General features: G+C 44.7%; 1 protein-coding gene across 3 annotated transcripts; it reads left to right on the top strand.

Annotated features, from left to right (window-relative positions):
- The first annotated feature begins 9,238 nt into the window (after nt 1-9,238).
- AP2S1 (adaptor related protein complex 2 subunit sigma 1) lies at nt 9,239-40,188 on the top strand. 3 transcript variants are annotated; one of them, XM_030219172.1, is made up of 6 exons: nt 9,239-9,335; nt 9,503-9,647; nt 23,262-23,411; nt 23,540-23,653; nt 38,119-38,178; nt 39,315-40,188. In XM_030219172.1, the coding sequence occupies exons 2-6, from the start codon at nt 9,645-9,647 to the stop codon at nt 39,414-39,416; spliced, it is 429 nt and encodes a 142-aa protein (XP_030075032.1). In that variant the 5' UTR covers nt 9,239-9,335; nt 9,503-9,644; the 3' UTR covers nt 39,417-40,188. The 3 variants fall into 3 exon arrangements, with proteins under 3 accessions (XP_030075032.1, XP_030075034.1, XP_030075033.1); XM_030219174.1 differs by having other exon boundaries at nt 9,257-9,335; nt 9,506-9,647; XM_030219173.1 differs by lacking the exon at nt 9,239-9,335 and having other exon boundaries at nt 9,349-9,647.
- The last annotated feature ends 29,769 nt before the right edge of the window (nt 40,189-69,957 follow it).

Here is a 69,957-nt window from a genome sequence, read left to right as displayed (position 1 = left end):
CTAAAGCCAATGAGCAGAGCTTGCTGCCGTATTGAGTCATCCAAAACAATAGCAAACGCTGTTGAAAACAATATCAAACTTGTGAGGTTTATATTGTTTTGCATTTTCTGTTAGGAGGGAAGCCGGGGGGGGGGGGGGGGGGGGGGGGGGGGGTGGATGTAAAGGGAGTTGGGGAGTTTTCAAGGGGTCTGTGAAGGTGGGGATGGTTATATTCAAAATGTTTTTATCATGCTCAAGAGCTTGCTTTGTTATTTGCAATGCTGTATTATGGATTTCAGTGCTGTGCTATATGCCTTTATTTTATGATGACAATAAATTTCTACATAAAACAATAGCAAATGCTTATGAATGCCTATGTATGGCTTTTTTTTTAAATTTGGCAGGAAAGGTCTATAACTGGTTCTCTGGTCTTCTGAAACATAGATCTTATAGAGTTACATTGGATGGTAATTTATCAGAGAAGTGGATTAATCCTAGCAGTGTTCTACAGGGTTCCCTGCTGTCCCCATTACTCTAATGTTTATATACTTTCACTGGGTTATGTATTGGAGAAGCTATGTGTTTACTTTTACAGTTATGCTGATGACATAACGGTTATGTTTCCAATTACCTCTTTGGTGACATCTCATTCAGTTTTACTTCACAATATCATTAATACCTTGGATTTGTGGATAAACATGCATAAACTCAAATGTGGAAAAAACAATATTTTTATTAATTAGCCATTCTATTGGTGAAGAACAGAAAAGTGTGATGATAAACCAGATTTTGTGTCAATGTTCATCTTCTATAAGAGTGTTGGGTACTCAGATGCCAAGTTATCCTTAGAGTCAAAGGTTAACAGGCTCACTCAAAGATCTTTCTTTATCATGCATAATCTTCGTTGGGTGTGTAAATGTTTTGACCAGGAACACTTTTGTTTCATAGTACAGTCGCTGATTTTGAGTCTCCTAGAGTATTGCAGTATCATCATAAGTATATAAGTATTGCCACACTGAGACAGACCAAAGCTCCATCAAGCCCAGCATCCTGTTTCCAACAGTGGCCAATCCAGGTCACAAATACCTGGCAAGATCCCAAAAAAACTCAATACATGTTATGCTGTTTATCTCAGAATAAGCAGTGGATTTTCTCCAAGTCAATTTAATAATGGTCTATGGACTTTTCCTTTAGGAAGCCATCCAGACCCTTTTAAAACTCCGCTAAGCTAACCACCTTTACCACATTCTCTGACAACGAATTCCAGAGTTTAATTACAGGTTGAGTGAAGAAAAGTTTTCTCTGATTCGTATTAAATTTACTACTTTGTAGCTTAATTGAATGCCCCCTAGTCCTAGTATTTTTGGAAAGAGTAAACAAACAATTCACATCTACCCGTTCTTCTCCACTTATTTTATAGACCTATTATATCTCTCCTCAGCTGTCCAAACAGCTACTAAGGAGATTACACTCTATTCAAAACACTGTTCTCTGTTTCATATATTCTTTTAGGAAAGGGAAATGGGCCTTGATATCCTGCCTTTCTGTGGTTTTTGCAGCTACATTCAAATCAGTTTGCATAGTATATACAGGTACTTATTTGTACCTGAGACAATGGAGGGTTAAGTGATTTGCCCAGAATCACAAGGAGCTGCAGTGGGAATCAAACCCAGTATCTCAGGATCAAAGTCTGCTGCACTAACCACTAGGCTACTCCTCCACTCTCTCTTACTCAGAGCTGTCTTCTGCCTCCTTTCTGGTAGATAGAGATATATTATTATTTATTATTTGTTGCATTTGTATCCCACATTTTCCCACCTATTTGCAGGCTCAATGTGGCTTACATTGTACCGTGAAGGCGTTTGCCAACTCCGGTAGAGAAGCAAATACAAAGTGATGTTATCCTATATAATAAAACTCACCCTCAATGTTCTGAGGACACTGACGTCACTGTCAGGTCCTCCGGGCACTTCCTTCCGGTTTGAAGCCTTCGTGGTGGTGAAGCCACCGAAAACACTGTGCTGGGGCCCCGCCCTCGCGTCAAACGTGATGACGTCGAGGGCGGAGCAATGTCAGCACATTGAAGGTGGTGCCGAGGTCCGCAACAATGGCAGACGAACGCTGCCGGGGTGAGTGGCGATGGGGGGGAGGTCCGGAAGGAAACCGTGCTAGCGCCCATTTCATTGCCGCAAGAAACGGGCATGTTTTACTAGTAGTCAAATAAGGTTCATATGTTACAAACACATTGGGAATCGTAGAGAAGAAGAGTTGTATAGTGTTCATTACGAGCTTTAGTTACATTGTGTTGCAGGGCTCAGACACTTAAGTTGGGTTGGTAGGGTTGGGTATGCCTTTTTTAACAGGTTGGTCTTTAGTAATTTCCAGAAGTTGAGATGGTCGTACGTTGTTTTCACAGCTTTTGGTAGTGCATTCCACAGTTGTGTGCTTATGTAGGAGAAGCTGAATGCATAAGTTGATTTGTATTTGAATCCTTTACAGCTTAGGTAGTGGAGATTTAAGTATGTATGTGTTGATACAACTGTGTTTCTGGTTGGTAGGTCTATGAGGTTACTCATGTATCCCAGGGCTTCGCCATAAATAATTTTATGGACCAGGGTGCAGGTCTTGAAAGCAGTATGTTCTTTGATTGGGAGCCAGTGCAATTTTTCTCGGAGGGGTTTGGCTCTTTCGAATTGCGTTTTTCCAAATATAAGTCTGGCTGCTGTGTTTTGAGCAGTCTGAAGTTTATGAACTGCTTTTTACATCCCGCATAGATTCCATTGCAGTAGTCAGCATGGCTTAGTACCATTGATTGTATCAGGTTGCGGAATGTTTCCCTCGGGAAGAATGGTTTCACGCGTTTGAGTTTCCACATTAAGTGGAACATTTTCTTGGTTGTAGATGATATATGATTCCATTTTTTTCTGTCCATGCTTCTTGACTATGGAGTGACGTTCCACCATCCCTGAGATTGGAAACTTCCCTAACAAAATTTAAAACAGATGTTAAGGCGCATATATTTAAGGACGCATATGGCTAAATTTCTCTAGCTTTTCCTTTTCCAGAGAGCTCTGGACTATATAAACCCTTCCCTTTTGTTTTGTCCCTCCCTCTGCACTATTATTAATGGATTTTTCCCTTTTTCTCCTTTTAAGTCCAGTCCTGTCCTTTTCTATGTAATGGACTGTTTTCAGTTTAATGCTATTTTAGATTGTGAACCGCCCTGAAGGCCCCCAAAGGGCAGGGTAGCAAATGGTAAATAATCATGGAAACTTAGGGGCTGTTTTACAGAGCGGCGTTAAGCCCAACGCGGGCTTATCGCTCGCTCTTCCAGGACTACCGCCGGCCCAACACAGCCGCCGGCGGTAGTCCCGCCTCGAGCGTATGCCATTTCAGGGGGAAAAAGAATACACTTGATTGTATCACAGTATCTAATGGTGTTGTAATTTCCAAAGTAACTTATTTAACATGGTGGAATTCTGTGTGTATATTAGCTAAATATGAATATGCTGCGGCTGAAAAATATAACTCACTTGTTAAGGACAAAAAAATATGGACTCCTTTACTAGATCAACTACACAATAACCTCTTTCGGAGTTGAACTTCTGCATTACTCCTGTGACTACTATGATTTGTTATAGCAATAATCCTTGTCTAGCCTTAACTTGAACATGTATACTGATACTTTGTCATTGTTAACCTGTTATGTTGGCCAATTGTATTAATTTTGGCCATTTTGTTATCAGTCTATATAAATGAGACGTGACCGACTCACCCGCAAATGCGCAGTAGAGCCCGAACGTTGAGACGGCAAAACTCCAAGCCCCGCCTCTACCAGCTCCAGAGCTAGGAAGGAGGAGGAGTCAGAGGCAGGGCGAGGGGCGGAGAGTACATAACAGCCAGAACGTACGTGGAGAGAAGGACGGGGCGTGGTCGCAAGAGCAGTCCGATTGGCGAGGTCAGGCTGCCTTCCCTCATCCAGTGCTAGCGCTGTTCACGTCCAAGCACCACCTGCCGATTGGTCCAGCTCCGGCGATCATCCCAACTGACGCGGTGCCGGTGCGGGCGTGGAGTTTCGTACAGAAGTGACTCGCAGGTAGGCTTTGCGGCTTGACAAATAGGAAAACAAAAGAGAACTGTGACGTCAGAGGCATCGTCTCCAGTCGTCAGCGATTCAGCCAATCTGGGTGCGGTGGGTATGATCGTCGCCGCATGCAGTGTCATAATAATTATTTTTTGTTGTTCCTGTGGCCACGGAGGGGTGCGTTACGTTTGCTTTCTGCTCATGGGTGAACCTGTGACTGGAAGGGGGGAGGGCAGGGGAGAGAGGAGGTTTGCTGGATGTGGGGGGAGGGCAGGGGAGAGAGTAGGGTTGGTTGACAGGGGGGAGGCCAGGGGAGAGAGGAGGGCTGCTGGACATGGGGGGAGGGCAGGGGAGAGAGCAGGGTTGCTGGACATGGGGGGAAGGCAGGGGAGAGAGCAGGGTTGGTGGACGGGGGTGGGGGGAGGGCCATAGGAAAACAAAAAACTCACCCGTTTTAACGGGCTTAACGACTAGTCTTCTATAAAACACAATAAAAATATTGGAACTAAAAAAAAATAATAATAATACAAAACCCAGTCTCAACACCTAAACATTGCAAATGTTCCACAGTTGTGAAACGAGTTCTAAGACTCACTTTATGTTTGTAAATTCTTTTTCAAAGAATCTTAAATGTTTTTTTTCTGTCAAGAAAAAATTTTTATTGGAGAAAATGGAGACCTCAGAAATTTACAAGAACCAACCTCAGGCACTTCAAGCTCTATTTAGAACAATGCCGGTGTCCAGTTTTTTTTAATTGGTCTCCCAAAAAACTCCTTTTAAATGTGTTGTGCAATCCTTAAATGTGATTTAAATAATAAAATACTTATTTGAATGGTGACAAAAATTTCCAAAAAATAATGTATATCAATTTGAAACAGCACTTAACTTATGTTTGACCCGTTGCGGCTTCGTCAGCAGATGTACAGATTAGTAGGACCCCAAGAAATCCAAAACAAGTAAAGTCAGAAACAACACAGTTTATACCTAATTGTTCGGCCATCCTTACGATTCATCTTTGGGTTTAAAAAGCAAAACCATGTGCATGTAAGGACTGGATAAACAAATTAAAACAAAGTTTAAAGCAAATGCCCTTAATATGCAATACTTGGTTGCAATAATTAAACAGTGGTGGAATATTCACATAACAAGCAACCTGAGCCAACAGGTTTATTTTCCATTTAAAATAATTAACTTTGGGCCCTGTATACTAAGCTGTGCTAAAGGTGTGCTAGTGTTTTTAGCGCGTGCTATGTAGATGCCCATAATATTCCCAAAGGCATCTACATGGCTAGCTTATGCTAATTTTAGCACACGCTAAAAATGCTAGCACACCTTAGCAAACAGGGCCCTTTGTGTGAACTTGGCAGATAATAGTGTGCTGAACTGGACAATGTTGGCAGATAGACTGGCTCTGAACTTCTGCATGAATGTAGCTCTGCCCTCATTCAGGGCTCCTTTTACTAAGCAGCGGTAAGCCCAACGCACCGTCATTTCTGGTGCTACAAAAATTTATTTTTGTAGTGCTGGAGAGTACCCAGCGGTAATCGGGCAGTGCCGCTTACTGCCTGGTTACCGCCACCTCGAATGGCAGTAAGGGCTCTCCCCCAAAATGGCTGCGTGGCAAGTTTTTTACTTGCCACATGGCCATTTCCTGTAGGAAAGCGTGACTTCCCTTTTACCAGCTATGGTAAAAGGGGGCCTCAGCGCATGTGTAAAACATGCACCAACACCAGCGTTGGTCCCCTTTTGCCACAGCTTGGTAAAAGGGGCCCTCAATATCTGTCTGTTAAATAGTAGTAATAAAAAAATATCACTTGAATTTTTATAATATACCACTGCAAGCCACAAAACAAAAGGAGCAAGTTCCCACATGCCATTTTTTTCTTTTTCTTTTTCTTTAGGCACAGGAAAGAAAAATGATTTTAAATGCTCAAGTTTCAATCTAATTTATGTTTGGTGTGGGAAATAGATTAAAATTTGAAGGAATTCACTCGCCATGAATAAGTAAATAAATAAATGGATAGAAACTCTAAATGTTGAGCACCTTTTTCTCAAAACATGATGTCTGTTTGGAATAGCTATGGGTGGGCCTGGGTGGGCACAGGCCCACCCATTCTTTGCCTGAGCCCACCCAGTGGCAGCATCCCACATCAACATCTCTCCTTCTCCACGGTGTCCCGGCATTTGACCGCCTATCGCAGAACCCTGTCCCTCCCTACTCATAGGCGCCCGGTATAAGAGGCTTGGGGAGGCTAAGCCTCCCCAGCCGGGCGAGTGGCGCCGTGAGTGTCCCCTTCCCTCCCTCTCCGTTTATTACTATATCTGCCCCGCGGCCGCGCCATCTTTAATTTACCTCCGCTCCGTCCCCAGCATTGGCCGCATCATTTCAAAGCCTGCCCTGCTGCCCGTCTCTATTCTCCCCTCGCTCCCTTCGCGACGTGATTCGTTCTGCAGAGAGAGTCCCGCCTTCTGACATCATTTCCTCGAGGGCGGGACTCTGTCTGCAGAACGAATCACGTCGCGAAGGGAGCGAGGGGAGAATAGAGACGGGCAGCAGGGCGAGCTTTGAAATGATGCGGCCAACGCTGGGAGTGGGGACGCAGCGGAGGTAAATTAAAGATGGCGCGGGGCAGATAGTAAGCAAGGGGAGGGAAAGGGGAGACCCAGGGCGCCGCTGGCCCAGATGGATGGAGGCAGGGGAGAGGAGAATCGGGCTGGGTATGGATGGAGGGGGGCAGGGGACAGAAGGGAATTGCTGGATGTGCATGGAGAGGAGGGTTGCTGGAATGGGTGGATAGAGGGGATGGCAGGGGAGAGAGGAGGGTTGCTGGACATGGGTTGGTGGCTAGAGGGGAGAGCAGGGTTGCTGGACATGGGTGGATGGAGGGCAGGGGAGAGAACAGGGTTGCTGGACATGGATGGAGGGAAGGGCAGGGGAGAGAGGAGGGTTGCTGGACATGGATGGCTAGAGGGGAGAAGAGGGTTGGTGGACTTGGATGGATGGAGGACAGGGGAGAGAGGGGGGTTGCTGGACATGGATGGAGGGAAGGGAAGACAGGAAGGAGATGCACATGAATGAAGGGGAGAAATTCTAGACATGCATGGAAAGGAGGGAAGACAAAGGAAGGAGATACACGTGGATGGAGGGGAAGGGAGAGAGAAAAAATGCTGGGCATGGATGGAGGGGAGGGAAGAGAGAGGAAGGAGATAAGATGAGGGAAAAGGGAGAAAACCTGCACATCGATGGAGAAAATAGGCAGAAGCTGGATCCACTGGACAGTCGAGTCTGCAGAGGACCCAGCTTTTACTTACGGATGTAAGGCAAGAAATGAAGAAGAAAGGCAGAAAGTAAAGAAATAAATGGAAAGGAAGCCCTGGAAACGGAGTTAAGAGGACAGATAGCAGCAGAATCGGATACTTGGCCAGCATGATCAGAAAAACAGTCACCAGACAACAAAGGTAGAAACGATCATTTTATTTTCATTATAGTGTTTGGAATATGTCCACTTTGAGAATCAGATGCTCAACATTAAAAGTTTATATTTTTTACTTATTTATGGCATTTCATCCCACATTAAACATGAATTAGGGTGTTTTGTGGCTCTACATGAGAATTGTGGTATTATGATCCCTTGTTTCATATTGTTGACGGGCTGAATTTTCCGTATGGGTGGTATATTGGTGTATTAGGTTCTGCCCAGTGTAATATTTATGGTACAGTAAGGTTCTAAGTGTGTTTTTGCACAAAGTTGTGCATAGTGTTTTGCAGTTGAGCAATTGTGGTTAGTATATGCTTTGAGCAACCACTTTATTCTTTGACATATGATACATAGCTAATATCTAAATTTAATAAAAGGTATTAATTGAATTTTTTTTTTCTGTGTGTTATCAGACAATTATGGATTTAAGCTCCTCCCATGGCCCCACCCCTAACCCCGCCCCCTTTAGCCTCCCCAAACAGTTGGGCCACCGACCGCCTATGTCCCTACTATACCTTAAAGGCGTCCCCAGCGCCTGCAGTGATTCAATTCTTGCTGTCCCGCCAGACAGGAAATGATGAAAGTGAGGGTGGGACCTGGTCGATGGAAGTCTGCAGCAGGGTTGGCTCCAGTGTTGCCAGGTGGGCGGTTTTACCGCCCAATTGTGCGGTTTTCCGCGACCCGCCGCGGGAAATTTTTGCCCGCGGCGGGTTGCGGTTTTTTGGGCTGCTTTTTGGGCTTCGGGCGGTTTTTTGGGCTGCTTTTTCGGCCGCGGTGGGCGGGGTTAGCAACGTTTTTGGGCGGGGTTAGTGACGTGGGAGGCGGGGCCGATGACGTAGGAGGCGGGGCCGATGACGTGGGAGGCGGGGCCGATGATGTGGGAGGCGGGACCGATGACGTGGAGGCGGGGCCGATGACGGCGGGGGCGGGGTTGATGACGGCGGGGGCGGGGGTGATGACGCGGGGGCGGGGGTGTCAGGGGCGGGGTTTGAGTTTGGGCGGGTTTTGGGCTGGATTTTGGGCTCCTTTGGGCTGGAAAAATATTTTCCACCTGGCAACCCTGGTTGGCTCATGCAGCAATAATTGAATCACTGCAGGCACCAGGGACGCCTTTAAGGTATACCAGGGAGGGACGGGGTTCAGCGATGGGCAGTCAGAGGCCGGGACACCGTGGAGAAGGAGTGATGTTGAGTTGATGTGAAAAAAAAAAATCAATATATTTTTTTAATAGCTCCAGTGGGGAGGGAGGCTGTGGGGTGCCGTGCCATGGAAGGGCCCCTCTAAAATACTGGGTCTGTCTACACCACTGGCGAAAAAAAAAATCTCTGCACGAGTATAGGGTATCCCTATAACCAGCCCCTCCAAATGACATACTGATTATGATTTATAACAAATTACTACTGTACCTCTGAAAATATATTCCATTATTATACATCCTCAGTGTACATCCGTATGCTGCACAGACGGGCATATTTGAAAATATAAGTGAAGAAGTTAAAAATGCTACCAGCAATAAAGAACGCAACGAGTTTGCTTTGTTGTGAGTGTACTGGGATGACGGCTGCGAGGGGAATGGGAAACAGAGACTATCTGATTGTTTTCGACGTTTTGACGTCATGCCGCCTCCTTGTTTTCATCCAACTCCCTTGGGTTCCACTCACATGATACAACTTCCTGTTTCCGGCAGGTCATTCACTAGACGCCACTGAGTGCTGCTGACGGAAAGAGAGGGCGGGGCGCCGGAGACGGAAAAGCTGCAGGGCCGGTCGCGGGCGACTCAAACTCGTCTAAAGGTAGGAGAGTGAGGGAGGTGTGTAGGCTTAGGAGTAGCGGAAGAGATGGTAGAATGTCGGAGGGGATGGAGAGAGGAGGTGTTCCCAGTTTTGTGTGAGGAGTGCCCGGTGTGAAGCTAGCTGCCAGACAGATGCATGTGACTTGGTATCTCTGTTAACCCTTTCAGCAGGCCTCCCTCTCACTCGAATCTAAAAGTCTGGCAGGAAGGAACCGCTGCTGTTATTGTAGATCGCTTACGGCGCGAGTGTGTGCGACAACAGGAGTGCTGGCTTAGCCTGTAGATCTGACCAAAAGACCTTGCTGCTGCAATGGTAAGTACTATGTCTCCCCAGTTACTATTGGATATTCTAGAGATAAGTCCGTTTTGGCTAGCTTGGGGGCGGGGGGAGGAGACGTATGAGTCTGGTGTCTGCACTCTGCTGTAGCAATACTTAAATGGAGAGTTTCACTTTATCTTAGGGTTACAGAAACATCTTTTTAGTTGTAGAGGAGGGGGAGAGTTGGTGGATTGTTGAGCAAGAAAACCAACCTCCCCCACTCCAGGTTCTCATTGTTAAGTCATGGTCTCAGTGGACTACCCCATTTGGCTGACTGTGCTGTAGTGGAGGAGTAGCCTAATGTCTAGAGCAGTGGGCTGAGAACTAGGGAAGCCAGGGTTCAAAGAAAAAACACACTGTCTTATCCTCTTATCCCAACATAACAATACCCCAGATTACACTCTCCCTATTTCAGACAGCCTGAAAATCCTCGGCGTTACATTCGACCACAACCTAACACTAGAGAGTCAAGTGACATCCACAACAACAACAAAAAATGTTCCACTCAATGTGGAAACGAAAACGAGTGAAACGATTCTTCCTGAGGGTAACATTTCGCAACCCAATACAATCAGTGGTACTAAAGTAGAAACACATCTGAATCTACACGAACGTACCTAAATCTGCACTACCCAAGCTGCAAAGGACTCAAATACAAATCAACCTACGCATCTAATTTCTCCTATATAAGCACACAACTGTGCAACGCATTACCAAAAGCCTTGAAAACCACGTTCAACCACCTAGACTTCCAGAAAAAACTAAAAATGAACCTATTTAAAAAGGCATACCCTACCAACCCATCATAAACGCATGAACGCTGCAACACAACAAACCTAGAGTACGACATGGACATAACACAACTCTTCTGTTGAACGATTCCCTAATGTGGCTGTGCCACATGAACTTTATATTTATCTTACCACAACATCACCTTGTAGTTGTTTACAACGGAGTATGCAAACGCCTCTCCGGTACTATCTAAGCCACATTGAGCCTGCAAATAGATGGGAAAATGTGGGATACAAATGTAACAAATACATTTTAATGCTGAGGATAGATTTAGGTATGCCATTTCCTGTAGATGTCATTGGAAGACATGGTGGAACGCACAGCATTTTTGACGTATTTTGACTAATCTGGAAATTTATTTTTCCAAAGCAGTTTAGACTGGCATCACTCACACATTCATTCCACCAATTTAAGGTTAATTGTGAGACCACCAAGCCGATTTTAAGGGTTGGGTTTAGATATGTCGGTAAGTGATGTCATTGGAACACCTCAGTGGAATATGTAGCGTTTTTTCACATTTTCAGTAATTTTTTGAGGCAGTTTTAAAAATTATATTACTACTAGTGAAAAAGGCCCGTTTCTGAAACGAATGAAACGGGCGCTAGGACGGTGTTTCCTCAGAGTGTGTATGTCCGAAAGAGTGTGTGTGAGAGTGAGTGTATGAGAGAGAGAGAGAATAAGCGAGTGTGTGTGTGACAGAGAGAGAGTGAGACTGGGTGTGTGTGTATGTGATAGAGAGTGTGTGTGTGTGATAATGAGAGTGTGTGGGGGGAGGGTCCCCCCTCCCCTCTCTCCCTCCCTCCCAGTTCCAGTGTGGTCCATCCAGTTCCAGGGTTGTTGTCACTCCCCCCCCCCCTCTTCCATGGTCATCCCAGCTCCCAGTTCCAGGTTTGGTCCCTCCCTACTTCCCAGTTCCTGGTCCCCCACTCCCTCCCTCCAGGTTCCAGCTCCTTCCCTCTGTGTTTGATGATCCTCCCTCCCTCCCTGTTTCTGGATCCCTTCCTCCGTCACAGTTGGAGTGTCCTCTCTCCCTCCCAGTTCCAGAGTTTTCCTTGACTTCTCTGCCTTTTCTCCTACATTGCCCTGCCATGCATCATTCCCTTTCTGTTCCCATCCATGGCCCTCCCCGAGTTCTGTGGTCGCCCTTGCTCCCGAGATCGCCGGTCACGGCCGCCCCCCCCCCCCCACAGCGTCTTACCCCCGTTATAAAGTGCTGCACGCAGCAGGCCAGGCCATCCATGGCCCTGCCCCTGAGATCGGCGGTCACCATTTCCAACCCTGGCGCACCAACCTGTTTCTTGGCCCACAGAAGCTCCGGTCTAGTGCTGCACGCAGTACGCCTCGCCAGCCCAGCAGTTCGCTTCCTTTCGGGTCGTCTTCCCTCCTTGTGTCCCGCCCTCTTGTGACGTAGGTTCCGGAAGGGCGGGACACAGGGAGGGAAGAAGACCCGAAGAGAAGCAATATGAGAGGCAGTGTTCGTTCTTTGGGTGATGTTTTCCGCAGGAAAGCGTGTTGTCCTCAGATTCGTGCCGGGGGGGGGGGGGGGGGCAGTAATGCGAAGGGAGGGGGGGTGTTGGAATTGGAGGGAGGGGTGAGTGTTGAAGTCGGTGGGAGGGACGGGAGGGGCGTTGAAGTGGCAGCCTTGGAGGAAGAGAGTGACATCTGTGTGGGTGGGGGCGTGGTCGGGTGGTTCGAGCGATCCCTTCACTGTTACAGATCCGCCCTCAACGTCATAACGTTTGACGCGAGGGCGGGGCAGAGAGACGTGAGTGGGATGGCTTCACCACCATGAATCCACGAACCCTTCAGCCTGGGAGTGACGTCAGATGGCTTCAGAACGTTGTCTTCAGAACGTTGAGGGTGCGTTTTATTATATTAGATTTTTTTCTATGCATTTTAGATTGGCATCACTTTCATTTTCACCAATTTTGGACTGTTTGTGAGATCCTAGTCGTTGCTAACAATTTTAAATTATTTTCATTCAGTTTGGCTATCCAACAATGTTCCTGCTCCACGACTTAGTTCTGTGGTCTTATTTTCCCTAATTTTATGATTTGATTAGTTTTAACTTGCTTAATATTAAGAAGTTATGTTTATGTGGAAGTCATATGTTTAGGTTGTTCTGTCTACTATACAAGATGTTAGAGAAGCTCCTGCTGGTGAGTGAATGATTAATTTTGGTTACATTGTTGTTGAATAGCCCTATTAAAAAATAAAAATAAAATAAAATGTTTTTTACAAAATTGTATTTTTCAGTTTGCCTTAGTGAAATTATTCAGATACACCACTGGGGGTATATAAACATGCCATTTACACATCATCCTGTGTAACAACTTAATGGTTCTGTAACATTTTTAAAGTATATTTTTTTTATGATCTTCGCATTTGAATGTCACATTGGTTTTAATTTTTTTTAGGTAGTTGAAAACACTTTTATAGATATACTTTGTCAAAAGGTTATGTTTATTAAAAATTTGATATACCGCCTTTCAATAGAGTATTCAAAGCAGATCAAAAGGTTGTATATATTTGAATTTTTATGCATTTTATGATTGTCATTTATAGATTTTTATGTTAACATTTGTATAGTCTTTTCCCCTGAAGCAGCCCCATTCCTAGGCAAAACGTGGCCATATCAGACTTTTGTTTTTTTAATCCAATCAACTGTTGTAGGTGCAATAAACTCTTGGACTTCACCTGTCTGCTGTCTTTTCTGCCTTGGATTTTGCAGATAGATTGCTTTGCTGTTTTTTGCCACTGAATCTACTCCAAGACAGTTTCTAGTCCTCTTAGGAAAAGCTTTAAACTTTGGCAATGATGTCTCAAGATTGAGGTGTTTAGAGAGAGAAATAAGCGTATAAAAAGCTGTCTTCCAACTAACAGCTAGTCAAGCTTGAGATGGGGGGAGGGGAGATTGTTAGTAATTTATCCTTACAGGACCATAGCAGTTACGAGGAAGGAAGGGGGATCAATGGCATCAAAGAAGGATGCAAATAAGCCTACTGGCTTCAAATGTGATAAGTATTTTCAATTTGTCTCTGTAACTAACTGGAAGCCAATGATATTCAAAGTTGTAACATGATTGAATCTTGCACAGTGGAGAAGGTGAATAGCAGTGTTTTGTACTAATTGCAGTCTCCTAAGTGCTGACTCATCTGTGCCTCCATGCCCTCTCCCCCACGTCTCCTGAGTTGTATACCCCCGGGTCTGTTGTTAACTAAAAATATGCTCCCCCCCCCCCCCCAATATGAACGAACTTCAAATTCAAAATCCTATTGTTAAGTACCCTCAAATTCATGCATAGAGTCAGGGTAAAACTAGCACTAGCATGTTTGTAAGTCTCCATCTAATTTGTTTCAAAACAATAAATATACCTTCAATGTGTCTCGCAATATCCACCTGTCAGTACTCGGCCGTTAAAATTCCCATACCATCTTTTTTTTTTTTTGTTCCAAACTATTTGCAGCCCAGTGGATGTTGATGAATACTTTTTTGTTATCATAAATATTTCCTCAATATTCTTAATATGAGTTTCCTGGATAAATAATATGTCTAACTTCAGTGCCTCAAACTGCATATTGAGACCCTTTCACTCACTATCTATATCTCTTGTTTCCTCCCCCCCCCCCCCAATCTTCAACCCTGCTCCAAGCCAAATGTAGCTCAACCATATAATTTCTCCAGCCCCTCAATTCATTCTAGCATATAAACATTCCGATGTTCTCTCTCATACCCCATATCATATCAACAACACTCACTTGCCTAATGCATTTCTGAACCAGGCAAACATTTTAACTTTTAAATGGCTGAGGAAAAAGCAGTCTAGCATAACTCAGTTCAGGGAGCTATCGCTACTAATTCTCCCTCTTGGCTGCATGGTGTGGATGGGGGGGTTCTTCTCAGCCAGTCAGTGCAGCCTTTAACTCTTTGGTCACCCGTTTCCATTTCTTGGGAGTCACATGGCGGCCTGATGTTTACTGTCAGTTACCTTGGAGTTCACCAGTTCAAGAGGTCTAGGATCTCCTGTTGGACCCTAACTCCTCTTTCATCTCCAGGAACCAGTTTGTAAGGTTTTCTGTTATTAGGAGGGTGGTGACCATATTTTTTCCCCTTCAGCACACTGTCACTCTCTTCCTCCTTCACTAGGCCTCCCATTGCCACCTTGTCTCGTATGTTAGCATCTGCTTTTCTCTAGAGAAGAAAAACTCTCAAATGAACTGCTTTATAAATAGTGGCGACTTGACACTTATTCCCAACCTCCTTATGCAACAACTCTGACTGCAGAAATGTTTCTAAATGCCAAGGATTTTCCAAATTAGATGTTATAAGAGCCTGATTGCACAGAGCTTCATCTTTTAGCATCTATCCCAACTCATGACATCATTTCTCAAAATGTCACTTTAGGTTCTAATTCTGCATTCTCAGTTTTAGAGAGAACTTTGGCACTGCTGAATTTTACTTCATCACCAGGAATTTGATGCTTCTCAAAAGCCCATAAAAATGTCACTTTTGGGTGTATTGAGTGTGTGATGATTGTGTTCCAGTAAATGATATTGTAAACAACTTAGGGGTCTTGATATATAGTCCTCCATGTTTCACTTGGTGGTTTACATAATAAACCAAGCACATAGATTTTTAAACTTGATTTATTTAGCTGCTGTAGAAGGGAAGCAAAAACTGGCTTTAGTGGTGGTGAGTCTGAAGGGGCAAATTTTGTGATGGGAGCCGGGACACTAACGTTTCAAAGCAAAACGGCAATTAGATTTTGTTTCCCTTATTGTACGGGATGTATGCAGGAATCTTGGGCTGCTGCTGCTGCTTTTACTTATATGTGCAAAGGTCAGGAATCCTTTTGTTTCCGGAGCTGCTGTTTCCTGGTGTCTTGTTTATCACTAAAAGTCTGTACTAAATGTGAAAACAGCATAATTTGTACATAACAAAAAATAGACTTTTGTGTTGCTTCCCTGGACTTCAGTATTGAAACATACAAAATGATGGCAGAAAAAGGCCATATGGCCGATCCAGTCAGCCCATCCAAAACAGTCCTGTCTCTACAACCCCTTCTCCCTCAGAAATCCTTAGTGCTTGTCCCATGCTTTCTTGAATTTTGATACACTCCTGGTCTCCACTGGAGGCTGTGCCATGTGTCAATTACCGTTTCCATAAGGAAATATCTCCTGCTAAGGTTGTCCCTGGCAGGGGCGTAGCCAGACAGCAGATTTTGGGAGGCCTAGTCAAGAAATGGGTGGGCACCAAGTGTTCTCCTCCCCACCCCCCAATTTGATGAGGCCAATATCAGCAGCTTAGGAAGCTTACACTACTGAAGTGGAGAGCAGTGTTTTCAGCACCATCAGGGGGAGAGGTCTTCAGCTGGCGGAGCTTGGGATCCCCACTAGCTAGCACTAAATATGTGCTGCTGTTGGGTGGGCCTGAGCCCTAAGTGGATGTGCCCCAGCCCACCCAGGCCCACCTGTGGCTACTCCACTGGCCCCTGGTGAACTTGCATTCCAGATCCTTCTTTTTTTTGTTTTTAATTTTTTATTTATAACCATTTAAATTTTTAAAAGCGATAAAACAACTTGCCGGAAATACAGAGAAAGTAATATATAGGAATTATTTTAGTTAGGTAATTCTGTTCTCTTCCTTAGACCACTAAATAGGGAGAGTGAAACAAGACAAGGAGATCAATTAAACAGTAAACAGAAAAAAAAGTGGTATTAACCTGATTATCCCCAGATATTACTCGTCTAATTCATTATTTCACATTGATCATCTGGTTGGCTTCTTCAAGGCCAATATGGTGTACAGTCAAGTCATTTCATTGAAAACATACTTATTGTCCAATATTAGTTAGAAATAATACATTTGATGACATTCTTTCTCTTTTAAAAACCAGAAGGTATTTAACAATACATATACTTAAGTCTCTAATTCAAATCCCACTGATTAAAGTAATCCCAGTTTTCACAGGCTTCACTCCTTTTAAAGTAATAATTGAGGAAATATTTCTGAGGAAAACTTTAGGAGTCATACCCAGAACTCTGGGAAAAACAATAATCTCGATATTAATCATCTATAATAATACTCATTTTATTATTCAAAGTTTCTGGTCTATTATTTTCAAAATCATAACCACTTTTTGCTCGTGTAGAATCATTTGTTATATCAATTTTTCACTCTCAAAAGTTTCAGTTAAATTGTCCATGTAACTCTAATAAAATTATATCTGAAACAAAATTATTTACTGCCATCGTTAGGTCCCGAAGCGCCTTCCAGATGGTATTCATTGTAACCTCCATGGGAGCCAAAAACTGCAAGTTGATTTCTCTTAGGCGTTTAGGAGTGGTTCCACCGATTCAGGTTCTGCTGTAAACGTCCTACGTTTCAGCATATGCCTCTAACTCACTCCTCCACTCCTTTGGACATGGTGGCTGAATAATTCAGGAGCGATGTAGTTGTTTTTTCCAGGTCCAAGAGCGTCAACGCTCCTTCGCCGGCGCTAATCAAAGGACTCGCCAACCCTTTCATCTGTGGGCAGTTCGTCGCTCAGCGGTCCTTCACATGCTGCTCAGGGGACAAAACGCTGGCCGTCGGCGGCTGACCGCCGGTTGTCCCCTTCCTCTCAGTTAAGGTAACTGCAATTGCAGAGAGGAAAATTACGTAAAGAATACGAAACTTCAGAGGGCAGCTGGGCCGTTGGGCATACAAACTTCAGGTCACCATCTTACCACTCTCCCAGTTTGGGACACTCTTTGTCTGGTTTCTCCTCAGAGGCCTGTCTGATATGGGTAACCCTTCAGCATAGCCCTCTGAGTCATTGAAACACAGAAGCCTCTCCACCACTACAAGGTGGTGCCCCTTCGGAGGGGCAGAGCCTTCTTTCTATTGAAAAAGGTCTGAATCATTCATTTATATACCTTTTTGAGGTATTTAAATGTCTTTCATATCTTCTCTTTTCCACCTCTCCTCCGGGGTATGAATGTTTAGATCTAAAGTTGGTCTCCATATGCTTTATGTGGAAGACTGGAAACAGTTTTAGTAGCTGCCCTGGGAATAGATTCTATCTGTGTTGATCCTTTTGAAGGTAGTCTCCAAAATTGCATACATGAGAGACCTCTACAGACCGCTGCTGCTTCCAATAGAATCCACGAGGCAGCTACATATGTACATGTCAATTCTATGGCTGCATTTGGATTAAAACTTTAATCACATGTTATTTATTTATTATTTCCACTGCAGGTCACTTAACCCTCCAATGTCCAAAGTCACAAGGAGCTGCAGTGGGAACAAAAAAAAAAAGTACATTTAAGTGCGATTACAAATTTTAATCAAACTGCAGCTCTAAAAAAAAAAAAAAAAAAAAATTAAAGAATAAAAAGTAATGAAAAGATCAGAGATACAAACTGTAAAACGGCATGCAGAATAATAATAAACAGCCTTTCAGCTCTCACAGCCTACTTCAGAAAAGCAAGGTTGGATGAAGTAGTGTGATTACTGTGTTTGTTGTGAAAGTATAGAAGTAATACTTTTCAGTTGTACTAAATAAGAAGGGAATTCTGTAAATTGGCACTTAGAGGTACACACCAATTATGTGTCTCAAAAGTACCATTAATTGGCAAACATCAGTGAGCACTAGGTGCTATTCTATAAGGTAGTGCCTAACTGCAGGGGGGGGGGGGGGCTTATATGGGTGGCCATGAGTGAATTTCCCAGTTAGGTGCATAGTATATAGTTTATAGTTTTCTATGTATATGACTTGGCACACTTAAGCAACCCAGCTTATGCTTGCTATTGACATAGCATAAGAGGAAGCCCATAGGAATTGAATGGGCTTCCTCTCATTTGACGCACTGGGAATCGGTAGCGTGGCTTTGTAAAATAGGCCCCCAAAGCGCTAAGTTTGCTTAACATACTTAGCATTTGATGCAATAGATCAAACTAAAGCAATATGGTCTGACTGTGGCATAAATGTTTTTCATACTTTCAGAAGTCAATACAAGTAATTATGTCTCCATGAATGAATAGAAACCCTGTTGCATACCTTGATTTTCAAGTCCCTTAAAGGAAATTGCCCAGAGTACTTGAACAGGATCTCCCTCTACACCTCTCTAAGGTCCACCCAAGGTTTATCCCTAACCACGCCCTCTCCAAAGGACGTCACACATTAAGATACCCGTAAAGTGAACGCATAATTAAACTCTGGAATTCGTTGCCGGAGAACGTGGTGAAGGCGGTTAGCTTAGTAGAGTTTAAAAAGGGGTTAGACGGTTTCCTAAAGAACAAGTCCATAAACCACTAGTAAATGGACTTGGGAAAAATCCACAATTCCAGGAATAACATGTATAGAATGTTTGTACGTTTGGGAGGCTCGCCAGGTGCCCTTGGCCTGGATTGGCCACTGTCATGGACAGGATGCTGGGCTCGATGGACCCTTGGTCTTTTCCCAGTGTGGCATTTCTTATGTACTTCTCTGGAGTAGCCCCCACACTGTGGAATGCACTCCCTGAAAGGCTTCACTTAACACAAGACCATCTCTACTTCAGGTGAAAGCTTGGCTCTTCAATCAGGCCTTTAATGAAAGAAGTAAATGTATAGATATAGATATTCACAAACACAACACAGAATGACACCAGCTGCACTTATTATAGAAGGACATGTTTGTCCACTCCTAGCTAAGATGATATTCAACTAACTTTCTGACTTCATTTGCTGCTTTCTTTAAATTAGTACCTTATTTTCTTAATCCTGTTGCTCTATCTATATGTTCCATCTTTGCTTACACTCTATGCTGTCTATTGAAATGTTTTATTGTGTTGACGTTGAAAAGTAGCATGCTATGCCATACTTATTGTTTGAATATTTTTACTGCTGTAATTCTGTTGCTTATGTTTTTTGTTTTCTTGCTGTACACCACCTTGAATGACCTTGAATGAATTCCTTCAAAAAGGTGGTAAATAAATTTTATCATAACATTCCCCTCTCATCTTCTGTCCTGATCAGAGATGCAGAGAGCCAACAAAGGTATAAATACATGTGTATATACTGTTCTTGGGCCAATTCTGCACAACTGTGCAGTGCAGAATGTGCACAAAATGCCTCTGCCCCACAGAATGAGCAGAATTCTGCTTTGTGCTGGCATCCGGTGTCTATCCCCCTTCCCCCACAGAGATCGCATGCCAGGAGAAGTGAATTGGCGCACTTTGGGACACTTCTCTTACTCTGCTGGCTTTGACTAGATTGTTTATGTGAACTGCAGGGGTCCCAGAGTTCACATAAGCAGTCGAGTCTAAGTCGACAAAGGAGGAAGTGACCCAATGTGCAGCAGTTCACTTCCTCCTCCTCCTCCATGAGCCATCTCCAGGAGTAAAATGAAAGAGGGGGGCCAGAGAAATGTGAATGTGCCATTAGGGAGGGGGGAGGGCAGGCAAAGGTGAGTGTGTCATTGGTAAGGGTGGGGGAACTGGAGCTTGAGGAGGGAAATAGGAAATTTTGGGCCTTAGGATAGAGAAATTCTGTGCAAAATGCTACAAATAGAAATCAAAAAGATTATTTATTTATTGTACATTTATACCCCAGGTTTTTTGCACAGAATTCCCTAGGAATAATATGCTAACACACACACATGCAAACATATACTGATACATTTAACATACACATACATACTAGCCCACATAGATATATGTAAAAAAAAATACACATGCAGAGGGGTTGGAAAGAATTCCATTAGGCACGATCTGCTTACTTTCTCCACTTGTGTTGACTTGGGTTAGTTAGGTGGCAGCCATAAAGGGAGTCAGGTAGTGGTCTCCAATATAGTCACGTTAATCCTGAGAAGCTTTTTTTTATCTTTCTCCCTGTTAAATGATAAATATTAAATACAATTTTGCAGCAAACACATTAAGCAATCTTGATTCCAGAAATACAGGGCAAGGTACATACATGCTCATCCATCACCCTCCATTTCCCCCAATGTCAAAGAAAAGAGGCACAGAAAAAGCTGAAACAAAGTACAGTTCCAGAAAGGAAGCAGCCAAATGAACCAACCATCAGCCATAAAATAAGTTACTAGAAAAGCTGTCTTTGATGTGTAGCTATATTGTCCTATCATTCAGTTGTTTTAATATCTGCCTGACATGTTTTGGCAGTGAACTGATTCTGTCAGGGGCATAATCAATTTCTGCCAGCACATGCATCCCGCTTTGAGGGTAGTCAGTGTGCTACTTTGGGTGGGCTTCCAGAGACCAGTATAAACTGCTTAATAAAACAGTGGATGTAATGGGCATGCAAATTGTTCTCAAGCTTATTCATGAGGGATATCCTGAAAACCTGGCCTGTTTGCGGCACTTGAGGACTGAATTTGGACAAGCCTGGCTTAAAAGGTTTGGCCCTAAGCTGAAAGTTCAGGTGGCAGTCTTAGTATGCTTTAGGGAGTTGCTTTAAAAAATAATTCTTCCTTAGCGGCTTATCTAGATGTAGTTCATTTCTAGAGGGCATCAGTCTTCAGCCTTCACTTTCTCTGTTTGTCCCAGTTGGAATTGTAATTTGGTCCTTAAGGCTCTTCAGCAGTCTCCATTTGAACCTTTGAAGAAATCAGCTCTTAAAGATCTGATCTTTTTTAAAGATGTTTTTTTTTGGTAACTATTGCATCTGCTAGAAGGGTCTCTGAACTTCAGACCATCTCCCTTAGGGATCACTTTCTTCACTTTAGTGAGGCCAGAGTCTCTCTTCGGACTGTGCCTTCTCTTTTCTACTTTTCATTCCCTTTGGTTGGTCAAAGAAAGTGGAAGCAGCCTATATGGATTTGATTGCCTGCTGGTTAAAAGAAAATATAGCTTGCATTATCTTCTTTCAGAATATCAGCTGCCCTCTGTTTTAATGGCTCACTCCACTAGATGAATGATGACTTCTTGGACTGAATTGCATTTTAGTGTCGACAAGCAATATTTGCAAACCAGTAGTGACTTGATCTTCTTAATACCTTTTCTAAGCATTACAGGGTAGACCTAGGTCCTAGCAGCTAGGCAAGATGCCACCTTTGGTGCTTCCGTTTTCTGAGCAGCTGCAGCCGAATTCCCACCCTTCTTGAACTGCCTTTTTACATCCTGAAAGTTCTAGCCTAGTCTAGAGGATTCTAAGGAAAGAGAAATTATAGCTTACCTGGTTATTTTCTTTCCTTTAGATCCTCCAGACTAGTCAGGAAACTGTTCTGTGGTATATGTTTTGCTGCTCTGATGAGTGTTATTCTTCTGTTATCTTGTTCAAGGCTCAAGCTTTTCTAGGTTATGAATGTTGCTGAATCTTTCTATAGTTAATTCTTCATGGACAGTATAAAGAAGGATAATCATTCATTACTGGTCTGTTAATGCCTTTACACTGCTTTGTTATGAAAATATTGAATTGTTGGAGCTGCACACATCTAATAGTGAACAGTAGACTTCTGTATTCTCTATCTTTAATTGCCGGTAGATGGATTTAATACCCACAAGTTCTTGACTAGTCTGGAGGGGGTAAAAGGAAGAAAATTACCAAGTAAGCCATAATACTTCCTCCAGATCCTCATTTTTGAGGGTAAGGTGGGGGGGGGGGGGGGGGGGGGGGGGGGGAAGGGGGGGGAGAGGCAGTGCCACTTTTCCACTCTTTTCCTGGAGAGGCTGTTCATCTATGCACTCTAAGCCGGCTGCAAAGAGCAGATAATCAAAAAACTTCAGACAGCCCAGAACACAGCAGCTAGACTCATATTCAGCAAAAGAAAATATGAAAGTGCAAAGCCCCTACGAGAAAAACTACACTGGCTCCCACTTAAAGAACACATCACGTTCCAAATCTGCTCCCTAGTTCACAATAACTAACTTTTGGAAATCTTTGAAGACACATCTCTTCAGCAAGGCCTACAAAGAGAACCCATAACCTTACAAAACTACCTACCAGCGCACCCAGCTATTAAAGTTCACCTCTATACTATCCTGCCTAACACCCTCCTTCTCACTACCCTTTCTTAATCTTTGTACATTACGAATTGTATCGGACATCCTGTAATGACTATGTCATAACAAAACTCTGTAAGCCACATTGAGCCTGCAAATAGGTGGGAAAATGTGGGATACAAATGCAATAAATAAATAAAATCATTAATGGAGATGCACCAGCCTACATTTCAGACCTGATAGACCTACCACCCAGGAATGCCAAAAGATCATCCCGCACATTCCGTGATCTGCACTTCCCTAACTGTAAAGGTCTAAAATACAAATTAATGCACGTGTCAAACTTTACCTACGTGAGCACACAATTTTGGAACGCACTGCCGCGCAATCTAAAAACGATCTACGAACTAACGAACTTCCGCAAACTACTGAAGACCTATCTAACAAGGCATACCAAAAAGATCAACCAATGTGAATATACACAGCCCCTCTACCTACATCCAGAACTGTCTTACAATATCTGCTTGCTATACTACTATCACGTTATATCATTATCATGTTACCCAAAATCCTTCTTGTTATACTACTATTATGTTTTTTCATTATCACGTAGTCCAAAATCCTTCTATAACACTAAATGTCTATTTTCTAACATATTTCCATCATTCATGATGTATTGTAAGCCACATTGAGCCTGCAAAGAGGTGGGAAAATGTGGGATACAAATGCAATAAATAAAGAAATAAAATAAATAAATAAATAAATGTACTACATAGGATAGGATGACTTTGCAGAACAAAGTAGAATAGTTATATATTTTTAAGTTATAAGAGGAACTGGCTTTCTGTATGCTTGTACTGTTTCTGATGGTCTCTTTGTTACCTTCTTTCAGATTCGCTTTATCCTTATCCAGAATCGTGCAGGGAAAACTCGCTTGGCTAAGTGGTATATGCAGTTTGATGATGATGAAAAGCAGAAACTAATTGAGGAAGTCCACGCTGTGGTCACTGTCCGGGATGCTAAACACACTAACTTTGTTGAGGTAAGTGCATTGGCCAGTTAGCCTTGGCCCCAACATTTGTAATCAGAAAGCTGCAGCACCGTTTGCCCAAGCCATCTCATCAGAGCCTGTTTGCAATGTGCAAATCTCTGTCTGTTCTTCTCTTTCAGTTCCGAAACTTTAAAATCATCTACCGGCGCTATGCAGGGCTGTATTTTTGCATCTGTGTGGATGTGAACGACAACAATTTGGCCTATCTGGAAGCTATTCATAACTTTGTGGAGGTAAGCATGGCATGTGGGGAGCCACAGCTGCTTCTGGGATATTGGCAGTGGAAGTCATATGATCTCGCTGTTATAGGGAGGGCAGGAATTAGTTTCTTTGTTGCTGTCAAAGGTACCATGTCCTATGGTTAGGGACCTTAATTTTAGTTGGATTTAGCTCCTGCTTTTTCTGTTTTTACAGTAGTTTATTTTCCTCTGAAGACAAGCAGGACAGTGAAATCTCATATATGGGGGTGACTTCAACGATGGAGCCTAGCATGGGCCATCTACTTTTTCTAGAAGCTTTGAGCACATTCACAGTGCAGATGCACCTATTCTGCCTTCTGTTATCACACAGGACCTCGTCAGTCTTTTTTTCTATGATCAGACCTGTTTTACGATCGTGATCACCTCCGTGCTCAGTTCTGTTTGAAGTTTTTTTTTACATGGAAGTCCTGTTGCTGTCATGCGGATTAGCTTTCATTTGTTCCTTTATAGTGTCTCTAGTTAGGTTTTTCAGCCATTTTATAGTTTTATTACTTTTCAGTGTTAGCTCTCTTTGGGGAATTTTTGTCATATTGAGCAATGCATTTTCAAAGCACTTAGAATTAGAAAGTTACATAGGCTACCATGTAACTTTGTTAGTCTAAGTGCTTTGAAAATGATCCCCAAAGACATTTTGATTTTGCTGTGGCTGTTTTTCTAAATGATATGTCCCAGAAGACATCGACATTCCCCTTCCCCCCTTAAGTTTCAAAAGGTGTTCCCGGTGTAACAGGAGTGTATCCATTATAGATAACCATAATTGGTGCCTTCAATGCCCAGGACCCAACTGTGATCCTCACTGTATTCTCTGTTTACAGATGTCAGAGACGATGGGGAAGCATGGTAGACTAGCCTCGGATGCCTTCTTTCTTCATTGGGGAGAGGGGCTTCTGTAGGTGTACCCTCCCAAGTCCTCTCATAGTGAAAACTGTTCTGAAGCTCAGACAAGATCAGGGAGCCATGATTCTTGTAGCCCCCTGTTGGCCTAGATAAGTCTGGTTTCCACTTCTGTTGGATCTCTCAGAAATCCGGTGAGACTGGAGTCTTTTCCAGCACTGATCATGCAAGAACAAGGGATACAGTTGCATTCCAACATAGTTCCTAGCCCTTATAGCTTGGATGTTGAAAGGGTGTTGTTAGCTTCTCTGAGCTTGCCTGACAGAGCCTCGCATGTATTTTTAGTTGCAAGTAAGGATTCTACTAGAAGAGCATATGGTTTCAAATGGAGGAGGTTTGCCATATGGTGTGATGGCAGAGTCCTAGATCTTTTTTTACTTGCCATACAAAAACTGCTTGAATACTTCCTATATCTCTGAAGCAGTTCTCAAGACCAACTCTGTTAGGATTCACTTCAGTGTAGTTGGAGCTTATTAGGTAGAAAGTAAAACCGTCTCTGTTCAGCCTTTAGTTTGCTTTATGCAGGGCTTGCTTCTTTTGAAACCTCCGTTAAACCTCCTGCAGTGTCATGGGACCTCTGTGTTCTTATGTAGCTGATGAAAGCTCCTTTTGAGCCACTTTATACAGTCTGCTATCTGAAGTGCCTCACCTAAAAGGTTTTTTTTTTTTTTTGTGGCATTTACTCAGCTCGCAGGATCTGTGAATGCCTCACCTAAAAGGTATTTTTGGTGGCATTTATTTCAGCTCGCAGGATCTGTGAACTTCAGACCTGAGTAACATCTGCCTTGCAGTACGTTTTTCAGTAAGAATGGTTCTGCAAAGTCATCTGAAGTTTGTTCCCAAAGAAGTCTTGGAGTCCCATCTTAACCAGAAAATAGTCCTGCCAATTTTTTTTTTTTTTCCTAAAACCTCAGCCCACAAGGTGAAAGTGCGCTGTGCACTTTGGACTGCAAGAGAGAGCCTTGGCCTTTTATCTGGTGCAGTGTCAACAGACTAAAACTCATAGAAAGTCCACCTAGCACTTAGGTGTTTTGCCCCCCTCCCCCCCTTTTTTTTTTACCCAAATAGAATGAGTGCTCCTCATTCCTGTCAGCAAACACACTCTAATTGCCTAACAGACTTCATTTCCTTTCCTTATGTCCAGGCAGGCTTGACAGTATGGCTGTGCTAGTAGCCCACTTAAAGTCAGACTCCATAGAGATTGCCAGGCTTCACCATGGGTGGATGTCCATACATTCACATCGCATTTTTGCCTAGAGCAGGATTATCAATATGACAGGTTTGGCCACAGTCCCTCAGAATCTATGAGGGGTTTAGAATCCAAATCCATATCCCCTAGGCCCATTAATTTCAGTTCCAGGCTACTGTATTTAAAAAAAACAAATGGTGAAATTAGGCCTTACCTGCTAATTTTCTTTCCTCTAGACCCTCCAGACCGGTCAAGACGCGTGGGTTATGCTCGCCTACCAGCAGAGGGAGACTGAGAACAATAACTTCAAACTATGTACATATAATCTGTGCCCATCCCACAAAAGCCAGTATACACTTAGCAAAGCAGAGAAACCCCCTGCAACAGTAACTCTGAATCTAGAACCCCCTGTGCCTGGAAAACCAATAGTCAACACCAACAGTGTGCTCAGACAGACGGAACGTCAAGCGCCCCACTCTGTACAGTATTATGGGCGAAGAAACCTCTCCGGCCCACTGAAAGTAAAGGAATAGTCATAGCAGAACACGGCTCAAATACTTCTGATACTACCAATATCTCTGAAACTCAATAGGGGGCGGGCTCTTGACCGGTCTGGAGGGTCTAGAGGAAAGGAAATTAGCAGGTAAGGCCTAATTTCACCTTCCTCAGCGACCCTCCAGACCGGTCAAGACGCGTGGGAAGTACCAAAGCAGTAGAAATTTAAGGGTGAGACCCTCGCAAAGCAGAAGACAACACAGCCGCTCCAAAACACGCATCCTCTTTTGCCTGAACATCAATCCTATAATGCTTCACAAAGGAATGAATGGACAACCATGCCGCTGCCTTACAAATATCCTGCGGAGGAACAAAACTACTCTCCGCCCAGGAAGCAGCAACCCCCCCGAGTTGAATGCGCCTTAAGTAGCGGGGGCACCGTACGCCGCTTCAACAAATAAGCTGAGGCAATAGCCTCCTTCAACCACCTAGCCAGAGTCCCCTTGGAGGCCGCAGCCCCTTTCTTGGGACCTCCAAACAAAACGAACAACCTATCCGAAGCCCGGAATTCTCTCGTTCTGCTCAAATAGGACCGCAAGGCGCGCCGAACATCCAACTTAGCCAACCGACGCTGAGAGATATCCCCCGAACGATTCCCCAACACTGGTAACGAAATCACTTGATTCACATGGAACGCCGAAACCACCTTAGGAACAAAAGAAGGAACCGTACGCAAAGTCACTTTCTCTTTCGCAAAGGACAGAAAAGGCTCCCTACAAGACAAGGCCTGCAGCTCTGAAATTCTACGAGTGAAAGCAATGGCCACCAGAAAAACAGTCTTCAACGTAAGATCCTTACATGTGATGGACGCCAATGGTTCAAACGGAGGACCCACCAGAGTCTCCAAGACCAAATTCAAATCCCAAGGCAGAACCATCGGACGACGGGCACAGACCATATAAGTCTGCCCAGCAGTATTTCCCGCCTCCCAACCACCAGTCCCGCCTCCCATCACCAGCTCTGGTACAGACCGTATAAGTCTGCCCTCCCCTATCCTCGCCTCCCAACCACCACCCCCTCTTCCCCCCACCTGCTCCGCCACCCAATTTCAGAATGGATCCTCAGAAGCTTAGCTGAAATTGGGTGGCGGAGCAGTTGGGGGGAAGAGGGGGTGGTGGTTGGGAGGCGAGGATAGGGGTGGGCAGACTTATACGGTCTGTACCAGAGCCGGTGATGGGAGGCGGGACTGGTGGTTGGGAGGTGGGAAATACTGCTGGGCAGACTTATATGGTCTGTGCCCTGAAAAGGACAGGTACAAATTCAAGGTAAGGTATACACATATGAGTTTGTCTTGGGCAGACTGGATGGACCATGCAGGTCTTTTTCTGCCGTCATCTACTATGTTACTATGACGGGGCGGCTGAATCAACTTTACTGCCCTCAGGAACCGCCCTACGTCCGGAGAAGCTGCCAAGGATACTCCTCGAATCTTACCTCTGAAACAAGACAAAGCGGAAACCTGCACCTTCAGGGAAGAAAGCCAGAGCCCCCTGTCCAGACCATCCTGCAAAAACTCCAAAACCTCCATCACCGAAGCCCGCAAAGGGACAAAATTCCGTTCTTGACACCAACTCTCAAAGATGTGCCACACCCGCACATAAGCCAACGACGTGGACTTCTTACGCGACCGCAACATCGTATCAATTACCCTGGCCGAGAAACCCTTCTTTCTCAATCTGTGCCTTTCAAGAGCCAAGCCGTAAGCAAGAATGGAGAGGGGTCGGCCATCTCGATCGGCCCCTGCACCAGTCTCACCCGAGGCCCCAGGGGAAACGGATCCTGCAGTAGCAAACGCATCAGATCTCCGTACCATGGCCGACGAGGCCAATTGGGCGCCATCAGAATCACTAAGCCGGGATGACGACCGATCCGCTGCACCACGCGGCCCACCAGCGGCCACGGCGGAAACACATAGAGCAACTGCTGAGCCGGCCACGGCAGCACCAACGCGTCGAGACCCTCGGCTCGAGCATCTCTTCGACGACTGAAGAACCGAGCGACCTGAGCATTGTCGGCCGACGCCATGAGATCCAACACTGGCCGACCCCACTGCAACACTATCCGCTCGAACACGGAGGGATGGAGAGCCCACTCTCCGGGATCCAAAGTGTGCCTGCTCAGATAATCCGCGTTCACATTGTCCACTCCTGCTACGTGGCCTGCCGAAAGAGCCTGAAGATGAGCCTCTGCCCACCCCAGCAACTCCGCCGCCTCTACAGCTAATCCTGGGCTCTTCGTCCCCCCCTGCCGATTCACATAGGCGACAGCCGTGGCATTGTCGGAAAGAACTCTGACCGCCTTGCCCTCTAGCAGACTCTGGAAGGACCGAAGAGCCAACCGAATTGCTCGAGTCTCCAGGCGGTTGATGGACCACGACGCCTCTTCCGACGTCCAGCGTCCTTGGGCCACCTGCCCTAGACAATGCGCCCCCCAGCCTAACAGACTCGCATCCGTGGTCAGTACCACCCAATTCGGCACATCTAGCGGCATACCCCTCGCTAGATTCGGAGTGTGGAGCCACCAACGGAGGCTGCGCCGAACCATCTCCGGCAGCGCTAGCCTCTCCTCCATACACTGGGACTGAGGGGACCAACGAGACAACAACGCACCCTGCAACTGTCTCATGTGGGCCCTGGCCCAAGGTACTACCTCTATAGACGTAGCCATCAGACCTAACACCTGAAGATACTTCCGCGCCGCAGGCGCCCTCTGAGCTCGGAGCTGACGGATCTGAGCCTGCAGTTTGGAAATGCGAGGAGCCGTCAAAAACACCCGGCCTCTCTTCGTGTCGAAACGGACTCCCAGATATTCTAGAGACTGTGACGGAACTAGGTGACTCTTGGCCAGATTGGCAACCCAACCCAGCGACTGCAAAAACGTCACCACCCGGGCGGTAGCCTCCTCGCTCTCCGACTGTGTTTTGGCTCGAATTAACCAGTCATCGAGATACGGATGAAACAAAATGCCCTGCAACCGTAGAGCCGCTGCCACAACCACCATCACCTTGGAAAAAGTGCAAGGAGCTGTAGCCAGACCGAGCGGGAGCGCACAAAACTGAAAGTGTCTCCCTAACACCACAAAACGAAGAAAACGCTGGTGCGCCTCTAGGATGGGGATGTGTAAGTAAGCTTCTGTCAAATCCAGTGAAGTCAGAAATTCCCCTTCCTGAACCGCTACAATGACAGAGCGCAACGTTTCCATCCGAAAGGAAGGAACCTTTAGAGCCGCATTGACCCTCTTGAGATCTAAAATGGGCCGAAAAGAATCCTCTTTCTTTGGAACCACGAAGTAAATGGAGTAACAACCGGTTCCTCGTTCTCCTGGCGGAACAGGCACCACAGCGCCTAAATCGACCAGATGCGACAGAGTGTCTCGCACTGCCCTAGCCTTGCGCCTTGAGTGACAGGGAGAGACGAGAAAGAAATCGGACAGAGGACCATCGAACTCCAGCGCGTACCCGTCTCGCACTATCTGCTGCACCCACTGGTCTGACGTGATTTGGGCCCACCTCTGGTAAAACAAGCATAAACGAGCCCCCACACGTACCAGAGGCTGGACCCCCAAACAATCATTGCGACCCACAGGACGTGCCGGCCGTTCCCGAAGAGGCATCTCGCCCCTCCCCCGGCGGCCACCACGAAAGGACTGGGTTCTCTGAAAAAAACGACCCCTGGTCCCCCCCGAGGACCTACCTGGCCGATACCATCTAGCTTCCCGAAAACGGCCTCGCACCACAGCCCCCCTAAAAGCCTTAGGCCGAAGCTCCGGAAGCCGAGGGATCTTAGCATCACCAAGACCCCTAACCAACTTATCCAATTCTTCTCCAAAAAGCAAAGCGCCTTTAAAGGGAAGCGAACACAACTTTGCCTTGGACGCGGTATCTGCCAGCCAGCCCTGCAACCACAGGGCCCTTCGAGCCGCCACTGCGAGGGTCATGTTCTTCGCCGATGCACGCAATAAATCATACAGCGCATCTGCCAAGAAGGATGAACCCATCTCCAACTTTGCCAAATCCTGCACTAAGGCGGTTCTATCAACCTGCGGAGAATCTAGCAACCGCTCAGCCCAGCGGAAACATGCTCGAGCCACCAGACCTTCACAAACCGATGCTTGCAAAGCCAGCGCCGATAAATCAAAACTTCGCTTCAGAAATGTCTCCAATTTCCTGTCCTGAGGGTCCCGCAAGGCAGCCTCTCCTTCCACAGGAATTGCCGTAGCCTTAGTCACCGCCGTCACTACGGCATCCACGGTCGGAGGCTTTAAAGAATCTCTATCCTCCTGCGGAAGGGGATAGAGCTTAGCCATGTCCCGTGCCACTCTACATGGCGCCTCCGGCGAGAGCCATTCCTGCATTACCATCTCTCTAAGGTCCACATTCATAGGAAACGTACGAGAAACCCTTCTGATCCCCTTAACCAGCGGGTCCTGCTTTTCGGATGGAGCCGAATCTACTGCCGGATCAAATTTGAGCGTAGCAGACACCTGCTCAATAAGATCCGCCAACTCCTCCCTGTGAAAAATGCGGACCACCGAAGGGTCCTCCCCAGGCACTGTCTCTCTATCTGGCCCAGACAAGGACCCTTCCTCCTCTTCCAGGGGACTAAAGTCACCCTCTGACTCCGGGGGAGAAAAACAGTCCAAGTCCTCGGCCCACTCAACACGTGGCCTCTTAGCGCTCGTGACCCCCGTCCCCAGACTAAGGGGCTCCGTGCGCGACGGTCCCGCCTGCCAGGCCTGAAATAAGGACCAAACAAATTCTGGGGGGAAACCCATCCTTCCCGAAATGTCCCCTCCAGAAACCCCAGCCACCGGGCTGCCCTGAGGTCCACCGACTAAGTCCGGGATTCTCGGGGCCGAATCCAAGATGGCGGCGGTTCCCGCCAAAATCGGGACCGCCGCTGAACCGCTAGCCGGAGCCCCTGCAACCTCCTGCAAGGCCGGCGCGGGAAGCTCCGCTGCTAACACCGGCGGAGCGGAGGACTGGGCCTTCGGTTCCCCGCAGAAGCGGCAGGAACCGCCACTCGCGTCGACCCCCCGACGCGCGCAAAAACGGCAACGAAGCGGCTTCGCGGACATCCTCTGTCCAAGGTAAAGGAAAAAGGAACTCACCAAAACAAGCCACTCACAGCTCACCTAGAATGGCTGACCAGCTCCGGCACTCCGGAGTGCAGCTGCACAGCTCTCCACACCGTCTGGGTCTTTTAGTTGTCTTTTTTTTTTTTACTTTATTGCAGCACAATTTGAGCCCTGCTGCTGCTATCAAATCCCTGGCACTCAAGGCTGCAATATAAGAACTGCAGCCGAGGCACAAAGCTGCCCAAACGGGAGAGCTAGCTCGGGGGAGGGACCCGGCCACCCGGGTGTGACACCCCAGAGGGGACAATGGCAGGCCCCACCGGACCACCAAGCCCCAGCACACAGAGTTTTGGCCAGGCACAGGGATGCTCCACAGAAATGATCAATAGACCAACCTAAAACTCTCAATTAATCCCTGACTCCTACCAGACCGGACAAGCTGCACAGGCTGCCTGTCTACCCTCTGCTGAGACTGAGAAAATACTGGCTTTTGTGGGATGGGCACAGGTTATATGTACATAGTTTGAAGTTAGTGTTCTCAGTCTCCCTCTGCTGGTAGGCGAGCATAACCCACGCGTCTTGACCGGTCTGGAGGGTTGCTGAGGAAGTAAAAATTATATGAAGACTCGTTGCCACCAAAAATACTTGTCTGCCTGATGTAACGCACGTTCTGGATTTTCCCTTTTTCTGTTGAAGGCCGCTTGTAGCTGGGTACATTTTCAAGACAGTCATTTGATTTTGCTGTAGTTGTATTTTTTGGCTTTAAGAAGTGCATTCGGTGTGGTAGGGCCGTATCTGTAACATACTCAGTTGGTGCTTGCAGTGACTTGGGCCCTACCATGTCCCCCTTTCAATGTAATTTATATTCATAGGTGTCGGAGATGTTCAGGCTTCAGAAAAGCAGCACAAACAAATTTTCAGCACTTTAGTCCTGCTCATCAACATCCGATGAATTGGTTTCCCATTGGGCAAGAAGTTGCAGCGGGCACTGAAGCTTTATCAGCATCAATAGTACATAGATAATCCTCAGTATTGAGCATCAATAGTAGCCATCAAGGTCAAACATCCTCTGACCTGCCACCTGAAGAAGAGGAAGGATTTATCCTCATTTTAATCAACATTGAAGGCTCGTGAGGCTGAGCTCCATATTGCACCTCATTGATGTGCAACGTCGAGCATAGAGGTAGTACGGTTGCTGGTCCTCAAAGTGCTCCCACTCTTACTCTGTACCAGAGAGGACATGAGCTTCCAAGGACTCGAGACCAAGCCACTTTGATACTTCCCATAGTGACTCAGGAACATGTGGCTACTAATATGCCCCAGCACCTTTGTCAGTAGCAGCCTTCAAAAAGTAGCTAGTGAACTTTGAGTGGATGAAGCATTTCTTTTCTTGATTTGATGCATTGCTGTGGCTTTGACACCATTGATGTTGGTGCATTGAGACATTCAGTTTAAGTACAAGCTGAATCTCTCAATCTACCAACATCAATGGTGTCAAAGCCACAGCATCACATCGAGCAAAGAAAGACCCAAGCACTGCCTGCAGGAGAGACATCAACAGAGACCTCAAAGTGCTTTGGGATTGGTGTCTGCTATACTGTTATCTATTTACTCTGTGGAAGCTTTACTCTGAAGCACTAGAATTCTTTGGTGTCTTGACTTTCATTTTGAGGTCCACACACACCAATGTGTGGAAACTGAGACAGGCAGAGACACGCTGCCTCATCCTCTCATCCCAGTACAGCATGGACAACCCCACAATCATCAGCATCCCGGATCACACCCTCCCAATCTCAGACAGCCTGAAAATCCTCGGCATAACATTAGACCGCTACCTAGCACTAGAGACCAAAGTAAAATCCGCAACAAAGAGAATGTTCTTCAAACGAGTGAAACAGTTCTTCCCGAGGGAAATATTTTGCAACCTCATACAATCAATGGTGCTAAGCCATGCTGACTATTGCAATGGAATCTACGCGGGATGCAAAGAACAAATCTTAAGGAAACTTCAAACCGCTCAAAATACAGCGGCAAGACTCATTTTCGGAAAAACACGATTTGAAAGCGCAACACCCCTTCAAGGAAAACTACATTGGCTACCAATCAAATAACGCATCGCCTTCAAAATCTGCACTATGGTTCACAAGATCATCTATGGTGAAGCACCGGGATAGATAACAAACTTGATCGACCTACCAACCAGAAACACATCCGCATCAGCACGACAAAACCTAAACCTCAACTACCCAAGCTGCAAAGGACTAAAATACAAATCAACGTACGTATCCAGTTTTTCCTACAGCAGCACACAGTTATGGAACGCACTACCAAAAACCGTGAAAACCACGTATGACCACCTCCAATTCAGGAAAAAACTAAAAACCCACCTGTTTCAAAAGGCTTACCCCACCGACCCAACTTAAATACCTGAACTCTGGGACACTATAACACCACAGTCCGTACTGACCACCACACAATCTCATCTGTTCTTGCTATCCTCTTTATGGTCCCACCACATGTTCCTTCATGTGGTCCCTACCCTTCCTACCTCAACTTAACAATTATTTGTATTTGTTTTACTCCGGAGTCTATCAACACCTCTCCGGTACCATGTAAGCCACATTGAGCCTGCAAATAGGTGGGAAAATATGGGGTACAAATGTAACAAATAAATAAAATAAATAAAACTTCATGAACTTTTTACCAACCTTGACAGATGGGAGGACCTCACAATCTCCTGGCTTGGCAAGGTACAGGCTGTGAAAATGATGCACTGCCCAAGTTGTTATAACTTTTCATGGCACTTCCTCTTCCCAATTCTTTGTAAAACTCAGAATTGTAGTCTTTTGTATATATGGGGAAGGAAACCACCCAGGGTAAAAGTGGCCATGCTAATTCAGCCAAAGGCGATTGGGGGTATAGGAGTCCCTAAATTTTCTCTTTTTATTTTCAAGCCGCCCAATTATGGATGGTCAGGTACTGTTTGGAAGGCCTGGGTCCGAATAGAACAATGCTAGCTTATCGTATACTCCCCTCTGATCTCTGCCATGGCTACCGAAACAATTATTGGTGCTTCTTAAGAATCCTCCCTGTTAGCCTGCATGTTCCCCTGTAGACTTTGTGAGCTAGTTTTTTCCCCGAGCATCAATATTTTAGACAGATGGCCATATCTACAGCTCCAGGTTTCTCTGGAGGGGGAGGTAGACTCTGTGTGGGGTGGGAGTGTCAGGAGCTCCGTAACTTGGGGAAAATCTGGGAAGAGGGGGAAATGCTCACCTTTTCAGAATGTCCATCTAATAATTCTCAACCCAAATCTTTTTTGTGGACTATCAGATAATGGTCCACAATACTAAGCACATGGCTTTGATAGTCACACCTCTTTCCTTATCGGTCCTTTTGTTTCTTTAGTTTTCAAACATTCATATGTCCATAATTTCCTTTGATCAAAAATAAATCTTATAATTTAAAGTGAGTACGTATCTCTCAAATGCCAACGGCGTTCGACGTGTAGCTTAACAGACCATCCCAACCGGTTGCATTTATAACTTCAACTCCGACTTAGCACTGTGTTTCACAAAAAGCTGCATCGGGGATAATATCATCTTAATCACTGAAAGTAGACAAACAGGCTCATTTTCAAAGCACTTAGCCTCCCAAAGTTCCATAGAAACCTATGGAACTTAGCCTCCCAAAGTGCTTTGAAAATATGCTAAAAAATGATCTTGGAAAAACAACTCGTGAGCATTTTTTGGCACGTCCAAGTAGCATCGCCTAGCTTTCTAACATGGTGATGGCATCTGACATCACTTATATATACTAAAGTGATCAATAGCAAAGCACTTGTAAAGATTCAAACAAATAAAAGATTTATAAAGCAGACACATCCATTCCAGCTCTTCATTAAGCCCTTCTGGGGTTAGTGTTTAATTCAAAATTCCAACGCTGCATTTCCTTCTTTTATACTCAGGCTTGGCTCTGAGCTGTAACATGGCCCTCAAATGTCTGAGCCATGGCAGCATCAGTTGTCCATTTGAGATCAGCCTTCATGTAGGAAATCACAAAGCTGCAACTAATTTCTGTCCTTACATTTCATAGCACACTACTGTCTAGAAATACCCAATTCAACAGTAGGTTTGGCCAGTCTGCTTTCCAGAATCTTTGTGGATTAGAATCCGATACCATCCCACCCCACTTTCTTCCCCCAGTCTATTCCTCTTCATCTCTTGGTTGCTGTAGGTAGTATAAATAAGTCTTAAAGGAAAACAACTCCCAACAGAATTATTTATGCCAAAGCTCTAGATTATAGAACTCTGCCTAAGCAAATATTCTGGACTCATGCTAGGGGAAACAGGACCTTATTCTGGCACCTAACCAAAATTAGCTGAGTTAGAGAGAACGCCACCAAAGCCACAGATAGTATATATTAGTTTTATTTATAGATAAAGAAAATATACAAATATAGAATAGCTCTGCAGCAAGGCTTAGCAAAGTACAAATATATAACTTGCTGATAATAATAAAACAAATAGGTTGCTAACAAAATAAAGACTATGCAAAATGATTCTTACTGGAACACTGATTTTGTATTCGTGAAAACTTATACTACACCTCTTATGCAAAATACAACTGTTAGCAGCGTATTCTCTGACCACGAGCTATGACCTAACCAGTCTTTATCTCAGATAAACACCAATCACTAATTCCCGACATCTATGGAAGTAAATCCTGTTATCTCACCATGCTGTCTGTTAGGCAGTCTCTCGATGAGGTAGGTGCTGATGTCTTCTTAGACTCTAGCTATATCCACAGCGAGTCTGTCTCGGATTCAGTTCAGGGTCTATCTTCTGAAAGCAGGTGTTACGGTCATTCAGTGCCGTATTTCAGAGCTGATGTAGCTGAGCCAATCTGTATTTTCACCAGATATGTAGTTGACAAGGTTAGAACAACACAGTCTCTTGCTCCCTCCGAGCCTTCTTTATTATTATTATTTATTGCATTTGTATCCCACATTATCCCACCTATTTGCAGGCTCAATGTGGCTTACATAGTTTTGTAAACATTGTCATTACAGGATAGCAGATACTTTTAGTGTTGTGTAGAAATTAAGTGAGGGAAGAGAGAAGAAGGAAGGGGGTGAGTAGGGTAATTATAGGAGGTGGGTTATCTTAACTGAGTGGGTTGGTGAGGTGGACTAGTGTGGCTTCTAACCTTGCTTGTCTTCTTAGGTTGTTCTTGTCAGGCCCAACTGTCTGGTTCCCGGTTTCTTAGTCCCTCTCCGTCAGATGATCCTCCGGGACCAATCATAATCCTGTCCAGCTAACTCCATGAGCATGAAGAGTCCTTTGTTCGTCACCCTGAAGTTGATACTTTCGGGTCTGCATATCTTTCTCCAACCAGGTATACTGGAGCCATGGGTCTCACTCCCCTTTCAGCTTCTCAGGGTGATAACAGGATGGTTGTAACACAGAATGTCCTAGGCTGTGGTATGCCTGCCAGTGATTTTCCAGAAGCTGAAAAGCTGGATCTTGCTGACACAGATGTGTTCAGGTTAGAGGTTGTAGAATCCATCTTGTAACAGGATGTCAGGCTTGTATGAACCAACACCAGCTCAGGTGAGATCTCAGGTAAATACCCCTACACTGCCTTTCCAAAAAAAAGGAAAAATATAAAAAAGGCTAGTTGCCGCCAAACATGTGCTTGGTGTCTTCCTGTTGCAGCACATTGACTATTTTCCCCTTTTTATGTTGAAGGCAGTCTGTAGTTAGGGAGTCCTATGCTGTGAGGACTTGCTATCCTACCTGTCTTTTGAGAAAACCAAGTTACTTGTAGCTGGTTTGGGCAACAGGATTCAAGTTCACATTCCCTGCCCACTTCTTCAAGGACTTGTATTCTACGCTAAGCTTTAATCATATACTGGCCTGGTCTTGTGTGACAGCAGCAGGCAAGAGCTGGTGTGCCTGTGTAATGAGGCTTCTCAAAAACTTCCAGAATTCTTGAATCAAGATTATCTTTCCCACTTATACTGTGAGTACTTGTATTCTATGGTTCTCAGAGAATACCTGTTACAGGTAAGTAACCTGTTTATTATTTTCTATAGACAGGATTAATCAGGCTATAACAATTAGTGAACTGGAAGTCAAAGGAACTGCTACTGGAAAAAGTGTTTGAGAAATGATGATTCCATGGGCCCAGAATGATGGTTTCAGAGAGAGGGTAAGAAAAGGATTGAGATCCCATGGTATAGGAGGCTTCTCTATTGATGACAAGATGTGAAGAAGCCCTTTCATGAATCTGTAAACTGTTGAACAGGGCAGTGGCCCTGCCTGGAGTGCCTTTCACATCATGAAAGAAAAGCCTAATTGTTATGGCAACAGGTTGAGACCCAAGGAAGCCAGGGTTCAAATTCTACCACTACTGCTTGTGATCTTGGGCAATTCACTTAGCCCTCCATTGCCTTAGGAGAGCTGCTTTCGGCCTAGTTCCTTGCGGTGTCATCACCCACTTGTGTGCCTTATTACATCCTGGATGTCAATGGAAAATGCTTTATTTCCTCTGTCAGAGTGGTAGGAGTTTATACTGGGCCCTGGATCACAGTTTTGACTTTGCTGTGATGCCTAATTTAAAAAAAAAAACCAGAAAGCTTCTATAGGCAATAAAATAGGTTTAAGCTGAAAATGAAGGTCCTAACATGGTTTTAGTTAAGTAATTTTTTTTTTCTCTTTAGGTGTTGAATGAATACTTCCACAACGTTTGTGAGCTGGATCTGGTTTTCAATTTCTATAAAGTGAGTGTCAGTTCTTAATTCTGGTGTTTGAATGTTATTAGGGCTCCTTGTGAGGAGAGTTCAGTTAGAAGACTGAAGGTTGGAAATATTCTCTTGGTGGGGTTCACCTTAAAAAGGCTGAGCATTTAGGGTTCTTTGTCAGAGTGGGGCTTAGCTAAGGCAGAATTAGGGAAATTAGAGCCGAGTATACCTAATGCATCTTGATGCATGGGAGATTTCTAGGCACCAAGATAGCTATGATGCACATTGTAGTACTCAGTAATCTGAATTTCACAGAGATGACATCTGTGAAATATTTTATGCCCATTCTTTTCTGAGTTTGACACGTTGCAAGGTGGAAGTTTGTCCAATACAAATTGGAGTTATCCCCTGCTTTTCTGAGCTGACGTGGCTCCTTCACCACCTCAAAGCAGTAGAATCACTTCATGCTTCCAGCACAGAGCACATGCTGCTCACCTGCTCTTCTGGCCATACCCATCCCTAATGTCACCCTTAGCTCCATGCCACACAGATTCTCAAAGTGAGTGTAATATTTAACCAAGGATCAGCCCCCCACATCTCATCTTGGCATTTTGCTGCACTGGGATTTGCAGCAGAATCTCTAATTTTTATTACTTCCAGTAAATTTACCCCCCACCCCACACACACACATTGAAGGTTTTCTGCAAGCAATCCTTGGAAACATTGATCAGATTATATCCCTGTCATAGGCTGTGAGTGATCAGTAGGCATAACTATGTCTTCAGTTTACCTCCAATGCCTGTTGCAGAAACATCAAGCTGCCAGACTCCTCCATTATTGTTTTGCAAAGATCTTGTGATGCCTTCAGTGAAAGCAATTCTATAAATCCACCACACGTTCTAGGATATTTTTAGTTAATGATCCGTGTCTCTGGATTTTCTTAACAGTTGAATTATCAATAATAGACAAAACTTCTGTGCACTTTTTATTCTTTTTATGAACGTATTTTGAGTAAATGTTATAACCTGCTTAGGACTGTAGCTGATAAGCACAGTAGAAATGTTTTAAATAAATTTGCATTTGATGGGAGGTAACTGGGTGGAATTAGAACAGGTTAGCTTGGGGAATACCCTGAGCATGCAGTGCTTGTCCCTCATTGTTGGGTCTCGTTACAGGTTTATACTGTAGTGGATGAGATGTTCTTAGCAGGAGAAATCCGAGAGACAAGCCAAACCAAAGTACTGAAGCAGCTACTGATGTTACAGTCGCTGGAGTGAGAACGAAGGGTCCTTGCAGCTGATTCTGAGCTTCAGAGCATGGTCACTGCTCTGGCATTCTTCTTTTGAACACCTTCATTGTCCCTTTTATAGACCCTGATGAGCTTCTTCTCTCACACATCCTCTGCTTTTTTTTTTTTTTTAACACATTCCTCAGGACTTCAGATTTCTACCCCTGGTTACCTTCCATAATCCATCGAGGGGTCCTCATGGGTCTTCTCTGGTCTGTAAATCAGTGGTTCAAACACTAAGCTAACTACAAAGGCCACCTTTACAGTAATGCATTGGTAGCTCCTGACTGGACAATGTAGTACTTGAAGACTGGCAGCCAGAGCTAAAGTCATATCCCTTTCTATTTTTGAAAGTGAAGGTAACAGCTTCAGCCATCAATTTGTACATTTATTATGTTCGTGCACAAAGAGAAGGGGATAAGAAGGGGGGGGGGGGGTCAGTGGCATTATAGAGGGAAAATAGGTCCTCTCTTCCTATTCAGTACTTTAAATTTAGAGGGCTGTCCTTTTGTCCATTCATGGATCAGGGATTTGTCTGTAAGAGTGCTTGTGCTTCTGAGCCCGATTTCATTCCTGTGTTTGTGTCCCCTGTCCTTTCTTCCCTGTATCTCAGGGGTTCCCTTGTCCTCTTGTCCCTGCCATTTCATTTATCTCTAGGTCTCAGGACGGGGGAACCATTTTCATTTTTGTATAATGTAATAGTGCTGCAGATGAAGTGATTATGCTTAATTGTACCAATAAACTGTCTCATGGAATATTGACATATTTGCAGTTTCTGAGTCAGATTGCTCTGCTGGGGGAGGGAAAATAATTCACTAGTGTTCAGTATTTCTTAGTAAAAGCTCTCTTTTTAAGTGAGCAGATTTTTCATATTTAAGCTGTCTCCCTTTGCTTCTTCCCCCCCCCCCCCCCCCCCCCCACACACACACAGACACACTTTTTTTTGGCTGTACTACAAAAAGGCAGTATATCAAATCCATGACCCTCCCACCCCCTCAAAGTTTTCCATCCAATGCATGCACAAAGTTATAAGTAAAGTAAAGCAAAACAAATAAAATCAAATATTCTATAGCGTTCTTCCAGACCAGGAAAATGGAGAGTTCATGTTTGTTGCCATAGGCAGCAACACATGGTCCTCTGGGTTAGCTGGTGGACTGTCAGCTCTTAGATGAAAGTGGGGGGGAGGGTTAGATGGTGTTTCAAAGATATCTGCATGGCTATTCAAAGACTGAGTCTAAAGGGATTGCACAGCCCATTCACAAATTACTTAGAAGTCATCTCCAAATACAGAACATTTGGAACTGGTCTGGAGGAACTTGAAAGAAAATTAGCTGGTAGGGTCTAAATTCTCCTTCCTTATCATCCCTTTATAGATCAATCCAGGTGGCTTTGGTACTTTCCATGCAGTATCTACTTAGGGAGGAAACAGAAATGCCTGCTGACATTAAGCTAGCTCCAAGGCTGTAACTTGTTGAGCCTGTACATCCAGCCTATGTTTGATCAAATGCAACAACTGACCAGAACAGTCATGGAAATTTCATATAGAGTAATCAGCCTATGTCCTGCCTATGACAAAACATGGAACATAGTAGAATGCACCGTCAGATAATGTAACATTCAAAATATAGGTAGCCAGTGAAGCTGTCTCGCGTCGTCTGTCATCAGCCTCCCAAAACACTGGGAGAAAAATAGCCTGGTTGACATGAAATGGTGACACCACCTTAGTTAGGTAAGCAAGACGGAATGGACTGAATTATGCCTTCCCCTGAGATGCATCCAAACACGGTTCCTGAAACAAAAGTGCCTATAAATCTGAAATTCTCCTGGTTGACCCAGTAGCCCTCAGAAAAACTGCTTGCAAGGTGAGGTCCTTCAAAGGAGCACCTTTAAAAAGATCAAAGGACACTGTACTAAGGCCAAAAGAAACACTTTAATCTCCCAAGGCAGCACCACTGGATGTAGAGGGGGGTCTTAGGTGTTTAACTCTCGGAAAATAGCTTACATCTGGAAGCGTCGCCAAGAGACTTCCATGTAGTGGCCCTCTGTAGCAAGCAATGGCTGCTAAATGCACCCTTGAGGAGGCTAGCACTAGGCCTCTTTCAAAAATGCATCCAGCAGAAACTCCAAAATCGCTGATACTGATGGCAATAAGGGGTTAACCTGTTTATTATGGAATCAACATCAAATATATTCTCTGCATCCTAACCTAAGACAGAGAAGCAATCACTCGACCAGAGTAACTTCTCTTCAAATGCCAGGCTGTAAGACAGAACTGAGATGCATCTATATTGGATCCTGGGAACAGAAGGCCTGTTAAAGTTGGAAATGCCAAGGATTCCTCTACCCGCAGTCTCATGAGATCACTGTATGAGGGCCTTTGCCAGTCTGGAGCCACCAGAATAACAAGTCCCTGATGACTCTGCCTAGTCCACAGAGGAAACTTCTGCAAATAAAATCTGATATAATCTAGACTTTATTTGCCGAAGTTTTTACATTTTTTGAGTGGACTCAGGTGTTTCACCTAGTTTTCTTATTTATGATCTGCTTTGAACTCATTGGGTATTAGTGGAGTGCAAGAACAGTACACAGTAACCTACTTCTCAGCCAAGGTTGTACCAGTGTATTGGTGCTGGACAATTGTCCTCCTCTCCTGCTGCTGAATAACTTTGGGACCTTGCCATCAAATCCATGACTCCTGACCCCCCCCCCCCCCCCCCCCCCCCCCCCCCCCCAGTATTGAACTCAGAGAGTGAAAGCTTTGAATGCTAGACTCCACTTTGCAGGATTTAGGATGTTAGGGAATTTAACTGTACATTCTCCACTCCAGCTGTATGTGGTGCTGACAGTCTTGTTAGAAATTTCTGTGTCCAACACTAGAGGTTTTGCTCATCTTTCGCCACATATGTGGCGTCTTCTGGTGTCTCATTGACAGTGGCATAGGCTACTTCAATTGAATTGTGTGATAAACATCTGTACTGTCTTGCCCTGAACTGGTGGTTGGAAGGCTTTCAGGACTAGCCAATGGCTTTTGCATATATTTGATGGGCCACTTCACCAACTCCTGTGACAAGATCTTGGGCCACCGCATGCTGTCAGTGCTTCCCCCCCCCCCCCCCCCCCCCCCCCAAACAAAACCACTTAAGCTTGCATCTGTTGCTACTAAGGTCTTCTCTGGAGCTTCCGAGTCCATTTGATTTAGTAGATGGGATGGGTGTAGCCACTATGATATTGAAAGCGTTTATTTTGGGTCAAGCTGATTTCTATGCCCTCCCCCACCAGGTAGGGGACCTACCGGTTCTTTATCCTTGTCCCCGGAGAGGTCAAACACACACACAAGATAAATATATACAAAGCAAAGGCCTTTGGAAGAGAGAACTAAGGGTCTCACATAATAGCATTGACGCCACAGAGAACTGTCTCACAATTCCTCAGGTCCTCTGCTCTTTTATTAAGAATGCATTAAGCCATAAATTAACTGGTTACATCACAAATCATGGGACACAAACTTTGAAAAATCATTGGCAAGATTATATTCTGCTTACATCTGCAGGTTCAGGGTACTTTCCAAACTGCTAGTGGTTCCAGTAAAGTCTAACATTTATAGAAATGCGGAAATATCATACATTTTTCCATATTACATCTGCATGCTCAGACATCTGCATATTTCTCTCTTACTTCCCTATTCCTTTCAAACATACGTGTTTTTAGTGACTTCCCAGAATCTGAACAAAACTGTTAATTCAGCAAATGTCAGCAATCTGTAACTAGGTTAAATGCATATGTCCTGCTCTGTCTTAATTATCTCAGTTTCACATTTTTAATGTTTAACTCTTGATATTTCCTTCTGACTTCTGAGCTTGGGGGGGGTCTATCGGGCTATCATTTTCTTAGTACATTCTTAATACCATCAATAGGCTAAATCTTACCTCTCCACGGAGAAGCAATGGTGTTTCCAGATCCAGAGTTTGAGCAGAGATCTTAGGTAATGGGTGCATGTGAGTCCTGGTATATGGGATCAAGTTTAGAGTTGCCACCATAGATCCCAGGACTTGCACAGACCTTGGGTCTCTCCATCCTCTGTAATTTCTTGACTTGAGACTGCAGCTTTTGAATCCTATTGCTGGTCAAAAAGACACACAACATTGCTTGAATTAACCAATTGTCTAAATAAGAATAGATCAACACTTTCCTTTCTCAAAGCTGCTGCCACTCCAACCATCATCTTGGCTCTGTGGCTAATCTGAACAGAAGAACGCTGACAAAATGATGATGCAGGAATGCTAAACAGATTTACTGCTGATAGTTCTGGCCAAATGGAAATATGTGGTTAAGCCTCTGTCAAATCTAGAGATGTTAGGAATTCGCCTTGATGGATGGCTACTGTTGCTAATTGTATTTATTTGTAGCATCTGTATCCCACATTTTCTGAAGGAATTTGAGTTCAATGTGGCTTACAGCAATTAATTAATATAGCAGTGGAAGGGAATTCTTAGTGCTTTGCTCACCTGTTTGTGATCCAGGATTGGGTGAAACATTCCATCTTTTGTGGGAACCAGAAAATAAATGGATTAGCTATAGGTACTTTGGTTCAGCTATAGCCAGTAGTTCGGTACTGCTGGAAGAACAATCTTGACCATGTTGTGCTGACCATCAAGGAGACTGCACATCCTTTCCCCAATGTGTTTCTAAATGCCAAAATATATCCTTTGCAGCTGCCTTTTGAGGTCCCACTGATCTTATTTGGTCCATTCTCCAGTAAAACTGCTGAAGGCAGCTGCCCACTGGAGTAATAGGCCTTCAAATTCTCATTGTGTGCCATGGGTACCTGTGGTGGTCTGGGTGCCCCCTTCTTGGCCATCTCTTCTGCCACTATGAAAGAGGTGATCCCCAGAAGCAAACTTATTCAACTATGAAAAGCCTTCCTTCAATAAAGTTTCACTTCCCTAAACTGACCCCTAGCCTTCACTATCTTGTCCAAATCATTTCTAAACAGCAGCTTCCCTTTAAATGGAAGTTTACTGAACTGGGCTTCAAGGCAGACACAAGAAGTGCCAAGCCCTTAGCTAAATCATATTGCGCTCATATCAAGCTTCAGGGCCTTCCTCCAATTATTAGGGCCCGGATCTATTCAATAACTGCCCATCAGAAACAGGCCTGGGCTATATAACTTCCGCAGTGAAATGCCTTCTTAAAGGGCTATTTTAATAGTCCCTCAATCTGGTCATCTTGCAGATCTTTCGGGATACTCCGTCCACCAGAATGATAATCTTCTTGGTCACTCCATCTTATACTATACATGTTCTTATATTCTGCTAAATTCAAAAAGATTCTAAAAGGATAATATCTTACATTCCTTCAGTCAAGGAAAAGTACAACAGGGTTATACAGTGAAATTCTAACTCTTAATCTTATTAAATTTTATAGATGTCAATCCTCACTAAACAGTAATGTTTTAATGCTCTTCTAAAAGTATAGTAAAGCAATAGTCTAATAGTTAAAAGTAAATTATGCCACAGTTTAACACCCTGATACGAAAAAGATGATTCCAGTATTGATTTTTTAAAAACACCTTTCAAAGTAGGATAGTTCAACTTCAAACAGCACTCAGATCTAAGGCAAAAGAAGAAGGGAAGTCCAAATAGTTAACTTATTGGAGCACTCACCATATAATTTATACACCATACAAATAATTTTAAACTATATTCTTAAATTAACTGGAAGCCAGTGTAATTCCTTCAATAAATGTGACACCCTTCTCACTTACAATCTGGTAGTCCTGCCATTAACTTACCTACTTATCTCCTGTAGTTCCCAGTGTATCAAAAAAGGCGTTTGTGGGCTTCTTAATGTCTTCAAAGAAGTGGATCCTTGAGCTTTTTGTTCTCCATGGTCCAATCCTCAGATTTTCAGGGCCTCTACTACCCTCAAGGATGAGAAGATCATTTTCATGGAATATGTGCACATCCTCCCCCAGGAGCTACTTTTTATCTTCTAGGGACTCATCCCCATACTCCTTCTGAAACTGAGAGGTTATATCGGCAGGATTCAACAAGTCCCCAGCATCCATTGAACCTATCTCTTTCCAGTTCTATTGTACAATAACCTCGGCCTCTTCACTGAAGGATCCTGTGAACATATGGCTGATGGGAGCTGCAACAAACATAGCTGTATATATGAAAGTTCAGGTTGTATGGCCTAGTGCAATTAGCATTACGTTACTGAATTGCTGTCTTTTTAAGCTACATATTTTTGCTTAGGGCTGAGAAACTCCCAGGTTAGCACAGAATGACACTTTTTTTTCTTTGGATACCTTTCTTATCTACAGCCAGGTACCCCTGTCTACAGAGCCCATTCATCTTCCCACTGGTTGTTGCCACCATTGCCTTTTAAGTACAGTGGATATAATCGTTACTGTCTTAGTTTTGGCACATTTTCTGGTACACATTATAGTAATGGATTTATCATTCTGCTTTTTCTTCCCTTTGGGCCTGCTCCAATTAGCCTCTGAAAATAGGCAGAGTGCAGTTTGGAACCTGCTGTATCAATGCTTATGTGAGCACTGACGGCTACATCTGATTATCTGAAGTGCCAGAACTATTTGCAATGTGCAATAAAGCTAAGTATTATATCTGACATTTCTTTTCCTGAGTGCATGAGTGGGTCATTTGCAAATATCTTGGGAAATGCAAAAGAACTGTGGGCTGTAGCTAACAACTTGTATTGCTGGTGCCTAGCCACTTGCTGTACTGGCACCTGCAGAACCACTTGCCCTCAGGCCTCTTTTCATGCAAAAGGCCTGGTGCACTAGTAAAGTAAATTTGGGGCTTAAAATATGCATTAGCCAGAGGACCCATCTTGTTGCAATCCAAACCAGGACCTCTATTCTCTATTGGGCTCAAGGCAGGCCATCCCTTTGATGGTCCATCAAAGGGATGGCCTGCCTTGAGCCCAATAGCTTCACTCAAAATGGCAGCAGTTCCTGCCAAACTTGGGTCTGCAGAATTTAGTTTATTTGAATCTGATATACTGCCTCAGCCGATAAATAGATTGAAGTGATTCACAAGAAACATATATTCATAGAATCAGGAAAGAGCTATACTGTGTGATAGGATAGATATACACTCATCCCAAGGTATAGTGAGAAAAAGTGGAGCAAACAGGAAGGGGTAAACTAAAGTACAGGCGGATTAACACAGTAATACAAACATGCTGCCCTGAAGGCTTGTTGATAAATGTAAGTTTAGAAGGAGGTCTGCTCTCAAATGACAAAGCAAACTGTTGCATAATGAAGGGGTCAAGAAAAAAGAAGGCATTATTTCTTTTGACATCTAACTGATCCACTGGGGGGGGGGGGGGGGGGGAGAACTAAACAGTGGTCATTAAGTGATCTCAGTACCCTAGAGGGGGGAGTGTATAGGGAACAAACAATGAGGCCAGATAATATGGCATCCCCTCTTACAAGGCCTGAAATGTTCACACATACTGGGTCTCCTTATCAGCAGGGCTTCCCCTTCCCTTGGGAGCTCATTGTATTCCACTGTTGCCCAGTGCTGGCTCCTCAGGTTGTGTTCCTGCTTTCTTGGCACTCTCATGCATGTGCAGCACTGGATGACTGCTAAATTGCTGAACCACATTTGGCTTGTGTTGCCATGCATCTGCTTTCAGTGACCTGGGACACCCTGATCCCCTCTCTCTCACTCCACCCCCCCCCCCCCCCTTATAGACACTGGTTCCCACTGTCTCCTGCTGCTGCAGAGTGAACAAGTACACCATTTGTTATGCGCTTCTCTTGCTCTTGGTCTTAATGCTTCTCAGGGCCCCCTTCCAAGAGTTGGTGAGAAGGATCAAGGGATTAGCAGTTGTCCTCAATACAGTGGGACAGGAGAGGTGAGCCAGCATCCCCAGGCTGGGTGGAGTGGTGCAGCCAGTCCTAACCCTGCTCTTGCTCCTATCTCTTTACTACTTGTGGTGCTTTAAATGCCTTCTGTAGGAACCTGGAATGACAGTGAGTTTGTCCCACCTGATCAGATCCAGACTGCACAAGGCCTACCTTCCTACCTTCTGCTGGAGACTGAGAAATACTGGCTGTGGTCTGGACTGGTCTGGAGGGATGTGATTTTAAATCCAAAAGTTGTATAAACTGTTTCTATTGGTGCAGGAGCTTCATGATATTCAACTCCAACTTCTCTGGGTGTTTTTTTTATGAAAAAAAAAGGAATTTCCTGTTTGAAATTACTTTTTGAATTTCATGGGGGGAGGGTGGTTTCTCCCTCCCTTTGTACTGCAGCAGTCTGGGTATGTTTAGATAAGAATCAGGAGACCAATTCATCCTGGTGATCTGCTATGGTTCTGCTACTGTCTCTGGATGCATATATGAGGTCTCCAATCTTGTATGTGCCCAAGGAGAAGACAGGGTGATAATTTGGCTACACTAGTTGGGGGGGAGGGGGGATGGAATTTGTATTTAGAGGCTGGAAATTTTATTCTTCCTTTTTGAGCTTCTTTCCACTAGCATGTTGGTTGAACTGTAATAGCATAATTTAATGAGAGACATTCTCCTTTCCTGGACTTTGCTACTGTACCACAGGAGCAACATGGCCCAGCTGCAGGTTCTCTTCAATCCAGGTCCTGCCTTCCAGTGCTGCCTCTCATTTTGGCACAGTCACCTTCTTCTTCATTACCACCCTGAGTGGAACTTCAGTGGAAGTCTCCTATAAGGATTGTCTCACCAAAAATGGATATTTAATTTCTCTGCCTTCAAAAAGTCACAAAATTCATTCTGTATTGCAAATGGGGAAGTTGGAAGAAATTTAAATGATTTTCAGGGTGGTGTTTGTGCTGGAGAGGGGCTGAAAAGAGGAAAATATGATGAACCCAAGTAATTGTGAGGACATATGGATCAAGTTTCATGTTTTCCAGCAACCTGGGTTAAAATCCTGGCTCTGACACTGACTTTCAAAGAGTGACCTTCAGCTATTCACATTATCTTTTCTGTACCTCAGTTTAGTATACATATAACTTGAACTATGGCTTACAATACATGTATTTATATATAGCACAGAGAGATATATATTAGATACAGTACATTCCTGCCAGTGTCTGGGGTAGAGAGCTCCATGGGAATGGGGACTGTGAGAACTCTGCAGGGATGGAAGAAGTTGTCATGGGCTTCCTGTGGGGATTGAAGAAGTTGCCACGGGATTCCTATGTCAAAATCTCTGGTGACGTTTGAATGAGGCTTGGCATGCACCGAGGCAATTGGTGCACCAGCATGAGGCTTGAAGCATACTGAAAGAGGCAATTGGAGCACCAGAATGAGGCTTGAAATGCCCGGAGGGGCAGCCAGAACACCAGACTGAGGCTTAGAACACTCATTGGTTGAATAAATACTATCCAAAAAGCAACGGGAGGCTGTTGGAGATGAGAGTAAATGAAGGGCTGCGAGCAAGTAATAGCATTGACTCCTGAGAGAGTAATGGAGGAGCTAGGAAGGGTTTACTGGCTGAGAAGGAGAATGCTGCTGTGAAGAGTTGAAGGTGGCAGAATGCAACTGTAAGGGGGAGACTGGGTGATGGGGACAGAAGCTGGGAGCATAAGTGTCGCTATGGGGTGGTAAGTTCTACCCTAAAAGAATTGCCACTCCAGTTTTTCCAGGCATCTTTCACTCACTAACCCACCTACCCTCCCTCCCTCTGTCCCTCCCTTGAGGTTGGGGACCTTGCCTTCTTCCCCCACTCTCCCACCGGAGCAGACCGGCACTGCCTTTCCCTCCTCCTCCCCCCCCCCCAGTGGTCCTGCAACTTGCCAGTTCAACCTGAACAGTGTCACTGATCACCAGCTGGTCCCAGAAGTGTTGTCTCTGCTGTGTCTATGCTGAAGCTACTTCCTGTTCCTACATGGGTGGGCCATGGCAGAGTGAGACAAGGCTTCCGGGGTCGGCCAGTGATCATTGACACTGTTTGCAATGAACAGGAAGGTTGCAGGACTGCTGTTATGGGGGGAGGGGAATGGAGGAGGAAGGGAGACAAGAGGAGGTGTCAGTCTGCATTGATGGGAGGATGGGGGAAGATGGAGAGATGCAGCAAGGAAAAACAGAGACATGACTATAGGGGTGGCAGGAAGGGAGAGGAATGGTGGACTGAAGGGGAAGATGCTTGAGCCATGGAAGGAGGGGAGAGAAGATGCTGGGATTGGGGGGCGGGGGTGAGCAGAGGGAAAAGAGAGAGACTGGACAGAAAGGGAAAAAAGGGAGAAACCTGCACCCAAAGTTGGAGAGAGATACAGAGATAGCTCCTGGACTGCTGGAAGGGGAGCAGGGGAGAGAGAGGGAGAGATGCTGGCTCTAAGGTTGGGGTGCAGGAGAAATGGAAGAGAGGGAAAGAGGCTGGACTCAAGGAGAGATGGGGAGACAGACGGTATTGCTGGACACAGGGAAAGGGATGCAGGTTCTGAACAAAGGGGAGGGATAAGGAGAGGGATATAGAGGCGGAATAGTAGTCAGGACAGGTAGGGACACAGATGGAATGATAGTGGACATTGAAAGAGAAGAAATGTCAAATGGCCCACAGACCCTGGAAAGAGCAGAAGATGGATGGGACTCAGGGGTGGATGAACAGAACAGAAGATGACAGACTTGGTGAATGATTGTGAAAGTGTTGAGTTGCAGAGCAGGGAATTATAAACTGGAGAGATGGAGAGGGACCTGGAAATTAGTAGGTATGATGTGTATTGATTTTTGGGAGAATGAGTGAGGGTGTGAAATGGGAGGGGGGAGGTAAGAGAAAGGGGATGAAGTGTAGAGAAAAGATGACATATAATGTGAATGACCTGGAACACTGGAGAGAGAATGAGAAGCATTGAAAAGGGATGGGGGGAGAGGAGTATGAGAGGAAGGGGAGTCTCTGAAGGGTCGAGTGAGGATGGAAATGGGGTTAAAAAGATGGTAGAGAGGCAATAGGAGATGGGGTAGCGGGTAATAGAAGTGGGTATGAGTGGATGTGTATTGATGTTTGGGAGAATGAGTGAGGGTGTGAAATGGGAGGGGGGAGGTAAGAGAAAGGGGATGAAGCGTAGAGAAAAGATGACATATAATGTGAATGACCTGGAACACTGGAGAGAGAATGAGAAGCATTGAAAAGGGATGGGGGGAGAGGAGTATGAGAGGAAAGGGAGTCTCTGAAGGGTCGAGTGAGGATGGAAATGGGGTTAAAAAGATGGTAGAGAGGCAATAGGAGATGGGGTAGCAGGTAATAGAAGAGGCAAGGGAAGGAAAGAGAGACAAGGATGGAGCTGGGGCTGGTGAAGGGATGAGGCAGTGGAGGTTAGGTGAGGGTACAGAGGGTCTAGTTTCATTCCTTCTGCATCCCTATCTGTCATGGGGAGGGGAAATAAGGGAAGGAAAGAGACAGAGGGGCAATGGGAGCACTGGAGAGGGGATGAGAGATGGAAAAAAAAACGGTAGGTAGGTGAGAGGTAAAATGGAGACTAAGAAGAAGCTGAGAGAAAGGGTGAATGAGGGTAAAATCAAATGGGCAGATATAAATGAAGAGAAAAGAGGGAAAAAACATAAAAAGCAAGATCAGTGCCAGATAGATGTAGAGAAGGAAAGGAAGAAGTCAAGAGGAGACAGAAGAAATGGAAAGTCAAACCTGGAAAATAATTTAGAAGACTGAACTATGGAAAGTAGAAAAAAAGATGGGGACCAGCCCAATAAAAATAATGAAAATTCCAGACAACAAAGGTAGAAAAGAAACGCATAATTTTAATGCTCTTTAAGGATTGGGATGTGTCCGCTTTCTGTTTTTGTATTTCGTAGAGTACAGAAGAAAATACATTTCTTTTTCTCTTTTACCAATATCGCCCTTCTTATAGTCTGGATTTCTTGGGCAGAGGGGAGAGAGGTGTCCATTTCAGTTTTTGTCTGCTTAGTTTTTGTGGTTCCCTATTCTATATGTGTGACAAAACAGTGGTTTGTAAGCCTGTAAATCATATTAATTATTTCATGAAGTGTATTTCTCTAGTTTGACAGGTGGTACATATTTTACGTTTAAAGCTGTTATAGAGAAATGACTGTTCCTTCTTTAGTTTGAGGAAGTAGCCTGCAATGATGTGGCCAGCTACTTTAAAAAAATGTTGTCCTGGGCTCTGATTGGCCCAGGAGCTCAAATTCAGTCTGGAAATCCTGGAGTTTTTTCCAGTCTCAGTTTGGGAGTGGACAGAGAAAGACCTCTTTACTGAGACCCTTTGAGCAGTCATATTCTGTAACCTGTGAGCATCTATATTTCCTGTACTTCCCAGGCACTGTCCAGGTAGTGATAAAATGTTTAGTTTTGTAATGATCCTTATTCAGTTACCTGTTATTTGCCTGTTTATTTTCCTTCTGTTTTTAAGTTCACTGTTCAATATTTTCATTACAATAAACCTTTTTTAGTTTACTGACTGTGCTTGTCTGGACTGACTAAGAATCCTGGTGGTTTGTGTGTTGGGTTTGTGAGTGTTTTCTAGGAACTGTGGGACCACTGGGAATATGGCCCCAGTAACCTAGAAATCAACCTAGAGGCGGTTGGGACCTAGTCATGGGAGGATAGTGCTAGTGTAGAGCACATGCCCAGGTGCAGGCAGACCTGAGCTGTGTTGGGGATAGACACTCTAAGTGACTGCAGGGTTAGCTCCAGGCAAGTGGCTAGGTGTTTCGTGACAGTATCAGTCAAGAATCTGTCCATGTTCTGCATGTGTGTCTGAGGTGAAGGATTCTACTAGCATATAGTGTCTGTGTATATGGCAAACTTACCAAACCATAACAGCCCTAGCCCACCTATGAAAAGACAGTGCTATAAATACTATACTGGACCCTAGAGCTGTTTCCCAGTGGTAGGTATATTGGAGCTCTAGGGAGAGGTGGGTAGACGGATGGAAGGATAAGGAGAGAAAGAGGTGGCCTATAAAGTTTTACTTCAGGTATACTGCACTATTTCCCATCCTCCATTTCTCTTTTCCTATCAGCCACATGAAGGAATTTCTGGGTGGTCACATGCTCTGATGGTGAAAATGTTGCTAAGGCAACTCAGATACCTGGTATATCCTGTTAAAAAAGTTATTTACTGAGAAAATGTATGGCAAGGACCAATTGCAAGCTTCCAGCACATATGAAAGTCCCAATTACAAGTCTCCAGCCCATATGCAGCACCTATGATTGGTCCAGGGTAGAGGAGAGGTGGATGCTCACCACAGCCTATAAAACCACGCTGCAGACAAAGGAACTTTGAAAAACCAGGCATGATGGGAGAGAGTTTCAGATCCGTCCAATGGCCTGTGGTTTTCCCAAAGGGGCTTTACTTTCCCCCCTTCGTAGAATCTAATTCTCTATAATTATTAATTTTTCTATCATTCATTCTTTATTTCTCTGCCTTCTCTCTACTTTCTCTCTGTTCTGTGACCTTTGTATAAGGAACAAACTTTTCTTCCTTCTTCATATAATTAGTCTAATTACTTATAATTACCAGAGGTACTGATGTTAGATTTTGTAAGTTTTGTTATAACTTTACAACTGTCGCTGTGATGGTGGGTGAGTAATTAAAGACAATTAATTCTCTCTAATTTCTGTACATTTGTTTCCTATAATATTTGATAGAATTTGTTTTAGTGAATAGCAAACCAAATTGCGCAGCCTAGTACAGAGGGAAGACGGAAGGATGGGGGGAAAACGAATGGAAGGATGGGGAGAGAAAGACGCTGGATGGAAGGCTAGGGAGAGAGAGGGAAGACACTGGATAGAAGGATAGGGAGAGAAAGAGGGAAGATGGATAAAAGGATGCAGATAGAAAGGGAAGAGACTGGAAGGATGTGGAGAGAGAGAGGGGACACTGAACAGAAAAGGGTAGAGAGATAGAGAGACACTGGATAGAAGGAGGGGGAGAGAGAGAGAGAGAGACACTAGATGGAAGGATCAGGAGAGAGATGGGTGGAAGGATGGGAAGAGAAGATGCTTGATGGAAGGGTAGGGAGAAAAAGGAGACGCTGGATGGAAGGATGCAGAAAGAACGAGGGGAGACACTGGAAGGATGGGGAGAGAAAGAAGGGAGCTGCTGGATGCAAATGGGGAGAGGACAGAGTAGTGAAAGACTGGAGAATAAGAGGAAGGGGCATGTGGAGAACAAGGGTGAGGAAAAGATGAAAAGCCATAGGTGATGAATGGACAGGAAACCCTGGCAAGAGAAAGATGAAGGAAAGCAGAATCAAGAGACTGGGAGCAACACAATTAGAAAAAGTAAATGGCCAGACAACAGAGGTAAAGAAAATAATTTTATTTTTAATTTAGGATAAAGTAATGTGTTAGCTGTGTTAATAAAGTTTAATAAATGCAAATCCTATATAATAATTCTCACCTCCAACGTTCTGAGGCTGCCTGGAACCGTGGAAAAGGAAAGTCGAGTAGATAAAAGTGATGTCATTCCTGAAGTGCTACTGATTGGCTGCTATGACATGCTGCAGGACATTCAATAGACAGGAGTGGAAGTGAACAAAGCAAGTCTATGGTAAGCAAGGAAGCCCATTGGTTAATCTCTGATTCCACTCTCCAAAGCAGCCGTCATTCCTATACACTCAAAAAAAAAGGAAACCTAGGAGCTGATTCTCATTGCCGTTTTTACAGCTGTTTCCACTGGACAAAAGGAGGAGGGAGACACACAGACCCTGCAACTAGGAGGGGAGAGGGGAACCCTGCAACTGGGAAAAAGGGAGGGGACCCTGCAACTGGGAAAAAGGGAGGATGGGAGGAGGGGGGACCCTGCAACTGGGAGGAAGGAAGGGAGGGAGGGGGGACACCCCTGCAAATGGAAGACATACCGGGGGACGACGACCCTGGAATGGGAGAGAGGGGGGACCCTGGCACATACTCTCATTCTCACACACACACTCGCACCCAGTCTCACTCACTCTCTGTCACACACACACAAACTCGCACATTCTACTACTACTACTACTACTTAGCATTTCTATAGCGCTGCCAGGGTTATACAGCGCTGTACAAGTTTAACATGGGGAAGGACAGTCCCTGCTCAAGAGAGCTTACAATCTAAAGGTTACAAACTATGTAGTCAGTGTAGGTATCATGAATGGGGAAGGTGGTTAGGCGCCAAAAGCAAGGGAGAAGAGATGGGCTTTGAGTAAGGACTTGAAAATGGGCAGGGAGGGCGCATGGCGTATGGGCTCGGGAAGTCTGTTCCAGGCATATGGTGATGCGAGGCAGAAGGGGCGGAGTCTGGAGTTAGCGGTGGTGGAGAAGGGTACAGATAGGAGTGATTTGTCCTGAGAGCGGAGGTTACGGGTGGGAGGAGGAGGGTAGAGAGGTAATGGGGGGCTGCAGATTGAGTGCATTTGAAGGTTAATAGGAGAAGCTTGAACTGTATACGGTAGCGGATCGGGAGCCAGTGAAGTGAATTGAGGAGAGGGGTGATATGAGAGTATCGGTTCACGCGGTAGATAAGACGTGCGGCGGAATTTTGGACAGATTGAAGGGGGGATAGATGGTTAAGCGGGAGGCCAATGAGAAGAAGGTTGCAATAGTCAAGACGAGAGGTAACGAGTGAGTGGACGAGGGTTCGGGTGGTCTGTTCAGAGAGGAATGGGCGAATTTTGCTAATATTATAGAGGAAGAAGCGACAGGTCTTAGCTGTCTGCTGGATATGGGCAGAGAAGGAGAGGGAGGAGTCGAAGATGACTCCGAGATTGCGGGCTGAAGAGACGGGGAGGATGAAGGCGTTGTCAACATAGACGGAAAGTGGGGGAAGAGGAGAAGAGGGTTTGGGTGGAAAGACAAGGAGCTCAGTCTTTGCCATGTTCAGTTTCAGATGCCGGTTGGACATCCAGGCAGCGATGTCTGAAAGGCAGGCCGAAACTTTGACCTGGGTTTCGACTGTGATGTCGGGAGTGGAGAGATAAAGCTGGGTGTCATCAGCATAGAGATGGTACTGGAAACCATGCGATGAGATCAGCAAGCCCAGGGAAGAGGTGTAGATCGAGAAAAGAAGCGGTCCAAGGACAGATCCTTGAGGAACCCCAACAGAGAGCGGGATGGGGGTGGAAGAAGAGCCATTAGAATATACTCTGAAGGTGCGTAGGGAAAGATACAAAGAGAACCAGGAGAGGACGGAGCCCTGGAACCCGAATGAGGACAGTGTGTCAAGAAGTAAATTATGATTGACGGTGTCAAAGGCGGCAGATAGGTCGAGGAGGATGAGGATGGAATAGTGACCTTTGGATTTGTCAAGGAACAAGTCATTGCAGACTTTAGAGAGTGCTGTTTCTGTTGAGTGTAGTGGGCAAAAGCTGGATTGAAGCGGATCGAGGATGGCCTGAGAGGAGAGAAAATCAAGGCAGCGGCAGTGGACAGCGCGTTCAAGTAATTTGTAGAGGAAGGGTAGAAGAGAGATGGGAGCGGTAGTTGGAGGGACAGGTGGGGTCTAATGATGGTGTTTTGAGAAGTGGTGTGGCTACAGCGTGCTTGAAGGTGTCAGGGACAGTAGCAGTGGAGAGAGAGTGGTTGAGGATGTGACAGATTGAGGGGGTTAACTGTAGGAGAGATGTTGTTAAGCAGATTGGTGGGAATGGGATCAGAGGAACAGGTGGTGCACTTAGAGGAAGAAAGAAGGCGAGCAGTTTCCTCTTCGGTGATCTCAGGGAAGGAGGAGAAGGAGACCAGGTTAGGTTGGTTGAGGGAGTGGGTTAAGAAGTCACAGGGAGGAGAAGGCTTGGAAGTGAATTCAAGGTTTATCTTTTGCACCTTATCGCGGAAGTAGTCAGCTAGTGTTTGAGGAGAGAGTGAGGGGGTGGGGGGGTGGGAGCGGAGGGCACTTTAAGTAGGGAGTTGAGGGTGGCGAAGAGGCGACGAGGGTTGGAGCCAAGAGAATTAGTTAATTGAGAATAATATTCCTGTTTGGCAAGGAATAGGGAGGACTGGAAGGAGGATAGCATTCACACTATCTCAAACATACACACACTCCGAGGAAAACCTTGCTAGCACCCGTTTCCTTTAAAACAGAAACGGGCCTTTTTTATTAGTAAAACATAAAATAGAAAATAAGGTGATACCTTCACTGATTTTAAAACATTTTTGATTAGCTTTCAGAGACCAACACTTCCTTCCTCATGTCAGGAGAGGATACCATAACAGCATTATACTGACCTGAGGCAGGAGGTTGTGGCCTCTGAAAGCTAATCATTAATTATGTATCATTACTTTATATAATAATATTAACAATAGAAACAGTCTGCAATAAATAATCCTAATAATAATCCCAAGAAATAAATAAAAATAAATGAAGAGATTCCAGAATTGAGGAAGATATACCATCTACATAAAGAAAGAAAGTAGATTATTTATATTGACTATCAGGATATTTAATGAGTGAAAAGATCAACATATAAATATAAGAAAAACTCTACTATTATAAATAATAAACATATCTAACAGTCAATTGAAATGAAGCTTCCTTTGTAAGAGATGGTCAAGGGTATATGATGGCTGCGCTCCCATGATGAAACCTCCAAACAAGCTGAAGCTCCATTATTAGAAACTGTTTAAGATGTTAACATTCCCTATTTCTAGCACAGGTTTCTTTAAAAATAGCAAAGTCCATTTGTAGGAGAAGGTGGGTTAGTTATGCTCCAAGGCTACACACACATCCAAATGAGTCACTTGTTGCAACGTTTGTTAACAAACTAATAGAGTGCTATAGACATATAAGATAGATTTAAGTATCTCTTTAATGAGCTGTCTTATTACTTTATATAATAATATTAACAATAGATGTAGTAGTCTGTAATAAATAATCATAATAATAATCCGATTAAATAAATAAAAATAAATAAAATGAAGAGATTCCAGAATTGAGGAAGACGTACCAAAACTACATAAAGAAAGTACGTTATTTATATTGAATATCAGGGTATTTAAAGAGTGAAAAGATGAGATACAAACTTCAGAAATATTCTACTATTAAAATTAATAAACAGATATAACATTCAATTAAAATGAACCTTCATTTGTAAGAGATGGTCAAGGGTATATGATGGCTGCGCTCCCATGATGAAACCTCCAAACATACTGAAGCTCCATTTTTAGAAACAGCTCAAGATATTAACATTTCCTGTGTCTAGAACAGGTTTGTTAAAAAACAGCAAAGTCCATTTGTAGGAGAAGGTGGGGTAGTTATGCTCCAAGGCTACACACACATCCAGATGAGACACTTGTTGTAGTAATCTTTCGTTAACAAACTAATAGAGCGCTATAGTAGAAGGAGAATGCATATGAAAAATAATATATATAAGATAATTAAAATATCTCATTAAGACTTATCTTATTACTTCTCTACTATAATAAAAAGCACCTCCAACGTTCTGAAGCTGACTCTGTGGCTTCACTGAAGTGAAGGGTTCGTAAGGTTCGTCAGATTCGTGAATCTGTAGCCATTTCTCTCGGCCCTGCTCTCGCGCCTCTGATAGGTCAGCCATCCTCAACGTCGCCACTTTTTGACGTCGAGGGCGGCGGTCCTATCAGAGGCGCGAGGGCGGAGCCGAGAGAGATGGATACAGACTCACAAATCTGACGAAACTTACCAACCCTTCACTTCCGTGAAGCTACGGAGTCATCTTCAGAATGTTGGAAGTGCTTTTTGTTACACTACATAGCTCCCTAATTTTTCAATTAAACATCACAGGGTGGCTGGAGGGGGGGGGGGGAATAGGGGGGGCAACTAGCCTGGAACTGGGAGAAGGGAGAGAGCGGGGTCAACGACCCTGGAACTGGGAGGGTGGGAGGGAGGCCGGACCCTGGAACTTGGAGGGGTGCCAGGCGGACCCTGAAACCAATGGCGTAGCCAGACTGCCAATTTTGGATGGGCCTGAACCCAAAGTGGGTGGGCACAAAATTTTCTCTCTACCCCCCTCCCCCAGCAAAATTTAGTCACGCTAATCAGATGCATTTGTCACACAGGGTAAATTGCTGCTTTTCAGTGCATCAGATTTCAGAAAATTTATTTAATAGCCTAATACCCTTTTCAATGAGCTTTCAGAGGCCAAAACCTCCTGCCTCAGGTCAGTATAATGCTGTTACGGTATCCTCGCCTGACCTAAGGAAGGAAGTATTGGTCTCTGAAACTTCATTAACACAGGTACCATATTACTTTATCCTAATTAAAAATAAAATTATTTTCTTTACCTTTCTTGTATGGCCATTTACTTTTTCTCATTGTGTTGCTCCCAGTCTCTAGATTCTGCTTTCCTTCGTTTTCGCTTAACTCTTCTGCCACGGTTTCCTGGCCATTTCTCATTTTTCTCTCCTTTTTCTTTGCTTTCTTCAATATTTTTCTGCCTCTCTCTCTCTGTCCTGATTTAATTCATTCTTACTATCCATTCTTTAATTTCCTTCATCTACTTATGGCTTTTCATCTTTTTCTCACCCTTATTCTCCCCATGCCCCTTCCTCTTATTCTCCAGTCTTTCACTACTCTCCTTTTCCATCCAGCAGCTCTCTTCTTTCTCTCCCCATCCTTCCAGTCTCCCCTCTCTCTCCCCATCCTTCCAGTAGTCTCCCCTCTTTCTTTCTGCATCCTTCCGTCCAGTGTCACCTCTTTCTCCCTACCCTTCCATCCAGCGTCTTCCCTCTTTCTCTCCCCATCCTTCCATCCATCTATCCTCTCTCCTGATCCTTCCATCTAATGTCTCTCTCCCTCTTTCTAACCAGTGTCTCTGTATCACTCTACCCTTTTCTGTTCAGTGTCCCTTCTCTCTCCACATCCTTCCAGTCTCTCAACTTTCTCTGCATCCTTCGTCTCTCCCCTTTCTCTCCCCATCCTTCCATCCAGAGTCTCTCTCCCCATCCATCCGTTTTCCCTCTTTCTCTCCCCATCCTTCCATCTGTTTTCTATCTTTTCTCCCCATCCTTCCATGTTTTCCCTCTTTCTCCCCATCCTTCCATGTTTTCCCTCATTCTCTGCCATCCTTCCGTTTTCCCTCTTTTCTCCCCATCCTTCCAAGTTTTCCCTCTTTCACCCCATCCTTCCATGTTTTCCCTCATTCTCTGCCATCCTTCCATCTGTTTTCCCTCTTTTCTCCCCATCCTTCCAAGTTTTCCCTCTTTCTCCCCATCCTTCCATGTTTTCCCTCATTCTCCCCATCCTTCCATGTTTCCCTCTTTCTCCCCATCCTTCCATGTTTTCCCTCATTCTCTGGAGGAGATTTATATGAAATACCAACAGCTCAGTTTCCTGACCAAAAAAGATTACTTACATTTGGTTAATTGAGAGATGTTGCCTCAAGAATGCATTTATCATTGAGCTACAAACTAAGAAGGGGATATCCTTTTGAATTGTTTATAATTTCCCTCATTCTCTGCCATCCTTCCATCTGTTTTCCCTCTTTTCTCCCCATCCTTTCATGTTTTCCCTCTTTCTCCCCATCCTTCCATCTGTTTTCCCTCTTTTTCTCCCCATCCTTCCATGTTTTCCCTCTTTTCTTCGACGAGGCCCGCCCTGCATGCCAGCGCCAGTCCCCATTAACGGCCACTGCTGCTTTTCCTGTTGAGCAGCAGGGCCGGCGCTACAAAAAAGAAGAAGCGCTAACGGCGCTAAGGACGAGAAATGTTTAAAAAAAAAAAAAAAAAGCGCGGCACCGGCAGCCAGGCACTGTCTCGGCAGCCTTAAGGCATTGGCTGCTGGCTCGCAGGCTCCTCCCGCAGACGGAAGGAGCCTGCGAGCCAGTAGCCAATGCCTCAGCAGCCAATGCCTCAAGGCTGCCGAGACAGTGCCTGCCTGTGCCGCGCTTTTTTTTTTTTTAAACATTTCTCGTCCTTAGCGCCGTTAGCGCTTCTTCTTTTTGTAGCGCCGGCCCTGCTGCTCAACAGGAAAAGCAGCAGTGGCCGGCAATGGGGGCTGGCGCTGGGCGGGCCTGGGCTGAAATTGGGTGGGCCTGGGCCCACCCAGGCCCACCCGTAGCTACGCCCCTGCCTGAAACTGGGAGGGAGGAAGGGAGGGGGGTGACCCTGAAACTGGGAGGGAGGGGGAGAGGGGAGTAATGACCTTGGAACTGGGTGGGTGGGAGGGAGGGCGGACCCTGAAACTGGGAGAGAGGGGACCCCTGGAACGCACTCTCATTCTCTCACACATACACTCACAGCTCCCTACTTTTTCACTTAAACATCGCAGGGTGGCTGGAGGGGGGGGGGGAAGAGGGTGGCAACTACCCTGGGTGGATGGAAGGGAGGGAGGACCCTGGAACTGGGAGGGAGGGGGCGCCTCGCACACACTCTCATTCTCACACACACACTTACAGCTCCCTAATTTTTCACTTAAACTTCGCAGGGTGGCTGGGGGGGGGGGGGGAAGAGGGGGGGCAACTACCCTGGAACTGGGAGGGAGGGAGAGGGGGGCAATGACCCTGGAGGTGGGTGGGATGGAGAGGGCCGCTCGCACACACTCTCATTCTCACACACACACTCACTCTCGTACACAGTCTCACTCTCTCTGTCACACACACTCACAAATTCACTCTTTCTCTGTCACACACACTCACACATTCACTCTCTCTCTATCACACACTCACTTTCACACACACTCTGTACAATACAGAAAGTCCGAGGAAACCCTTGCTAGCGCCCGTTTCATTTGTGTCAGAAATGGGCCTTTTCCTAGTTATATAATAATATTAACAATACATACAGTCTGCAATAAATATTCCTAATAATAATCCTAATAGATAAGTAAAATTAAGAGATTCCAGAATTGAGGAAGATGCACCAACCTCATAAAGAAAGAAAGTAGATTATTTATATTGACTATCAGGATATTTAATGAGTGAAAAGATCAACATATAAATATAAGAAAAACTTTACTATTATAAATAATAAACATATCTAACAGTCAATTGAAATGAAGCTTCCTTTGTAAGAGATGGTCAAGGGTATATGATGGCTGCGCTCCCATGATGAAACCTCCAAACAAGCTGAAGCTCCATTTTTAGAAACTGCTTAAGATATTAACATTTCCTGTCCCTAGCACAGGTTTCTTTAAAAATAGCAAAGTCCATTTGTAGGAGAAGGTGGGTTAGTTATGCTCCAAGGCTACACACACATCCAAATGAGTCACTTGTTGCAACGTTTGTTAACAAACTAATAGAGTGCTATAGACATATAAGATAGATTTAAGTATCTCTTTAATGAGCTGTCTTATTACTTTATATAATAATATTAACAATAGATGTAGTAGTCTGCAATAAATAATCCTAATAATAATCCGATTAAATAAATAAAAATAAATAAAATGACCCTGGAACTGGGTGGGTGGGAGGGAGGACGGACCCTGGAACTTGGAGGGGGGCCAGCGGACCCTGAAACTGAGAGGGAGGGGGCCCCTGGCACACACTCTCATTCTCACACACACACACTCACAGCTCCCTAATGTTTCACTTAAACATCACAGGATGGTTGGGGGAGGGGGGGAAGAGACGGGCAACTACTCTGGAACTGGGAGGGAGGGAGAGGGGGGTAATGACCCTGGAACTGGGTGGGTGGGAGGGAAGGCGGACCCTGGAACTGGGAGGGAGGGGGCCCCTCGCACACACTCTCATTCTCACACACACACTCACTCTCGTACACAGTCTCACTCTCTCTGTCACACACACTCACAAATTCACTCTTTCTCTGTCACACACACTCACACATTCACTCTCTCTCTATCACACACTCACTTTCACACACACTCTGTACAATACAGAAAGTCCGAGGAAACCCTTGCTAGCGCCCGTTTCATTTGTGTCAGAAATGGGCCTTTTCCTAGTTATATAATAATATTAACAATACATACAGTCTGCAATAAATATTCCTAAAAATAATCCTAATAGATAAGTAAAATTAAGAGATTCCAGAATTGAGGAAGATGCACCAACCTCATAAAGAAAGAAAGTAGATTATTTATATTGACTATCAGGATATTTAATGAGTGAAAAGATCAACATATAAATATAAGAAAACTTACTATTATAAATAATAAACATATCTAACAGTCAATTGAAATGAAGCTTCCTTTGTAAGAGATGGTCAAGGGTATATGATGGCTGCGCTCCCATGATGAAACCTCCAAACAAGCTGAAGCTCCATTTTTAGAAACTGCTTAAGATATTAACATTTCCTGTCCCTAGCACAGGTTTCTTTAAAAATAGCAAAGTCCATTTGTAGGAGAAGGTGGGTTAGTTATGCTCCAAGGCTACACACACATCCAAATGAGTCACTTGTTGCAACGTTTGTTAACAAACTAATAGAGTGCTGTAGACATATAAGATAGATTTAAGTATCTCTTTAATGAGCTGTCTTATTACTTTATATAATAATATTAACAATAGATGTAGTAGTCTGCAATAAATAATCCTAATAATAATCCGATTAAATAAATAAAAATAAATAAAATGAAGAGATTCCAGAATTGAGGAAGACGTACCAAAACTACATAAAGAAAGTACGTTATTTACATTGAATATCAGGATATTTAAAGAGTGAAAAGATGAGATACAAACTTCAGAAATATTCTACTATTATAATTAATAAACAGATATAACATTCAATTAAAATGAACCTTCATTTGTAAGAGATGGTCAAGGGTATATGATGGCTGCGCTCCCATGATGAAACCTCCAAACATGCTGAAGCTCCATTTTTAGAAACAGCTCAAGATATTAACATTTCCTGTGTCTAGAACAGGTTTCTTAAAAAAACAGCAAAGTCCATTTGTAGGAGAAGGTGGGGTAGTTATGCTCCAAGGCTACACACACATCCAAATGAGACACTTGTTGTAGTAATCTTTCGTTAACAAACTAATAGAGCGCTATAGTAGAAGGAGAATGCATATGAAAAATAATATATATAAGATAATTAAAATATCTCATTAAGACTTATCTTATTACTTCTCTACTATAATAAAAAGCACCTCCAACGTTCTGAAGCTGACTCTGTGGCTTCACTGAAGTGAAGGGTTCGTAAGGTTCGTCAGATTCGTGAATCTGTAACCATTTCTCTCGGCCCTGCTCTCGCGCCTCTGATAGGTCCGCCATCCTCAACTTCGTCACTTTTTGACGTCGAGGGCGGCGGTCCTATCAGAGGCGCGAGGGCGGAGCCAAGAGAGATGGATACAGACTCACGAATCTGACGAAACTTACCAACCCTTCACTTCCGTGAAGCTACGGAGTCATCTTCAGAACGTTGGAAGTGCTTTTTGTTACACTACATAGCTCCCTAATTTTTCAATTAAACATCACAGGGTGGCTGGAGGGTGGGGGGGGGAATAGGGGGGGCAACTAGCCTGGAACTGGGAGAAGGGAGAGAGCGGGGTCAACGACCCTGGAACTGGGAGGGTGGGAGGGAGGCCGGACCCTGGAACTTGGAGGGGGGCCAGGCGGTCCCTGAAACTGGGAGGGAGGGGGGGTGACCCCCCTGAAACTGGGAGGGGAGAGAGGGGGGCAATGACCCTGGAACTGGGTGGGAGGGAGGGAGGGCGGACCCTGGAACTTGGAGGGGTGCCGGCAGACCCTGAAACTGGGAGGGGGTGACCCTGAAACTGGGAGGGAGGGGGAGAGGGGGACAATGACCCTGGAACTGGGTGGGTGGGAGGGAGGACGGACCCTGGAACTTGGAGGGGGGCCAGCGGGCCCTGAAACTGGGAGGGAGGGGGGGTGACCCCCCTGAAACTGGGAGGGGAGAGAGGGGGGCAATGACCCTGGAACTGGGTGGGAGGGAGGGAGAGCGGACCCTGGAACTTGGAGGGGTGCCGGCGGACCCTGAAACTGGGAGGGGGTGACCCTGAAACTGGGAGGGAGGGGGAGAGGGGGACAATGACCCTGGAACTGGGTGGGTGGGAGGGAGGACGGACCCTGGAACTTGGAGGGGGGCCAGCGGACCCTGAAACTGAGAGGGAGGGGGCCCCTGGCACACACTCTCATTCTCACACACACACACTCACAGCTCCCTAATGTTTCACTTAAACATCACAGGATGGTTGGGGGAGGGGGGGAAGAGACGGGCAACTACTCTGGAACTGAGAGGGAGGGAGAGGAGGGTAATGACCCTGGAACTGGGTGGGTGGGAGGGAAGGCGGACCCTGGAACTGGGAGGGAGGGGGCCCCTCGCACACACTCTCATTCTCACACACACACTCACTCTCGTACATAGTCTCACTCTCTCTGTCACACACACTCACACATTCACTCTTTCTCTGTCACACACACTCACACATTCACTCTCTCTCTATCACACACTCACTCTCACACACACTCTGTACAATACAGAAAGTCCGAGGAAACCCTTGCTAGCGCCCGTTTCATTTGTGTCAGAAATGGGCCTTTTCCTAGTTCTATAATAATATTAACAATACATACAGTCTGCAATAAATATTCCTAATAATAATCCTAATAGATAAGTAAAATTAAGAGATTCCAGAATTGAGGAAGATGCACCAACCTCATAAAGAAAGAAAGTAGATTATTTATATTGACTATCAGGATATTTAATGAGTGAAAAGATCAACATATAAATATAAGAAAAACTTTACTATTATAAATAATAAACATATCTAACAGTCAATTGAAATGAAGCTTCCTTTGTAAGAGATGGTCAAGGGTATATGATGGCTGCGCTCCCATGATGAAACCTCCAAACAAGCTGAAGCTCCATTTTTAGAAACTGCTTAAGATATTAACATTTCCTGTCCCTAGCACAGGTTTCTTTAAAAATAGCAAAGTCCATTTGTAGGAGAAGGTGGGTTAGTTATGCTCCAAGGCTACACACACATCCAAATGAGTCACTTGTTGCAACGTTTGTTAACAAACTAATAGAGTGCTATAGACATATAAGATAGATTTAAGTATCTCTTTAATGAGCTGTCTTATTACTTTATATAATAATATTAACAATAGATGTAGTAGTCTGCAATAAATAATCCTAATAATAATCCGATTAAATAAATAAAAATAAATAAAATGAAGAGATTCCAGAATTGAGGAAGACGTACCAAAACTACATAAAGAAAGTACGTTATTTACATTGAATATCAGGATATTTAAAGAGTGAAAAGATGAGATACAAACTTCAGAAATATTCTACTATTATAATTAATAAACAGATATAACATTCAATTAAAATGAACCTTCATTTGTAAGAGATGGTCAAGGGTATATGATGGCTGCGCTCCCATGATGAAACCTCCAAACATGCTGAAGCTCCATTTTTAGAAACAGCTCAAGATATTAACATTTCCTGTGTCTAGAACAGGTTTCTTAAAAAAACAGCAAAGTCCATTTGTAGGAGAAGGTGGGGTAGTTATGCTCCAAGGCTACACACACATCCAAATGAGACACTTGTTGTAGTAATCTTTCGTTAACAAACTAATAGAGCGCTATAGTAGAAGGAGAATGCATATGAAAAATAATATATATAAGATAATTAAAATATCTCATTAAGACTTATCTTATTACTTCTCTACTATAATAAAAAGCACCTCCAACGTTCTGAAGCTGACTCTGTGGCTTCACTGAAGTGAAGGGTTCGTAAGGTTCGTCAGATTCGTGAATCTGTAACCATTTCTCTCGGCCCTGCTCTCGCGCCCTCTGATAGGTCCGCCATCCTCAACTTCGTCACTTTTTGACGTCGAGGGCGGCGGTCCTATCAGAGGCGCGAGGGCGGAGCCAAGAGAGATGGATACAGACTCACGAATCTGACGAAACTTACCAACCCTTCACTTCCGTGAAGCTACGGAGTCATCTTCAGAACGTTGGAAGTGCTTTTGTTACACTACATAGCTCCCTAATTTTTCAATTAAACATCACAGGGTGGCTGGAGGGTGGGGGGGGAATAGGGGGGGCAACTAGCCTGGAACTGGGAGAAGGGAGAGAGCGGGGTCAACGACCCTGGAACTGGGAGGGTGGGAGGGAGGCCGGACCCTGGAACTTGGAGGGGGCCAGGCGGTCCCTGAAACTGGGAGGGAGGGGGGGGTGACCCCCCTGAAACTGGGAGGGGAGAGAGGGGGGCAATGACCCTGGAACTGGGTGGGAGGGAGGGAGGGCGGACCCTGGAACTTGGAGGGGTGCCGGCGGACCCTGAAACTGGGAGGGGTGACCCTGAAACTGGGAGGGAGGGGGAAGGGGGACAATGACCCTGGAACTGGGTGGGTGGGAGGGAGGACGGACCCTGGAACTTGGAGGGGGGCCAGAGGGCCCTGAAACTGGGAGGGAGGGGGGGTGACCCCCCTGAAACTGGGAGGGGAGAGAGGGGGGCAATGACCCTGGAACTGGGTGGGAGGGAGGGAGGGCGGACCCTGGAACTTGGAGGGGTGCCGGCGGACCCTGAAACTGAGAGGGAGGGGGCCCCTGGCACACACTCTCATTCTCACACACACACACACACAGCTCCCTAATGTTTCACTTAAACATCACAGGATGGTTGGGGGAGGGGGGGAAGAGACGGGCAACTACTCTGGAACTGGGAGGGAGGGAGAGGGGGGTAATGACCCTGGAACTGGGTGGGTGGGAGGGAAGGCGGACCCTGGAACTGGGAGGGAGGGGGCCCCTCGCACACACTCTCATTCTCACACACACACTCACTCTCGTACACAGTCTCACTCTCTCTGTCACACACACTCACACATTCACTCTTTCTCTGTCACACATTCACTCTCTCTCTATCACACACTCACTCTCACACACACTCTGTACAATACAGAAAGTCCGAGGAAACCCTTGCTAGCGCCCGTTTCATTTGTGTCAGAAATGGGCCTTTTCCTAGTTCTATAATAATATTAACAATACATACAGTCTGCAATAAATATTCCTAATAATAATCCTAATAGATAAGTAAAATTAAGAGATTCCAGAATTGAGGAAGATGCACCAACCTCATAAAGAAAGAAAGTAGATTATTTATATTGACTATCAGGATATTTAATGAGTGAAAAGATCAACATATAAATATAAGAAAAACTTTACTATTATAAATAATAAACATATCTAACAGTCAATTGAAATGAAGCTTCCTTTGTAAGAGATGGTCAAGGGTATATGATGGCTGCGCTCCCATGATGAAACCTCCAAACAAGCTGAAGCTCCATTTTTAGAAACTGCTTAAGATATTAACATTTCCTGTCCCTAGCACAGGTTTCTTTAAAAATAGCAAAGTCCATTTGTAGGAGAAGGTGGGTTAGTTATGCTCCAAGGCTACACACACATCCAAATGAGTCACTTGTTGCAACGTTTGTTAACAAACTAATAGAGTGCTATAGACATATAAGATAGATTTAAGTATCTCTTAATGAGCTGTCTTATTACTTTATATAATAATATTAACAATAGATGTAGTAGTCTGCAATAAATAATCCTAATAATAATCCGATTAAATAAATAAAAATAAATAAAATGAAGAGATTCCAGAATTGAGGAAGACGTACCAAAACTACATAAAGAAAGTACGTTATTTATATTGAATATCAGGGTATTTAAAGAGTGAAAAGATGAGATACAAACTTCAGAAATATTCTACTATTAAAATTAATAAACAGATATAACATTCAATTAAAATGAACCTTCATTTGTAAGAGATGGTCAAGGGTATATGATGGCTGCGCTCCCATGATGAAACCTCCAAACATGCTGAAGCTCCATTTTTAGAACAGCTCAAGATATTAACATTTCCTGTGTCTAGAACAGGTTTCTTAAAAAACAGCAAAGTCCATTTGTAGGAGAAGGTGGGGTAGTTATGCTCCAAGGCTACACACACATCCAAATGAGACACTTGTTGTAGTAATCTTTCGTTAACAAACTAATAGAGCGCTATAGTAGAAGGAGAATGCATATGAAAAATAATATATATAAGATAATTAAAATATCTCATTAAGACTTATCTTATTACTTCTCTACTATAATAAAAAGCACCTCCAACGTTCTGAAGCTGACTCCGTGGCTTCACTGAAGTGAAGGGTTCGTAAGGTTCGTCAGATTTGTGAATCTGTAACCATTTCTCTCGGCCCTGCTCTCGCGCCTCTGATAGGTCCGCCGTCCTCAACGTCGTCACTTTTTGACGTCGAGGGCGGCGGGTCCTATCAGAGGCGCGAGGGCGGAGCCGAGAGAGATGGTTACAGACTCACTAATCTGACGAAACTTACCAACCCTTCACTTCCGTGAAGCTACGGAGTCATCTTCAGAACGTTGGAAGTGCTTTTTGTTACACTACATAACTCTCTAATTTTTCAATTAAACATCGCAGGGTGGCTGGGGGGGGGGGGGGGGGGGGGAATAGGGGGGGCAACTAGCCTGGAACTGGAACTCGCGTCACCTCCATCTGCTCGCCATAACAGAAACCTGGCTCTGCCCTGATGACTCTGCTTCAGTCGCAGCCCTGTGCCATGGCGGTTATCTATTTTCACATACTCCTCGCCCTGCTGGCCGTGGGGGCGGTGTTGGACTACTTCTCTCTCCCTCCTCCAGATTTCAACCCCTTCTTCCACCTCAATCTCACTGTTTTTCCTCCTTTGAAGTCCACTCTATCCGCCTTTTCTCTCCTCTGCTTCTTCGAATAGCGGTCATTTATCGTCCCCCTGATAAGTCCCTTTCATCCTTTCTCAGTGACTTTGACGCCTGGCTTGCCTTCTTCCATGATCCTTCCTTCCCCTCTCTCATCCTTGGTGACTTTAATATTCCTGCTAATGATCCTTCCAACTCTTATATTTCCAAGTTACTCGCTTTAACGTCGTCCTTTAATCTCCAACTATGCTCCACCTCCCCCACTCATCAAAATGGTCACTGTCTTGATCTCATCTTCTCCTCCAACTGTTCACCTTCTAGTTTCCTTGCCTCTGATCATCCCTCCTCTGATCACCATCTTATAACTTTCACACTTAAATCTCCTCCCTCCCAGTCCCGTCCTATCCTATCTAATTTATCTAGGAATCTTCACGATATTGACCCTTCATCTCTATCCTCCCATGTTTCAAACCTCCTCTCTACTGTGGCACCATCCACGTCTGTCAACGAGGCTGTTTCTTCTTACAACAATACTCTATCCTCTGCCTTAGACACTCTTGCACCTTTGATGACCCGCCCTGTAAGGCGTACAAAACCCCAACCTTGGCTGACTTCTAATATCCGCTACCTACGTTCCTGTACCCGCTCCGCCGAACGCCTCTGGCGGAAATCTCGGGCCCTTGCTGATTTCTTACACTTTAAGTTCATGCTGACCTCCTTCCAATCTGCTCTTTTACGTGCCAAACAGGATTATTATATCCAACTGACCAACTCTCTTGGCTCTAATCCTCGACTTCTCTTCACCACATTGAACTCTCTCCTCAAGGTGGCCCCTCCTCCAACTCCCCCCTCATTATCTCCTCAGACCCTTGCTGAATTCTTTCACAACAAGGTTCAAAAGATAAACCTTGCTTTCTCTACCTCACCAGCTCTCCCTCCACTAGTCCGTTCCCCTCTCTCTCCTTCCCCTCATTACCTTTCCT

The sequence above is a fragment of the Microcaecilia unicolor genome, chromosome 11 (genome assembly GCF_901765095.1).
Source record: "Microcaecilia unicolor chromosome 11, aMicUni1.1, whole genome shotgun sequence".
NCBI classification, from domain to species: Eukaryota; Metazoa; Chordata; class Amphibia; order Gymnophiona; family Siphonopidae; genus Microcaecilia; species Microcaecilia unicolor.
Note: the sequence above shows the minus strand (reverse complement) of the source record. Positions and strands in the feature narration are given on the sequence as shown.

What these genes read in the sequence shown, in the direction of transcription:
- AP2S1 (XM_030219172.1), top strand. An exon ending in AACACACTAACTTTGTTGAG is followed by an intron (nt 23,412 to 23,539) that starts GTAAGTGCATTG and finishes CTTCTCTTTCAG; the next exon opens with TTCCGAAACTTTAAAATCAT. An exon ending in CTATTCATAACTTTGTGGAG is followed by an intron (nt 23,654 to 38,118) that starts GTAAGCATGGCA and finishes TTTTCTCTTTAG; the next exon opens with GTGTTGAATGAATACTTCCA.